Below are 72089 nucleotides of genomic sequence, written 5' to 3'. Positions count from 1 at the left end.
ATTCATACGAAGTAGCCGTATTGTAAAATAGTTATTAATTCCTGTGAGATCAGGCTGGGCTTAGCTTTCTAAATACATGAAAGTATTTAATCATGAAAGTACTCATTTGTACAAATTTGCATACAGAAGGTTCAATTAAAGCATTGTCGGTTTTATACAAAGTACGTTTATGAAAGTCGTGCTATTTACGTCATAACAAGAAAATCGCTGGCAAAAATCCCCAGAATTTAGTATATTTACGATCAATAATTAAACCTTACATGAACTACACCATATCTTTGCTCTGGTAAGCTTAAATTGCACTAAAATCACCCTTTTGAATGTCCATATTGAGAATGGCATTCCTCCCCATTCATTGTAATGGCAGCGGCGCATCTTGTTGATATCTGTTATTTTTGGTTTTATTACAATCTAAATTACAAACTAACACTAAATATACTATTGAAAATTTTATGTTTTGGCAATGAATATTGTAACATTGTCATTTCATGAACCCAGTATTGTGTATTGAATTGAATCATCACATGTGAATTTCTCATAATGTAGACTTTCAAATGCATTTTAGCAATACAGTGTGTTGCCTATTTACAGGTTTGTGTTTGGAGTTACACCTGCAGGGGCGAATGAATCATCTCTGAGTCACTCAAGAAAGCATCAAATACCCTAGAGGAAGAAACGCTAGAAGTGTCTCTCTCTTTTTTCTGAAGCTGAATAACGGCTCTGGTAATGAAATCAAACCATACTCCATGTGATGCCAGGTGGAGTAGCTGGGCTTGAAAAAAACATCATAGGAAATGAGAGAGAGTGACGACTGATGTATTCCATTACAAGAGGTCCATGAGAATAGCTTAATCAACGCCATTAAAGAGGATCTTCTCACCTTCAAGACATGGCTAGAGAAATTATATCTGTGAATAAACAAGGTCTGAACGCTGCTCTCTCTGATCAAAGTACTTTAGGTCGTGTTCGTACAGATAAAGCAGGATTAGCGGCGCATACTGAGCAAATAATCGCCCTTCCTTTGAAATCCTATGTTTGGAGAAAAGGGACGCAGCCTGTTTGCTATAGAGACCATGATTGAAGATGGGCTCATAACACTGCAGATCTTCTCATTTAATTGTCACTTTTAAATTGTGTTCAAAAATGTGAATTAAAAATAATTTAGTGGATACTCACACTAACCAGTTTAGTTTTTTAGTTTTTAATGGTAAGATGTTTTCTCTGGTCTTACTGTTTTTAACATCTTTCAATGAGAGTACACCTGTGGATTAAGTTCTTAATCATCCTCACAGATCATGAATCAAAGATCAGTTTAATATCGGGTTTGTAGAATTTATTACTAGAAATGATCTAAAACGAAATCCTATAAAACAGACATTTTAACAATACTAACCCTTATACTAACTAAGAAAGCTAAATAAAACATTAACATTACTCCAGGACAGAGAGATGGAGAAATATGGGTGAATGTCACTAAAACATTCCCAGGTCACATTTTATACCTGAATTAAAGAGATAGTTCACCCAAAAATAAGAGTTTTGTCATCATTTATTTACTCTTACTTTGTTTAGAACCTCTATTATGACTCTTCTGTGGAATGCAAAAGAAGATATTTGGGTAGTTGGCAAATAAGATAAAAATGTGCCCTGGTATGAAAGCAAAAATGAGAATAAAACAAATTTAGTATAAATCTCTAATATGTTATTTTATAAGTATAAATTATTATTAATATAAAAAATATATTATTAACAGTTCTACATTTTTGTTACGTCACACCATGGGATACATGTATGGTATATAAATCAGCTACCCTAAATGTCTCTGTGATTTTGTGTTCATACAATAGAAGTCAATTGGGTCCAATGCTGTTTGGTCACCAACGTTCTTTAAAGAAAAGGTCAGACAGGTTTGCAATGACATGAGGGTGAATAAATGATAACAGAGTCTTATTTTGGGGTGAACTGTCCCTTTAAAAGGTGAAAAATTATATTTCTTTAAAAGAGAACTAAAACAGACGTTAGGACTTTTTATATTTTGTGTAATTCTCAGTGTTTTCAAAGGTAATCTGCCACGGTGTTAAAACAACATGGAATTAATAAATTAAATAGATTTCTTATATAAAACGTTACATTAGTTTATTATAAATACATTGAACATTGCAGTAAAGACAACAATATTTTTGCCATAACAGTGATAACATTTCAGTCATGCAACCATTCAGATGACTTCTTCATGATCTTCGATCAAAACAATATTAAATAATATCAGTGATATTAGCATCAGTGACGGGAACTTAGATGGTTTTGCTTGGAGAAACCATGAAGAACTAAGTCGCTGAGTTGTTTGGTGATCTCTTTTCACACACAAGCTGTTTGGAGGAGTTAATTATCCATTTGTCTCTATGCCGCCAGGGACATAACCCCCTAACTCCAGCTCAGCGAAACCCCAGCCCCACGGGACGTCCCACAACCCAGCCAGAGTTACTCTGAGAAATGTACACAAAGCTGCATTTACTCAAAAAGTGTGTTTGTGTGTGTGTGTGTGTGTGTGTGTGTGTTCTTAACACGTGTAGGACAGCACGGTCGAATCAGGATTGCTTTGATCCTTGCTCAAAAAACACACACATGTGAGCACGAATACAATCATAAACACATGCATACAAATCTTTGATGCTGTTTGAGAAGAGCTGACATGCTTAAACTGAGTATGAATGTGAAATGCTAATCAATGACTTCAAACTTAAGGGCCCAGAGATATACGGCAGGCCTGGGCAATCCCTCTGACATGTTATGAGTGTTTTACTGTTTCTGCGGTTTCCAAGAATCTTATACCAACAATTTAGTTGTGATTTTAGTGACATGGCTCATATCATTTTCCAATCGTATTATAGCTAATGTGTTGATTCAAGTTTTGGGGTTTTTGATTTGTTTCCATATAGTCTCAGACAGTTATTGGATTTGACTTTAACTCAGACAAATTTCTAAAGTTAATATGTCAATAAATAAACTGGTGTGCTTTGCCATTTATAACTGTAAAGCTGTTTTGGAGCATGCGGTATTGTATATAGACAACAATCTCAAGATCAATGTTTTTTTTCAGAGGTGGCACAAACACGTTTTCTTTTCCTCATTCTTAAAATAAAAACAATGCTTTCTGGTTGTTAACCGAATCAAGGATGTTAATGCTGCACTTCATTAAATACAGAAAGTCAGACGTTTCATCTTAAGGCTAAAATACACTACAAGACTTTTGCTCAGATTTTGTCTGGACTTGTTGCAGAAAGTCTGTGCCAGTCTGCAGATTTTATCAGTTAGTGTGTTTCTATCTGAAACTTTCAAAAAGTCTGCAAGTGTTTGATGTCTAGTTTAAAAAAAATCTGTTCAGATTTTAAAAGTCTTGTAGTGAATTCCAGCCATTAGATGTCGTCCACATGTTCCAACACATTCTCACAGGAATTTGTACGTATTTTACGAGGTGGCTAATTCATAATTTGTCTTGACATTTGGGTTTGAAACAAGTTGCCATCAGTTCAGTCGTATAGGTCCAGTTTTATCGTGTCTGTCTCGGGTCAGGTTTTTCTTTTTAACAAATTTATTTATGCATGTCGGGTTCGGGTCAGTTTTTAAATACTTATCTGTATTACATGTAAAATAATGATCTGTTCATTTAATCACAGAAAAATGTAAACATTTATTATACCTGGCCAACCAGAATATGTGATCCCCCAGTCAGGCCAGCCTATTCGGATCATGTACAGATCTTTGGCTTCAATATAAATTCAGTGGGCATAGTATGGTCGCAGTTTTTTACTCTTGATCAAACCCGTTTTTATTCTAAAAAAAATTAATTCAGACATTAACCTATGAAATTCGTCTCTTTCACACTTTACATACATGATCCCAAGGAAACTCCAATAATGTAAGCAGCAACCAAGTAAGATACACCAATGAGTCAGACATCTAATAATACACCTGTGAAACAAATTCAAGCATCCTATGCGATTTGGTTGCTAGGAGATGTTGTTAAGAGGCTTACACCTATAAAACTTACCTGCAAAGCAGTTTCTACTGCATCGGGCAGTAGAACGTCTTGGTTATGGATGTAACCTCAGTTCCCTGATGGAGGTCTCTCGACGTTGTGTCGAGCCGACAGATGGGGTTCGTCCCTGAGAACCAATCGCTTCCGACTTCCATGTTGTGGCAAGAAGGATACAACGTCTCGTTCCCTCCATCAGGGAACTGAGGTTACATCCGTAACCAAGATGTTCCCTTTCTGTCGGTCTCTCGACGTTGTGTCGATCCGACAGATGGGGTTCCTATGGAAAACGCCACAACACTGTGCCCTGTCACAATCTCTAGCGAAGCGACGGTGACTGGCCTGGGCGTGTCAGCCGTGAGCGCTACCGCGAAATTGTAACCTACCAGTGGGTAGGTAGGGGGTCCCAGAGCTTTACTTGAAAGGTGGGAAGGCCCCTGCCTTCAGCCTCACAGGTGGCGGCCTTGTTTTTCTAACAGCGAGAAGCCGCCTGGTACCGTATGGCCACTGGGTAAGCGCTACTTCCTCAAGCGGGGGATGCGCTACAGAGACCACTTCCTACCGGAGGGAAGAGTTTAGTGGAGATACCAACATGGTCTCACCGATGGGGGAGAACTCACGGGAAGAATGTGCGGACTGAAGGAGTTAACCGCGAGGTGGAGGTCCACCTAGGGAAGGTCATGGGTTACCAAGGTGGGAAACAATCATGAGGATACATCAGACAGAACCGCCCTGCTGGGGGGTTACAACGTCCGGTAGCACTAGGTCCGGTTAGAGCTATGTTGTGGATAACTCAGTTGGTACCCGGCCTAAGGGGCAGGGCTGCTCTGCCCAGCCCGCCCGCAGGAGGTGCTTGCTTAGTGATGGATGGAGTGCCTGTTCTTCACCCAGTGGGTGTACGCTAACTACCTTAGGAGAAAGGGGGGGGTACTGTCATAGGCGCACACCCTACCGGCCGCCAGTCTTGCCTGATGCCTGCAAGACTCGAGCTGATACCGGTTTTACGCGGAGGCTGTAGGACCTCGCGAAGGTGATGGGTGTAGCCCAACCCGCAGCTCTGCAGATGTCTGCCAGAGAGGCGCCTCAAGCCAGTGCCCACAAGGAGGCTGTACTCCGTGTGGAGAGAGCTCTCACCCAGTGGGCGCGGGCGATCTTAGGACAGGTACGCCGTAGTGACGGCGTCTATGATCCAGCGCGCCAATCTCTGTTTGAGACAGCCCTCCCTGCTGATCTCCAAAACAGACAAAAAGCTGCTCAGAGCTACTGTGGCTCTGCGTGCCTTCCAAGCAGAGGCGCAATGCACGTACTGGACACAACACGGATGGGGTTGGGTCTTCCTCCCCGGTGGGGAGCTCCTGTAAGTTCTCCACCTGGTGTAGGGGAGTGGTGGGAACTTTGGGCACGTAGCCGGGCCGGGGTCTCAGGATAGCATGAGAATCACCGGGCCAGAGTTCTAGGCAATCTGTGGACACGGAGAATGCTTGTAGGTCCACTACCCTCTTGAGCACCATCCGGAGAGCCGTCTTCATCGTGAGGTGAGAAAGAGCGGCATCTCCGAGGGGCTCCAGGACCGCATCAAGTTCGCAAGAGGGTACGGAGCGCGGGTGAGGCTGTAGCCTTCCCGCGCCCTTTAGGAACCAAATGATCAGGTTGTGCTGTCCTAGAGACTTACCAGCAACAGGGTCGTGATGAGCGGCAATAGCGGCTACATACACGTTCAGTGTGGAAGGGGAGAGATTACTCTCGAGTCTCTGGAAGGACAGCACGTTCCCAATTGAGCAACTCTGCGGGTCTTCTCTTCGAGAAGAGCACCAGGATGAGAAGAGGCACCACTTACAGGCGTATAGCCGCCTAGTGGCCAGGGCCCTAGCCTGAGTGATAGTCTTAACCGCCATAGTAGGCCACTCAGGATCTCCTCATCTTGTCCAGGGGCCAGACATGGAGGTTCCAGAGGTCTGGCCTGGGATGCCATAACGTGCTCTTCCCCTGGGAAAGCAGGTCTTTCGTCAGGGGAATCGGCCGGGGGGAGCTGTCGTCAAGAGCATTTGCTCCGAGAACCAAGTCCAGTTGGGCCAGTATGGCGCAACTAGTTCACTTGATGCTCCTCTTCCCTGACCTTGCACAGGGTATGTGCAATGAGGCTCACTGGGGGGAAGGCGTACTTCCGCTTGTCCGACGGCCAGCTGTGCGCTAGAGCATCCGTGCCGAGGGGGGCCTCGGATGGGAGTACCCTAGCAGGCAATGGGTGGTGTCCAGGGAGGCGAACAGGTCTACTTGAGCCCGCTCGAACTGTACCCAATGAGCTGGACTGCACGGGGTTGGAGTCGCCACTCTCCGCGAGGCGTCAACTGACGAGAGAGCGCATCGGCTGTCTCTCGTTCAGGTCGCATCAGCTGTCTCTCGTTCAGGTCGCCTGGGATATGTGTTGCTCGCAGGGATATGCTCACCTGCGGACTCCACAGGAGGAGGCGTCGGGCGAGTCGTGTTAGCTGCCACTAGTGAACACCACCCTGGTGGTTTAATACGCTATGGCAGTCGTGCTGTCCGACCGGACCAGCACGTGCTTGTCCTGAACGAGAGGTTGTAGCCTCTTCAGTGCGGGTAGCACATCCAACAACTCTAGGCAGTTGATATGCCTGCGCAGGCGGGGGCCCGTCCATCGCCCCGACACTGCGTGCCCATTTCACACGGCACCCCAACCCTGCAGGGAGGTGGCTGTCGTCACCACAAATTGCCTCGTGACCTGCCCGAGAGGGACCCCCGTGTAGAAAGGTCATTGAAGACCAAGGGGTTAGGGTGCGTCGGCAGAGAGGCGTAATCACCATCCGCCTGCTGCCGGTGTGCCACGCTCTCCAGGGAACTCGACTCTGTAGCCAGTGTTGGAGCGGTCTCATGTGCATCAACCCGAGGGGTATCCACCACCGAGGATGCCATGTGCCCAGGAGCCTCTGAAATTGTTTCAGGGGGACCGCTGACTGCTTGAAATATTCCAGGCAGTTCAACACTGACTGAGCGCGCTCTGTAGTCAGTCACGCTGTAATGGAGCCAGAGTTGACTTCCATACCAAGAAAGAGGATGCTCCGCACAGGGGAGAGCTTGCTCTATTCTCGGTTGACCTATGGTCCCAATCCATCTAGGTGCCGAAGCACTAGGTCCCTCTGTGTACATAACAGATCTCGCGAGTGTGTCAAATGAGCCAGTCGTGAGATAGTTTAGTACCTGCACACATCTCTCCCTGAGGGGATCTTCATCTTCATGAAGACCCGTGGGGACAGGGACAGACCGAAAGGGAGGACTCTGTACTAATATGCCTGACCCTCGAAAGCGAACCGTAGGAACGGGCGATGACGAGGGAGAATCGAGACATGAAAGTAAGCGTCCTTCAGGTCGAATGCCATGAACCAATCTTGACATCTGATAGATGCCAGGATGCGCTTTTGCGTGAGCATCCTGAACGGCAGCTTGAGTAGGTGCCTATTCAGGATACGCAGATCTAGCAACCCCCTTTTTGGGGACGATGAAGTACGGGCTGTGAAACCCGTTGAACATCTCAGCTAGAAGGACGAGCACAATCGCTTCCTCACCAGAGGGGTGGTGACCTCAGCCCGAAGCACGGGAGCATCCTTGCCTCTGCTGAGGTTTGGAGGATGCCCGAAACTTGGGCAGGCGTCTGGGGAGTTGGATCGCGTAGCCGAGATGGATCGTATCCCGTAGTCACTGTGACGGTTTGGGAAGCTCTTGTCAGGCTCCCAGGGACCGAGACAGGGAGCCTAGGGGTACGTTCTGCTTCATCGACCTCCCGGGGGTGGTTCGATGGCTGGCATTGTGGATCCCTCGCCGTGGGGGGCCCCGTAGAGGAGATCGGCTCTGCTGTTTTACCTGCCTGGCGAGGATGTAGCACAACGCACCATCGATTGAGAGTACATAGGCTGATGGTTATCCTCAACATTGGGTCTCGCCTCAACGTTGAGTTGCCGAACACCGTCGTGTAGAGGGTGAGAGCGGCTGTGATAATACCCAGACGATGATGTAGCACAACGCACCGTCGATTGAGAGTGCTTAGGCTGCTGATTATCCTCGACATTGGGTCTCGCAGTGATGCAACGTCGAGTTGCCGAACACCATCATGTAGAGGGTGAGAGCGGCTGTGATAAACACCCCGAGAGAGAGAGAAAACTCTTAGAAGTGGGCTGTTGGGACAGGGCAGGAACCGTCCCGGATCGACCAATCAGCGAAGGAATGGCTGGGGTCGGGCCCGAAGGTATTCTCGATCTCCCTGGGGTCTTCCCATGAGGGCTGCTTCGGCTTCCACCGCGGCTGCTGACGGGGTGGTGGTCTCCTCTTCGATGTCTTCTTCCGGGGGGCCGCCTAAGTGGGGGGCGCCGAAACCGGAAGGCGTCGAAGAGGACCAGGGCTACTGTGCACGGGATCTCGACAGCCAGAGGGCGGCCGAGTTGTGGCGGGGGAGGATATCTTGATATCCTCTGTCTTCTTCTTTCACCAAACAGCCCCCCTTACTCATCTGTGCAAGGTTCAGCTAGAGGTGTCTCTCCTGGACCACAAGTGTGGACATTGCCCGACCCAGGGCCCGTGCGGTCACCTTGGTCGCCCGTAGAGCGAGGTCGGTGACGGCGCGGAGTTCCTGCATAAGCGCTGGGTCGGTCTTACCCTCGTGGAGCTCTCTCAACGCCTTGGCCTGACCTGCAGGATGGCCATAGCGTGGAGAGAGGGGACAGCTTGGCCTGCAGTAGAGTAAGCTCTCGACATCTTGGATGCCAAAAAACCTACATGCTTTGGACGGGAGTCTAGGTCAAGCCCCTGGGGGACAGTCTTGTAGTTGCTATCTTGTAGCGAAGTCTGTTGATCATGAGCGAAGGCTCCGAAGAACGAAAGGTGAATGAATGAGGCACACCGTCTCCCTTTTATACCCGGATATCCGGGGGCGGAGTCCGGCATGCAAATTTCATTCGCCAATTTCATTGGCCTTTTCTGAGAAGTCGGAAGCGATTGGTTCTCAGGGACGAACCCCGTCTGTCGGCTCGACACAACGTCAAGAGACCGACAGAAAGGGAACACAGTTCTACAGCAGAAGTCCGACGGCCCAAGTCGGAATATCCCATATCCCCAATAAAATACACAGCCGCAACAATGAAACATTTTGTATAGTTAATGTTATAAACTACGCCTGCTTGGAAGCATTCACTAACATATCACCTTGAGACTAACTTGCATTGTGATCTCATGCACTGACATTCGTCTGTATCTAAATGACACTTAAATTTTCAAATACATTTTACTTTTAGAGCCACCGTAAAAACATTTGTGTATATTTCTCATTATGGTAGCATTTTCCTTTCAGGCCTATTCAAAAACACGATTGAAAATGTCTACGGCATGTCTAGAAGCTCTTGGAAATGAATTGGAAATTGCTCCGAATGCCAATTATACGACGTGGTTTGATTTAAATGTGCCGGAGAAGTTCTAATGCAATAAGAAGTGTTAAAGCGCATCTCCCCTCCCACGTTAAAACAGCGAGCAGCCCTCTCTCCACCATCTCCTTCCCGCTGATGGAAACTTTTCAAAGATGAACAATACCCAATTACACATTGAGATAAACACATCAATGCCTACTTCAATTGTTTCAGAAACAGACTGGAATGAAATTAGAATGAAATTGCCGCTTTATACGACTTTTCTGCCTTCAAAAAATGACTCACTCCGCCACAATGACAGGGCTGTTTAATTTTGTAAATACACAATGGTTCTTTGTCTCTTTTGTTGCTTTTGACTTCCAAAAGCTCGGTAAAATTGTCTTTTCTCTCCACTTTTTTTTGGTAAATGCATTATTAATGAGCGGTGGCCTACGTTTACATCATGGGAAACACTCGAATGTCATAAAAGTGCAATTTTACTTGTTACAAAATGACTGACTAAATACCACATGTCAGTGTCATGTTTGAAGATGCGCCACATGATATCTTTGTCATTAAACAGCGGCGAATCGTGCTTGAAGACAAGCAATGTGAATAACTGTCAAAACAGCGCTCACTCAGAGTAAAAGCTGGGAGCGAACGCTGTAATTTGCTGTGGAAATTAATTTTCTTGATTAATCAAACTTGTGAAAAGTCCAAAGCGGGAACAAGAGAGGCGAGAGATGCTTACAATTCTCAACAAGAAGTCCTTAAATTCTTGAAATTGAAAAATATGTTAAAAAAAAATTTTAAACAAAGGTTAAAGCTTTATAGATCAATTCAAACCACAAGAGATCCTTTTTTCCTAAATGGATTGAAATCTTACGCAAATGTCGTAACAACATCATTACCCTCCAAATGAATTAATAGTCTCGAAAAGAAAGGTTGTTCATGAACCCAAAGGTCTAAACAGGCCATTATCCAATGATATGGAGAGAAAACAGTCCATCTACCGATCAATCAATCTCATCTAATCCACGTCTTCATGTAAGAGCACAAGACTTTGGCTTTCACTCCACTGCCTATGCAAAGAGAAAGAGTAAAGAAAACACGGCCATTGAAAATCGCTGTGCATGTGCCTCAAAACCGACAAGTGTGTTCGTCTATTTTCAGACCAACACAAAGATACAGAGAACAATTGGACCCGGCAATACGTTCAGTGCCTTAGCAAAGGGAACAATGGCAGAGTGCCCATGCTGCACTTTCAGTGTGGCTGTGTACCACTGACCAGATAGCATGGGTAAACTTCCCAACAGGGAAAGAGGGGGATGGGATGGTCGGTGCTTTTTTTAAGCAACTTTGGTAGAAACAGAAGCTCTTGATGTTTTTAAGAAGATTATAGACCAAAGAGATTTGCCTGTGATATCAGTAAATCGTGTGCCAATCCATTATATGAAGTGGCTTTTATATATCAACATATATTTTACATAAGGGAACATTAATACAATTTTTTTTAAACTTTTTTATTTAAAATACTGATGTTTTTGGAACTAAGATTACAGACCAAAGAGATTTGCATGTGATGATTTTAAATAATTTGCCTTTTATGAAGTGCTCTTAATGTATGCATCATTTTTATATTTAGTATAATTTTTTACATATCATTTTACAAAAAATAACTCAATAATACATTAAACACTAAAGGTTGATGGGATACTTAACTAATTAACTAATTTACTTAAAACTGCCATATTGCTTATTATTACATTGTTATAAATGTTTGTACAAATGAATTTTAACTTTACAAAGGAAACAAGAACCAGAAACAAGTCTCAGTGGCAAAAAAAACAGGGTTTAATTAATTTTAAATAGCACTTTTGAGAGAGTTTGAGAGCGCTGGAATGGAAAGCTGTTGAAGTGGCCAGTGCTTGGCAACCAGACTAATCCATTGCCTCATTTAAGAGTCTTACATCAGCCTGTAGGCATCTAGAGGTGCTTCTTGGCCAGGATGGGTCGGGTACTCAAGTGTTTAAAATGCAGCCCAAATGTTTCTGAAGTAGTGTCAACAAGTAGAGAAGATTGTAGAGGGTCATATGAAGCATGACGTGAACTGAACATGTGAAATTTCTGTTTTGACCCACTCCTTTTTGTTTACTGTTAATGTAAATGTGTGAAGAAAACGAATGTGATCCCATCTGAAATTCAAGTTAAAGTCAAATAATCTATTATTCTAGTTTTGAGATTAGGAGCATCAAAGTAGTCACAGCCAAAAAATGACAAAAATGTGTTTTTTGCTGGGTTACAGAGATGACATGATAGATTTTGAGACACTGTACTATTTGTAATATGATAAAAACTGACTTATAATTTCATTGAAAATAGATTGCTTTCTAAACATTGATATCGATGTTTAACATGGCTATACTCAGTCCATATTAAAGATATCAAGGTTATATTTTCACAGAATGTTCTTTACATTATGAAGAATGATTTAATGTAGAAAACAGCAAATCACAAAAAAAGACTTTAGAATGGTTCAAATATTTCCTTTGAAATAGTAAAAATCCTCTTATAAATCCATGGAAAAAGTAGCATCATTCAAAAAAGTTGTGGAAAAAACATTCTTACTTGTGATCTTACAAATCTCAAAAATTATTGTTTTAGCTGCTGTGGCACGCCATCAGTTATCTCAGTTCATGTAAGCAAACGTGCTACTCAAAACCAGCGAAACGGCACACGTGAATGCTATAGCAGCCTCCAGGATGATTTTATTTTGTGTTGGAAATGTGTGGAAACAGTCTCCTCATTGTTATGGTGGGGCTGCTCTTATCATTTTGTGGCCTACATGACGAAAGAGACTCGATAAGGGGCATACAAACGCTGCCTTTCTTTCTCCGCGCAACATGAAACTTCCACGCTCTCGTATGAGTGGCAGGAACATCCTCAACCATTTACGCTCCATTCACGGAAAAGGACAAAACTGGGAGGAGTGAAAAGAAGATGTCCTGTTTTAAAAAGCTGTTTCAGTTTAAGCGTTAAAGCAGCAATAGTATTCGCACTTAAGATGTGGCCGTGACGACTTACCAATTTTATCGGGAGCAATAAAACGGCAAACAGATCTCAATGCCCCATCTTACAAAGTGATCAAACTTTGATGATTAAGTTAGACAATCATGAACATTTTCTGCAGGTGTTCGGATTTGTTTTGATGAACAAAATGTTTTTTGTTAACATTGTGACTTTGAGGTGAAGACATTTCACTTGAAGCAGAAACTTTGCAACAAAAGATCTTTCAGTTCCCCAGACTTTGGATCACGGAGAAGTATTAAGAAGTATTTGTTGCGTTGTTAAAAACTTTTAGATCGAGCGTTAATGTTCAAAAAGCGCCACAAGGTTCCCAAACGGTGATGGCCTAACCCTGGTTAAACTACCTGTTGCTGTCGAGGACCATTTCGAGCACTGACTTTCCTTGCGTGAACGTCCGCACCCTTAATGAACGGAGGCTAGCACATTTACTTTCAGTGAGCCGAATTTGTGTTTGTAAGGAAGGTTCCTGGGGCCTTTGTTTTCAGGCCTTGATGTGTGACCAGCAACCCACAGGCCTCCCCTTCACCTCCCGGCCCATTCTGCCAGCGTTCTGCCCACCCATACTGACACAGCAGGGGGAAGGGTTTGAGAGGAGACTGCATCAAAAGCTCAAGGAGAAAAAATTGCTTTTCAGGGCTCTGATGTGTGGGAATCGAATGAGGGGCCTAGCTCAAATCCGGTCTCCAGGCAACCGCGGGTGATATGCCGGGGGAATATCATTAAAGTTGGAAACTAAGCAGTCTCTCTGAATTAGTAAACCTAATCAGCACGGTTTTAAAGAGACGAACGGGAGGGGGACAGTAAAAAAAAAGAACGATGACACAACGCGCTTAAATCGTGGTTAGTCTAGTTTGTTAGGATTCGTTTGGTTAGATTTTAGGTGATTACCCGCAACTCCTCAAATACATTTTCATTGTTTTATTTTTACAGAAACAAACGTACTGAATGGAAGGGAACAAACAAAAGATATAAAGTTAAACATGACCATGGCACTCCCCGAAGAAGGTTGAGGGTGAAATACGGTAACTGCCACGGCTGCAGCTGGCCTTCCATCACAAGATTAATAAGTTGCCGTTTCCAAGCCGACCGGAAAATAGTGGGAACCATCCAGCGCCTCTGTGAATTGTGGGTAACGGCCTCACCACAAGCTGGCCCGGGTTTACTGCTGTTTTGTCCCTCTTCTTAAAGTGAAAAAAACATCTGTGACTAGAATGATGTCACCGCAAAGGGTCCGCTGTGGAGTTTCGGAGACTCCAAACTGATTAGTCAATATTCAGCTTTAAATGTTTTTTATTTCAAATCTATGAAAAATGAAAACGTTATAAAAAAGCATTGCGCTGTTGGTTTAGATGATTAATATTCATTATTTTTGGTGTTTATATTTTGGTCTTGTTTTCCTTTAAGTCTTTAGCATTGATATTTTATTATAAAATAAACAGTAGTAGTAAAGTTTGCCTGGTTGGAAATATATTCTGTTTTAGTGTGCTGCTAAACAAACTATCAATCCGCCTCGGATCAATGGTTTGTCCATTTTTCTATGGGCTATGCAGTGGTAGTGCCCTCTAGTGACACTTTGTACATTGCTGAACGAGTGTAACACCACTTTACTTTGTCCTGTGTGTGATTTTCCTCATACACAGCTAAAGTTGGTACAAGCACATACCTGTATATTCATTTTCTTATTCATAATCCATTTTTAATATTTAAGAAATTAACCACAGTTTTAGCTTAAAGGGATAGTTTACTTAAAAATGAATTCATCATTTATTCGCCCTCATTAAATTCCAAACCTGTATGTGACACTTTCTTCAGTGAAACACAAAAGAAGCTATTTTGAGAAATGTCTCAGTGGTTTTGTGTCCATATGGAAGTCAATGGGGTTCGATGTTCTTTGGTTACCAACTTTTTTCAAAATACCGTAACTTTTTTATAAAAAGTTTTGAACGACATGAGGGTGAATAAATAATTTTTATTTTGGGTGAAATATTAAATTCTTAAATGTTAGACGCACAGGCCTGTTTCATGCACTCTTAAAAATAAAGGTGCTTAAAAGGTTCTTCACAGCGATGCTACAGAAGAACCATTTGTTGGTTCCACAAAGAACCATTCAGTGAAAGGTTCTTTAAAGAACCCTCACTTTCTAACCTTTTCATAATCTGAAGAATATTTTTTATATACATTTTGTGAAACAGAAAGATTCTTCGGATGTTAAAGGTTCTTTATGGAACCAATTAGACAAAAAAGATTATTCTATGGCTTTGAAGAACAGTTTGAAGCACCTTTATTTTTAAGAGTGTGTCCCATTCTTTGTTAATAAGAACATCAAAAACACACAAAAGAAACAAAAAATATTTAAGTGTATTTATATACTGTATATATATATTTTTTACTTTTTTGGTATAAATGTTTTCTTAAAGAACCTTGTTTCACAGAAGGTTCTTCAGATTATATGAAGGTAAAAAAGAGATATTTGACTGAATGGTTCTTTGTGGAACCTAAAATGGTTCTTCTGTGGCATCGCTGTGAAGAACCTTTTAAGCACCTTTATTTTTAAGAGTGTAGGTTGAAGATCCTGCTCTCGCTTATGAAAGTTAGTAGTAGTGTTTTCTTTTACTATTAACATTTGTATAACCACAGTTTTACTTTGGCTCTTGTAGCAAAACCATTGTAAAATGATACCATCGTCTACCGTATTAAAAGACTGTTAATGTTTATTGTAAAACGGCTTATGTATGTGATTTCATATAGTAACGTTGCAACATTATTAAAACTAGGAGCAATAGGAGATGTGGGTCGAGGTCCGGCCAATTCATCCACAAAGAAAATACTGTAAATATTTGATTATATTTGGGTGATTTATTTTATTTTCGACCAAGTTGAGGCCTGGACTCTATTGAAGCTGACTACAGTGAATACGGCTTTGTGTGCCAGTGTGCGTCAAGTTCAGATGGATCCAAACTAGCTCTTAACATTTAAACCGGGCCTTTGATTCAGGTTTCATAGCACTGTAAGGAATACAGTGGGTGTAATGAAGCAGTACCCAGAGCAGATAAGAGCCTATATTATAGGTAATCACTACTCTAATGCAGCTTTAACACAAGAGAGAAAAAAAACTGCCGGGCGATTATTGTACAGACATTGTATTCTTTCAACCTATAAGTAGAAAACACACGTATTAGCCATCATATTGAAAATAGACAATAATTACATCAAATTACTGGTGTCATAGTGGCAAAAAAACTTTCTCCGCCCTGGATGCATTGGTTAACTCTCAAAAGAACTTATTTGCCACGTGAAATGGTTCAGGCAAACTCTGAGTTTCAACTACCTTCCTTCGTAGTGGGGTTCACCTGTTAATAGATGGCAATGGAACAGGTGAAGCTCAACTTTTACTCCTCTGCTCCCGTCAGGTCCTTTGACATGAGCACACTGGACAGGGTACAAGGCCTCTACGGTATCTGCCGATTGCCCGCTGCCCTGGAAAGACAAACCCTGCTCCCAGAAGAAAATTAGCGCATTTAGCTGTCAGCACCAGTCTCGCTTTTCAATCCCGACCAGCATTGAGAGAGCCCTGCTTTTTTTTTGCTCTCCTCGTCCCCTTGCCTTTCTTTCTCGGGAAACTCAATCCCTACATAGCTCAGAGATCAAGAAAAAAGGTGTAAACTGCGCATAAAATGCAATAGGCCATCCCTCTATTGGATTCTTTAGATCTGGAGGAGGTTTACAACACAACTGCTTTTGGTATTTTTGACCTGAGAAAACATCAAATATGTTGTTTGCATTGAAACACATTATGTCAGCTTTTCAAATCAATCAACCGTAAAAATGATGTCATCCACCGTCATGTTCCAAACCCGTGTGACTTGTTTTTTCCCCTGAGAAAAATAAATGGACTGTTTTCAGTAGACTGTTTTTATTTTATTTATTCGCTTATTTATTTATTTTATTTATTCGTTATATATTTTTTGTTTTATTTATTTATTTTATTTATATCACGTTGTAATACCATCTATTTTATTATTTTCCTTTTAATACATTTTTTATTTCTCTTATGTTTTTACAGTCTGTTCGAAAAAAAAGTATTTTCTGTGAAGCTATGCAACAATGCAAAACTGTGGAAAGCACTCAAAAAGTACATAGTGAAATTTTCTAATAAATGCTGATAAACGTCTCTTTTTTTGTTTGTTTTACAGAAGGATGTTAGCTTTGAAATGTAGATGCTGTGTTGTATGAACTGTGTAACATTTGTGACTGGCTTTTAGTTTTGTGGATAAAATTAAAGAATTGTGAATAAATATGCTGCATTTCCTTACAAAAAGTTTTGTAGTGGTAACCATGGTATCCCTTATACTTTATGTAGCAAGAACTATATACTTGTAAGTGCACTTGTTCATCAATAATTGGGACTAAATTGGCCCATAGTAAACTTTGAGCATTCATTTACATATAGTATATTTTTGAGAATAGATAAAAAGTAGACCTAAAAGTATACTTACTTATTTTTACTATAGTAAATGAATGAATGAATAAATCTTTATTGTCACAGTAGTACAAGACAATGAAATGGGGTTAGCAGCCCTTTAAAACCCCCGAATAAAAATGTATAAAGTAAAAGAATAGATAGTATAAATATAAACAATGTATACAGTATATGCAACAGTTGTAGTTTAGAGTATTGCGTGCGTGATCATGAATATAGACATCAGTATTGCTTGTGTGATCATGAAGGAATGAGTCCACAACACAACAGATGTACAATTCTAAACAGTTAAAGAGTATAAACAGAAATGCAGCAGCAGTGTATCATATATTTAGTAATATAGTGCAAAAGGCAGTAGCTGCTGACAACAACAGAATTGGATCTATGTCTGATTTAGTTTGAAAGAATATTACTTGAATAAACTTTTTCTGGGAAACAGTAGTATCAGATCATAGTCACTAGCCAATGAATACTGTGATGCTTAAATCATTCATACAGTATACAATGATATTTACATGACATTGCAAAGATCAGTATTACCAATAACCCATTGAATTTCCATAAAATGTTATTTGCGTCCTATTCAAAATAAAACTGTGGTTGTACTGCCATACAATGACATGAGATGCTAACATCATAGTACTTTGATATATTCATAAACCATGGCATTTGCATGCTACTCCAATGTAAAAGAATACTAAAAAAAGGCCAAAATACCATAATACTCTATGGTACTTTTATTGTTAATATCCCATCGAGCGTTTAGACAGCGCTCTATTCTATGATTTTATCACAATTAGATCCTAGTTTTGCCCCATCCTTCAATGTGTAGTTTAGATGTGTGTGCCGATCTGATCTCATGAGAATTCGAGGTGGCTATTTTGAATGAATTCATGTAAAATCAATTGTACTCAAATGTATGATTATTAAGAAAAGCAATAATGAAACCCTGCCCCTAACCCTTAAACCTATGGCACCACAATGTGATAGAATCAGCCACCTCATAAAACAATTACGCATATGAGATTGTGTTGGGTGTGCACCATGTACAATAGCACTGTAAGTAACACAAGCTCTCTATTTACAGCTAGCTGAAGGTACACTATATCCCCTGTCGTTCAGTCTAAAGGGCCGTTCTCGCTGGACAAACTACACTTAAACTTATGCAGCAGCTGTGGTGGGTCTACAGGGATGTGTTCACCTGTTCTCCTGAACAAGAGATTGGGATTGAGGTTGGCATGGCCAGTGTGTGAGTATGTGCCTGAGAGAGTGACTCTGTGTGTGCGTGTAGGTGTGTCCATGTCCCCACGGCCTGACCCAGATCACATTTGAGTCTCGCTCACTCACACGGCACTTCTCGTCTATCCGTCGCCAAGGAAGCAGACGGGATGCGGGAACAACAAGTCATTTGTACCTGTAGAGGAGGACACTCCTGGGAAACAAACAGATGAGTCTCCCTCTGAATAAAAGCCTTTCTCTCAGGGTAAACAGAACTGCATGAGAAACATACAAACTATCGGGAGCATCGCACTTAACCCTTTCACTGCCCACGGGCTGGGGCAGCCGAGCACGTCGGAGCTAATGCAGTTGTAGAGATAATGGAGGAACTATACTATAGGACTTTTACTCGGTTGGTTTTGTGCAGATGCAACACACGAGCTGTTACTGCAAGACTGCGGAGTCGAAAAACCAAATGCACGCGTAAATGTAAACTGAATTAAAAAGGCAAACGTTGACTCGAAATTGGCTTGAAATTGAATCAGAAGTATTAAACCTAGAGAGGTCTTGCCTAAATATTCTGAAGTAAGAAATGCATTTCTTTTCATCGTTTGAAATGAGGCCTAAACATAGCAAATAAGATTTTACAATACGTCAACAAAATTTTACACTTTAAAAAAACAGTAAGCTAACAGAAATGTAATTACAGATTTTTTTGTTAAATACTGACAAAAAAAAACGTCAAATTAGAGAAAAAACTGTAATTTGCCGTTTTTTTCACATTTTTATATATTTTTTAAAATACAGCCAACGCCCCCCCCATCAAAGTACAGTAAAAGAGTGCAAAAAAATTGTTAACGTTTTTTAACTGCCAACTCAGCTGCCAGAAAATGATCGGTTTTACAGGGTTTTTTACAGTGTATTTTTTAAATACCTGTACAGTGAAGTGTACAGTGTAGTTGATGTCAATTTTGGTATATTTTTTAGCCTTGCACTTCTCTACTTGGTTTTACTATTTTTATTGCCTTTATACTAAATCGTAAATACAAAATTGATTAACCTTTTTTGTAAAGTTTGTCAACTTGAATCACATTTTTTTTTATTTTTATGTACAAAGTAATATTCGATTAGCATTTCTTTACGATTTTGGTTTATAGTTAACCTATAATGAAGAACTAATAAAGAATTAATTTGAACATATTTCATTATTAGTTATTCATTTTAAAAACATTTTATTAATAGTTACAGAGCAAGAACGTTTACAACAAGTATTATTTCATTGGCAATGCGATTTTTTCACTTTCACGAAAAGGCCTTGAGAAACAAACTTTACACATGATGTTTCAATACAATTGAGCGGATCCAACATATTTGAAGCCTAAATCAATATTAAAGCTGACACAGAAATCATTCAACCACAAATTATACAACTTTTGTCTGCGCGATAACCCAAATTCATACATGATGACACTTCTGTCCTTCTCTAACCTACAGAAATGGATCCTCAACCGAACAATGGCGGTCCCCATATCAAACCACAGCAGGAGCACCGCACATCTGCTCCAAATACTCAAGACAATAAACAATTGAACATTTAATTCTGGCCCGCTGTCAGACAAAAGCAGAAATGAGGAGCAATCGTCCGACTGCTTCAACTTTCCCAGAGTTTGCTATTATCTGGCGGCAAAGTTAATTAAAGTGGCAAAGTTGAAATCAATAGAGGATTTCTCCAACAAACTGATGGTCAAACATGAGTGATAGGCATGACAGGAAGATTAAGGAGGGATACAAAAACCTCCAACGGCCACCGAGTAACCGCTTCTGGATTACGCTGAGAATGTTCCACTCGGAGGCAGCGGCTAGTCAAAAGTCCCTCATAATGTGAGCACATGGTGTAATTCCACAGATCATTACCAACTTTCCGAAACTTAATTTTGCAATTACACATGCAATTAATTAATATGTGTGCTGTCATTACACCCCCCAATGTATTCGCTGTTCAAATTAATGTCGTTTGAAATAAAGTGCTAAAAATGAGCCGGGTAGGGTGAAGATTGTTATTAATGGATTGCGCGGTTAATCTGGTAGGAAGCTGAGGGGGTACGTGAAGAAGGAGAAGCGCTCTCCATCACACTCGAGTGTCTTGTGGGATCTGAAGGCGGTTATTGAGCGGCAAGGAAAGCTCCCAAAGGACAGATTAATCAAATTTGTGCACGTCGAGAGTGGCGGGCATGTCTGAGGGCCTGCCGTAATCACGGGCGCGGCACCCGCTGCCTCTGTAGGGTCCCGTGTCTGCTCTCCGAGTCTCAGACCGGCTCTTATCAAAAGACGGAAGAAATGCGATCAAACAGCGGCAAAATGAGAGTATGACCTCTAATTTTAGAAGGACACATGCTGTTAATGAGATGAGATCGTGACCAGGAGGTGCTGTGTCTTGTGTACAAGATGATTGCAGAATGTCTCCAAAGGAATTCTTCAAAGGAATAGTGAACGCATAAATAAAACTTCCCTCATGTCATCCAAAAGAAATATTCATATTTCAAACTTTCAAACTATAAAAAGTGGCTTCTGGTTGTACGCACCTACGTACATAATAGAGTTGAGGCGTCAGCATGACCTCTGACCTCACGCGTGACGTAGACATATCATAAAGCTCATGCCAGAATTTGAGAGTGCAGAAGCACAGAGGATAGCAAAATTCTCGCTTGAGTTTTGCGATACGTCTACGTTACCCACAATTGAACTACTTTTTTAAGGCCCGGTGAGCAAGGTAGAAGCAGTTGAGGAGAAATAATAAAAGGTATTGGAGAGAAAAACCTTGAGAAACAGACTCAGCTGGACAAATTAATGACAATAATATATCACTCTATGACACATAAAATACGCAGAACAGCTTTGAACAACTATTTTATGCCAAATATGAGGATTACTGGCATTGTATTTGTGAACCTTCAAAGCTCGATCAGCAAAAAAACAAAATGCATTTCAAACAATGTGGACAATAGCTGTCATAAATTTACCAGAGCAAATACATGAGATTTCTGTTTGAGATTAAAGGGATAATTCACCCAAATGAATTCACCCTCTTGTCATTTCAAACTTGTATGACTCTCTTTCTTTCACAGAACACAAAAGAAGATACTTTGAAGAATGTTGGTAAACGAACACTTGCATTGGTTTTACGATAGAACTGAAAGGGTACCGGCACTGTTTGGTTAAAAACATTCTTCAAAATTTCTTCTTTCGTGTTCTGCTGAAAAAAGAAAAGCATACAGGTTTGAAATGACAAGAGAGTGAGAAATGATGAAAGAACTTTCATTCTTGAGTAAACTTTCTCTTTAATACCAAACCTCAAAACTGTAGGCGGCCTAAACACCAACTACAGAAATACCATAAAACTCACAAAAAAAATCACATTTGATATTTTGGTAAAGATTAAGAAAAAACAAAACCAAAGCAGTATTGTTGTCTGTCCAAGCAGTGCGACTCACAAATCAAGCCTTACTTTTACAATGCAAAACGTTTACAAGGCTACAAACGTCAAGCACAGATGCGAAGTGATTTTGCTCAGGTTTGGACAAGGTCTCCGTGTGACAATGCACATAACTTTAGTGCTATTTGATTACCACGACAGAGTTAACTCTGCCTGCGAGCGAACCGCAGGCTTTGTTTCGAAGTTCATGGACAGTTAAAGCCACTTTTGACAACAAACCTGAGCCTACTTGCCAAAACCCCTCTTCAGTTACTAGATGATGTCTTTGAAGGGATGAATAAATGATAAGGGTTAAGCGCTTGAAGTTGTGTTTTAAAGCCTTTTGTAGTGGTAAAAGACCAGAGCGCAGGGATGAGTCACGGCAAAGAAGTGCATTACGCTTTACACTCACTTACTCATTCTCTCTTTACACACGCACCACAAACACACACACACACTTTGTAAACAGCATATGTCCATCATCAGACTACTGTACACTGATATTAGAAATAAAACTAGATATGCTTAGGCATGGACCGAATACCAGTTCCAAGGTATACCGAGGTTTGAAAGAGTCAAGGTTTCTAAACCACTAAAATTTTCTGTGATACTGTTTCTAAGGTATGAGCTGTGTTTACACAAAAATACATAATTAAGTCATGTAATGCAATGTTTGATGTTTAGGCCTATGGGCTTTGACAAAAATACATTTTTTGAAAGTATTATAATTTTAAGGCTTTATTTTTACCTGACATATATGTTCTATGAATGTTGGTGAAAAATAAAATGTATTTGTGTCCAGTTGGAAAAGTTGTTGTTTGTATACGCAGACATTTGAAAACAACACATTTTAGTGTTGTAATTGCAATACCATGAAACCGTGACACTATTGCTAAAGGTTATCATACAAATAAATCATGTCAAAATCTCATACCGGCCCATGCCATGTGCTCAAGCTCTTTGAAATATAGGCCACATTACAATTTAGTTACAGTACAGTCTTCTTTCAGGTAATGTTTATGACCAATGTCAATATGTCTGAAAAATAGCTGCTATATTCCTAATAACATTTTCCAGATTAAAATGCTTAAATGACAATCGATCATCCTTGTAATACGTGGAGGTAATTAGTGACTGGGAAACCAAATTACTCTGCTGAAACTCGAATCACGTCTCTCGTATTTCCTTCAAAATGCTTCATGGGATTGATCATAATGACAGCTATCAAACGCTCTCCCAATGAGCTTATCTGATAAACCCACCTGCAAGATTTTTTTTATATGAATTAAATGTATTATTTGAAATACACATACTTAAACACATTGGGGTCCAAAAGTCTGAGATGAAAAATAGAAAAGCAAAAATGTGACATCCTGCACTTAGAGACAGATATAATAACATTTCGATTAACTACTTATTCAGAATACAAATGGAGACGGCATTACAGTACATTACACAGAAATGTAACTTACATATAAATGTATATTCATAATAAAATATTATTGGGTTTTGGCCATTTTAAAACTTACATCAAAAATAAAACACACCGCTACATCATTACAGTAAAATACACCAACACAGTAAAATTATTGTAGGTTACACCGTCAAAATAAATGAGGCTAAATACAATTTTTACTGTATTTCAGATGTTTTGCCATCAAAACATTGGTGATCAAATAAATGAAATGAGCAGTTATTTTTATTGGGATTGTAATATTTTCTAACTTGCACCTCTGTATGGTGTGCGTTTGTTGTAATTCTCAAAGAAATTGGTTATGAGTAATGTTACACCATTAAAGTAAAATACATTTATATTTGATATAAATACATATATATTTGGTTATATTTATAATAAAAAAACTATATTTAAGGTTACACTACAATAAAATATACCAAGTTTAGTCAAATTTGTTATATTGAAAAATATAAAAATATATGAAAATCTTGTTATTTTTAAAATACTGTATTGTGTTATTTAAGGTCACATCATTACAACGTACACCAAAAATGAACTTTGGATCACATCAGGGAGATTTAAATAACATCTGCATGTTTTCACTTTATACAATGTAATTACCAGAAAATTAAATGGAAACTTAAATGAGTATAATTAAAGAACATTGTTTTCAACAGTGAGTAACATGTGGCTTTAGAAATGGGTCAGTGGCTGAAGGTGTCTGGAATGTGTTGTGGCAGTAAGGTGCAGCTGCTTGTTAATTTCTCAGAGTGCCACCCCGCCTGCGCCGCTGTTGAACCGACCCCACGTCGTCTTCGGTCATTCTGGCTCCAGGCACTCCGCTGGCGTCATCTGCAGGCCTCCTTAAGTTTGCCATGTGCGCTGACCCGCTTCTGACCTCTAGTCATGATACAAACTAGTCAAAGGTAAGTAATCTCTAATTCCCCACAATGCTCCTCTCCAATCAGGCCACCCCCTCTGACGTTTTTCTAATTCATCCCATAGTCCTTTACTATGGGAATGAGTTGTTAAACCGAGAACCAGTTTGACCAATTCCACTGCTTAGAATAGCCCCAATAGAAATATGAACACTTGTGACCTAATGTGGTCAACACTTACTCAACCTTTCATTTATGAATAATACACTTGTCCCTATTCTATTCTAGTTTGTTGTACTATATTATATCATGTTACATCCACAAGTACAGCACCATTGCAAAAGCGGTGTCAATGCGAGATGAATTGATGCCATGGCAATATCAGGTTGTTGTTTTTTCACCAAAGCCAAAATACTTGGTAAACAAACCTTCCATGATTTGATTGTATATTTTGTGTTGCGACAAAGAAAGAATCTCAAATGGATTTGTATTTCAATAAATGCTGGGTTGTTGAACCCATGGTTGGGTCAAGTGTTTGTAATATTTTTCAGGATCATTTAAACCAAATGTCAGGTTTGTCAATATTTTAGCCAACAAGCCAGAGTGTACAGTATATGTTATTCTGGTTTGTTTAGTGGTTGCCCAGAATAAACTCAGTTAATTTCTTAGCCGTGTGCTAATATTTCACCTTCTGCTCTGTGCTTGATTTAAAAATAAGACGATGGTTGTAGATGGCTGTTACCAAGACAACAGAGTCTCATTTTACCCCATAGCCCACTTCCAACCTGTTACCAAATTACTAAGTGCCAGGGCACAGCTTCAAAGAGCAGAGACTGATGCTGTTAATGTAATGAAACTGTATACTCATCTGTTTAAAACATGGCCTGTCAGCTTGGAAGTTAGATGGACCAATTACGTCTTTACCCCTCTTGGCTAATATCAACATCTTGGCAGCTTTAAAGTTTTCTACTCCGACGTGTGTGCCTTCAGGCAAGTGGCCATTAATGAAGACATTTCTATTCTACATTTGGATTTTGAAGCTTTGCTTGCGTGTTTAAAAATGAATTTAAATGCACACGTCTTAACAATATCACAATATATCTGAGTACTAGTATACATCATTTGTCATCTTGGAATTATAATGTTCTACCTCACATTTTTGTCAAATTTGAGTTATTGGCATATTCTTATGGGACAACTTATTTACATTATGTGATGTTTTTTCTTTACAGTGTGTACATTTTGGGACTTTTTTAAAAAACAAAGAGGTTTTATCTACAAAGTCAAATGGAATGTAAAAACTTTAAAGCTTATTATATCAAAACTGCACAGAATTCGGATAGAATTACAAGACAACGTTGTTAAATATACATGTTTCCCTAAAGTTTACTGTGTTTCAACTATTACTGTTTCTCACACTTAAAGTTGGAAGCTTCTGAACAAATGTAATTTAAACTGTATTAAGTGTGTTCTTACTTTTCTAAGCAATTGAACTTATAATTTCCATCTAGTGGATGACAAAACCAATATGACAAAAACATATCCCGTAGACTATACTGACATACATTTGGAGAACAAAGTATTACATACTCTCGCAGGTGGCTCTTTTGGCAAATAAGTAACCACCGAGCAACTATCCAGAGAACTCAACACAATCTCATTCATACGTTTTAGTACGATTTGCTTTTGCGCCAGTGGCATAAGGGGAGGGGCTTCTGTATTGATAATTGTACATTTTTGTATGATTCACATCGTACCAATTCATACGAATTAGCCCTTGATAAATCTGAATTCATAAGGATGCACTGATACAATTTTTTAAACATGCAACTATTAGCCTATTCCAGTACTGATATTTGTCCTCAGGTGTTTTGAACCCATACCAACCCATATGACCAGTTTGTCTGTTTGTTACTTTCCACAAATATGACGTACAGGGGTGTGTAATAAATTAGTGTCTCTACCAACAGCATGCGATGCCACAAAAATGTTCCCCTCAATTTTTTGTGAAGTTTAATCTGTGTGCCAAGTTCCCATAGCTCAATTGATATAGCCTCAAAGTAGCAGTGCAAAAATAATTGGGATGATCCCAGGAACACACATACTAATGAAACGTATAGCATAACTTGAATCAAAGTCTGTTTACGAAATTCGTTTCACTCTGCGACCTTGTTCGCAACACCTCACATCAACTGTACTAAAAAATGAGCTTTTTAGCACCAAACAGTCAAGTTGCACACAATGATAAAAAAAAGTACCCCATGTAAAGTTAAATCTACTGCTGTATCTTTACTGTTTTGGGACTAATTCTCCACTGGAGATCCTGGATATCTTGTTCACATAGATGGCGTCATGGATTCTAGAAAATATCAACAGATGAAAAATCTAAACCTGGCTTGGAGTCACATACTGTAATGGGCTACGTTTAGATCTTCCAACAGGACAATGATCTAAAAACAAACATCAAAATCAAAACAAAATGGGTCACTGAACACAAGACCAAACCTGACCTGAACCCTATAGAAAATAAATGTGGAGAGAACTAAAAAGGAGAAGCACCAACATGGAGCTGGAAATCTGAAGGGTCTGGAGTGATTCTGTATAAAGGAATTGTCTTTGATCTCTCGTCAGATGCTCTCCAAACTCACTAGGCATTACAGGTGATGGCAAAAAAGAAGGTTACAAAAATTATTTAATACAGGGAGAATTATTAATTATGAGCAATGTGTATTAGAGAAAAAAAATGATTTTGAGATGCCCCCCATTTGAAATTCCATTGGTCTAATGAAAGGTTAGATTTTTGTCATCTTTTTAAATAAAAGATCAAAATGCCCAATGATGCAGATTCCTTTTCACAGCCTTCCTTGGTCATATAAACCATGGGCAGTGATACTCAAACTGGAGATAAATCTAGAGGGGGGAACAGATTTTGTGATTTTTATGAAATATAGAAAATTATCCTAGATGTTATGTCTGCAAACATCAGAAGAATAAGACCACAATCCAAAAGTATTAAAGTTCCAGCATTGTTTAACTAAATAAGTTTTTGGTTTAATTAAAATACTGAGTTTAAGATTAGAAGTCTTTATTTGGGGTGGGGGGCACAAAGCGATGCTTTCTACACAAGGGGGCCTTACAATGAAAAAGTTTAAGGACCACTGGGTATGAATAATTTTGAGCTTAACTGTATCTTAAAATGTAAAATGAGGATGTGTTACTTTTCTTTTCACTTTAAGGGTTAACTTATAAAAGTCAGTTCCATTAATGCTAATTATGGTCATTTCTTGTTATTGTGTTGAGCATTGGTCAGGATTTACAGCTCCATTTCCCATCTGGGCCTTGTTCAAGCACCCCCCCCCCCCCCCCCCCACACACACACACACACACACACACACACAGAGAGACAGTCTCTGGAGTATTAACACTGACTAGTGCATTAGTAACAGCTGGTTTGCATGTGACTTGTGTTGGTTGGTCAAGTTTGGCTGGAGGGCCTAGTTACCGTTTGCGGTTACCCTTCCTTTCTTTTTTCAACGTAATCCTCCATCGCTCTCTTTCGCTCCTTTTGTCATCATTTTGTTTTAAGTTTGTCTCACTTACTCAATCCCCACTTCCGCTTATTTTTGCAGATGGGACAAGATTTCAGTTCTCACATGTTTTTAAGGGCAGGGCAGAGCTCCACCCAGTAATGCAACCCCGCTCTCTGCCGCACATTGTTCGCCCTTATTCCCCTGGTAACTGACACACTTTGCGGCCATCACCGGACGCTCTGGGAGCCCTGTTCGCACCCACCACTGTGTCTGCCTTGTCAGTCCTGCTAATGTAATACTTCCTATTAAACAGACAGACCCTTCCCTGCCTGTACAGATCTACTGGAGACTGCTTGAGTTACATTCAGGTAAAATGAGAAATGCATGCTTCAACTGTTCTCTTCGGCACATTTAATGGATGTTCGGATAAAATATACTCCCTGTGTTGAAAGTATGTTGGTCCGGGTGGATATGACATGACAGAGGTCCCCTGGGCAGCACTATCGGTGGGATGTTGGGCTCAGGTGAATCTGATCAGAGCATCAAATGTATTTACGTCTAACTCAACATTGAATGAACTTTGGAACACCTGTGATTTATTCGTTGGCTACATTGATTTACACAGAAAGGTTGGAATCCATTAAATATGATTATGCTATTCTGTTACAACCTGTGACATTATGACTGTATCTAGTGTTATAATGCCCGTGGGCCTTAAAGGGATAGTTCACCCAAAAATCTAAATTATTTTGTTATTGTCTTACCCTCGTATCATGCCTAACCTGTATGACTTCATGATTTCTTCTGCAGAACACAAAAAATATATTTTGAAGAACGTTGGTAACCAAACAACATTGACCCCCATTGACTTCCATTTCACGAACACAAAACCACTGAGACATTTCTCAAAATATCTTATCTTGTGTTTAGAGTCATTTTGAGTTATTTGAGCTTTTGTAAAGCCACAATGGCAAGCAAAAGTATATTCTTTGACAATACTTTTTTTCATAAACCCATCATAAAACAGTCATTACGGCCCACTCATCCATAGATATACAGAGACCAAAATCATCACCCCATACATTTTATGTAAGGTGTAAAATATCATTAAGCGTAAATGTGTCTATGCCAGAGTCATGTGTCTATGCCAGCTATGTCATAAAGAAGTGAGCTCCCAAAATACAGAGGAGTAAATGGCAATCCAAGCATTATGATTCAAATATCTGCAATTATTATCTTTGTAAAGATCACATCTATCTGTATTCCTCTATTCAGGTCCAAGATGTTGTTCTCACAACACTATTAAGGAAAATTGGCCTAAACAAGCTGTCATTATGTATGTGCTCATTCTCTATACGGTACTGATCTAACAAGATTGGTGTGTCCATTGAATAGGTTATTATTATAACATTTCTCTTCAGCCGCTTTAATTTGGATTGAGAGTATCAACTAGACAAGCTCCTCCAGGGCGATACAAAAGCCTACACCAAATCAAGCCCCATAGCACACATGCAGTCTTTTAACAGGACAAAAGGGGTAGTAAATAGTAAATGAATGAGAATTACAGCCCATGCGGCTGCAGACAAATGCATAATGGTGTTAGTCTCTGAAGAAACCAAAATGAAACACAAAGATGTCATCACTTTTATGAGATCACCATTTCTGAATCTAGTTCGACATGCAGGAAAAAATGGACTACCTCCACCCGTTTCTTATTTCTGAATCTCACAAAATCTAATTTCAGTCTAATTTCACTTTAAAATTGAAAGTGTAGTTTGCATAAAGAAATTGTTCAATTGTGGAATTTCTTTCATGAGAATTTGTGAAATTAAACAATAATGTATAAAGCTGGGTAATACTAATAATAACAATGCTATAAGAATACTACTAATAATAATAATTATTGTTGTTATTATTATTGTTATTGTTATCATTTATGTAGGGTGTAAAAAATTCCATATAAATTAGATATTTTCTTACAAAACAATATTTTAATACAATAATATGTAATATGTTATCTTATATAATATTAATAACAATATGAGAAAAATATAAATATGAAAAAATAATACTATTTTAATATAATAATTTAAAAAAATTAAAATTGATTGAAAACTCAAAATATTAACACTGTAAAACTTTGCTGTGGCTTTTGCAGCAGGTTTGCCAGTAACTTACTGTAGATTTATTTACTACTTAATATACTTTCCAATTGGTGCTTTTTTCAATTACTTTAATCAAAATTAAAAACGCTTTGACTTTTGACATTCAAAATGAGCAAGAAGAGACTGGCATTATCACAGCAACACTGCAAAAAAAAGACATTCTTCCTAAGCATTTTTCTCTTATTTTCTGTAAAAATATTTAAAACTTCTTAAATTACGATACATTTACATAACAAGAAAAGTGACCCAATATATTTATATATGTTTTATGAAAGAAAAATATATAAACTAGGTACGTTTATGCTTAAAACAAAATTGTACATTAAATCTACAGTAAATTACTGGCAAACCTGCTGCAAAATTACAGCAAAGTTTTACAATGTACACACATTCAATTTTTACAGTAAGAAAAAAAAATATTGTAGTCAGCCTATGTTTGCTTAATAAATACCATTATACATAAACGTTTTGTTTATTTTTCACATTACAATAATTAATAAATGATTGGATAATTTGCAAAAAATCCATATTAGTGATACTGAATGTACTTTCATGTAAGCTTTTTTATTTTATGGTTATTTTGAAAAGAAATATAGCCTGTAAATGTTTTCGTGAGATTCATTCAATTTCTTGCTTTTTGGGGTGGGGGTTGAATGGGTGTTGATCGTCACATCTTTCATATCAGCCCCTTGTTGGCAGTGAGCTGAACTCTGAGCTCTCGGTCCCATGGGTCTAACCACACCTTCTTACCTGGGATAGGAACACACTGAGTCAGAGTGTGAGTTTGTGTGTGTGTGTGTGTGTGCGTGTGTGTGTGTGCGCGTGTGTGTGCGTGCGTGTGTGTTTCGTCCCCAGCAGGAAAAAGCAGCGTTTGATCTTGGCTCAGGTGACTATCTCCGCCAGCAAGGTAGAGGTAGCCCTCGGCCCACGAGGATCCCAGGGGAGGTGTCTGGTTGACCAGAAAGCTCAGCTTTAGGTATCTGATACCCAAAAGATGGTCTTTCAAGAGAAGAGCTAAACTGGCATTGTGTTCAATCATCTTGTCAGTTCCTGCCCTGTCCTCCATTTTCCAACACGATCGTGGGACATCAGGATGAGAGACGAACACATTTGTATATTTCAAACAGATGCTGTTATGATACTTTGATGTTTGCCAATGTATAGTCAAAAACCATGACAGTTTATAAACTAGAACATAGATATTAATATCCAATCCGGCTTTTTCAATGGCTCATTCAAAACATATTAAGGAATTCAACTGTTCAGCATTTATACAACAATAACAGTCTCAACATCAGAAATTGTGTTTACGTGACTGTTTGTGTTCATTTATTTAGGCGTCCCTTCTCTTGAAAGAGTTTCTGTTTGCATGCAGATGGTCTGGTGAATAATTTATGGAGGATATACAGGTAAAAGAGACCAACAGAACGATATGCACCCGAGGGCAAGATCATCAGACTTATAACATGTAAATAATAGCATTTCTATATAAACACAAATCGAATCATTTGAAATTTAATGAGAAACATTTTCTTTTACAAGAACTATCTGAAAACGTTAACATTGTCAGAAATGGGAAATGAGCTGTGTTAAATCCACCGGGAAATGTTTGTCTTTCTCACTGTCACATTATCAGACCATGCGATCAGGTAAATGAGACAGGTAACAATTTCTCATGCCTTTTGCCCCGAGGAGACGCAAGAGTGTATCTTCCAGCGAATCGTTTGATCATCAAGGTCCGAATTAAGAGCATTTTTATAATCCCACCCTCTCTTCTGAAGTCGTGCTGTTTCGCCGCCGCCTTTTTTTTTGAGTGTTTACTAAGAAGCTGTCATAGATTCAGCTTATGTCACTTTAGTTCACCAGCCCGTTTGCTTTGTTTTGCCGATTTAGCGTGACACGTGTACATAGTGCTTGTAAATACGGCCCTCCCTCCATCCTCAGAAATCTTCTAAATATCCCACAGTTTGGCAGGTACAGCAATTCAAATTTCAACCGGCATGTCTACATGGCCTTATCTCAATTGGACAGAATTCAAAATTCCTTGTTGGTGTCAACTTTTCAGAAAGGAGCTTGTCAGAAAGCAGTGCTTCCTTGGTCGCGGAGGGATTAATGTGCTGCGCGTAGAACTAATTTGATTGTACAGTCTAACCTCTCCTTAAAAGTCACGGCAGTCGGGCGAGAGCCGTGAGAAATGTTAATACATGCATCCCTGAGTACTTAGCAGAAGGAACGCAAAAGTTTCTGGCATTATCTCGGCCTGGCTATTGAAGTGGTACAGCAAATTAATCAAACTGCATTTTTCCTGTCCACATGACAAAAAGCACAGCGCTGCCGTCACGTTTGGCTTAACAACATGCAATTACAAACCATGTGATTGCAGGTGTTTGGGAGCTGGAAAGGCTCATTCACAGCCAGGACCATAAAGTTTTCAAATTGTTCTTAATTTAACAGAAAAGGTTATAAAACAGTTGTCTTTAATGAAAATGGATTCCACAAATGTTACATTTTATTTGGTGGTAAACTGTAAACTAAAATATACTAATAAATGAAATACACTACCAAGATACTCTGCCCTAAAAAGACCTTTAACAAAAATATGCCCTGTTAAGAAACAGTCTTACTGCAAATCTGTTGCAATGTCACGCAAGAGGATCTTTGTTATTTTGGGGCTGAAACTGAAGGTGTTGAATGATACATGGAGCGCATACACTTCTGCGTGGAGCGCAACAGAGAGAAAGTGAAGACTTACCAGACTTACCATTTGCTGTCACGGTCCCACCGTCTTGTTTATGAAATTCTAGTCGTGTGGTGGGATCGGGACAGAGTTCTTGGGTTTTATGTGGGAAGACCATGAGATGTTTATGCCTCTCATGTGTTTTTCCAGTGTCTCGTCTCTGTTCCCGCCATCTCGTTTCCTCGTTATCCTTTCCCGAGTGTTTAATGTCCCACACCTGCCCCATGTAATTATCCCTTGTTTGTCTTGCCTATATATACCCTCATGTTTCTTTGTCCTGTGCTCGTGGATTGTACTGTGTGGATTATGTTTGTGCTCTCACCCATGTTCCTGGTCCTTGCCCTGTTCGTGTTTCGTGAGTTTTGTGTTTTATGATTTAAGACGTTTGGTCGTGTCCTTTAGTTTGGTTTATGTGTCTTGTTTTCATTTTGCCCCCTCGTGGGAAGTCTCTTGTTTTAGTTATTATTCTTAGTTTCGTTTTTTCCCCCATCGAGGGTGTTTTGTGTTGTGTGTTGAATAAAGTCTTTTTGTTAACCCCTTCACTGCCTGTCTGCGCTTGGGTTCTTCTCTCTTGCACGCCAGTCGTGACAGAATCCACAGCCCGTTGAACCCAGCAGGCAGCATTCCACCCAACGATCCCGCCAGACTCACCTCCTCTGCAGCCACCGTCAGGGAGATGACAATATCATGAACTATGTCGACCGCTTCCTAAAGGCTGCAGAGGAGGCAGTTTATACAGAGCAGGTGGTTTTTGGGGAGGCGGAACTCGCGGTCCTGTTCAACGGTGGCCTCAGGGACCCTCTGTCGCGGGCGGAGATGAGGATGCTGAGACCACTGGACTTCGAGTGCACGGTGAGATATGCCATGAACCGCCCGGAGTCCAGGGTCTCAGCCCAACCCAATCCATCTCCCCTACCCGCGATCCCAGAGAATTGCGTCATGGAGATCGGGGTCATCGGCATGGCCGCACCGTCCGGTGATCCAGCCGGCGTCCGGTCCGGTGATCCAGCCGCGTCCGTCCGGTGATCCAGCCGGCGTCCGTCCGGTGATCCAGCCGGCGTCCGTCCGGTGATCCAGCCGGCGTCCAGTCCGGTGGTCCAGCCGGCGCAGTCGGCGTCCAGCCGGTGCAGCAGCCGGCGTCCAGTCCGGATGCAGCCGGCGTCCAGTCGGGCAGCCGGAGTCCAGTCCGGTGATCCAGCCGGCGTCCAGCCGGTCCGTCGCTCCAGCCGGTCCAGCCAGTCCAGCCGGCCTTCCAGCCGGCTGTCAGCCTGTCCAGCCGGCCTTCCAGCCGGCGTCAAGCCATGTCCAGCCGGCCTTCCAGCCGGCGTCAAGCCATGTCCAGCCGGCCTTCCAGCCGGCGTCAAGCCATGTCCAGCCGGCCTTCCAGCCGGCGTCAAGCCATGTCCAGCCGGCCTTCCAGCCGGCGTCAAGCCATGTCCAGCCGGCCTTCCAGCCGGCGTCAAGCCCTTGTCCAGCCGGCCTTCCAGCCGGCGTCAAGCCTGTCCAGCCGGCCTTCCAGCCGGCGTCAAGCCTTGTCCAGCCGGTCCCTGGGAAACTCCCAGGGCCAAAGACTGTTCCCCCCAGGACTCCTCCTAAGTCCCCCAGGACTCACGCGCCCTCGAGCGCAGCCGGGGACTGGGACTGTTCCCCCCAACCTTTTGGTTTACCCCCATGAACTCTTGTTTTGCCCCACCCCCCCTCCCATGTTTGTTATTTTTTTGTCCACCCCAATCCCTTAGTCTTGTTGTCTTGTCTGCCCCTTGTCTTGTTCACCATGTTTGTCTGGTTTTTGTCTTTGGTCCAGTCTGTCAGGTCTTGTTAGTCACCCCTTGTGAACACCTGGAGGTGTTCATTAAGGGGGGGGCTCTGTCACGGTCCCACCGTCTTGTTTATGAAATTCTAGTCGTGTGGTGGGATCGGGACAGAGTTCTTGGGTTTTATGTGGGAAGACCATGAGATGTTTATGCCTCTCATGTGTTTTTCCAGTGTCTCGTCTCTGTTCCCGCCATCTCGTTTCCTCGTTATCCTTTCCCGAGTGTTTAATGTCCCACACCTGCCCCATGTAATTATCCCTTGTTTGTCTTGCCTATATATACCCTCATGTTTCTTTGTCCTGTGCTCGTGGATTGTACTGTGTGGATTATGTTTGTGCTCTCACCCATGTTCCTGGTCCTTGCCCTGTTCGTGTTTCGTGAGTTTTGTGTTTTATGATTTAAGACGTTTGGTCGTGTCCTTTAGTTTGGTTTATGTGTCTTGTTTTCATTTTGCCCCCTCGTGGGAAGTCTCTTGTTTTAGTTATTATTCTTAGTTTCGTTTTTTCCCCCATCGAGGGTGTTTTGTGTTGTGTGTTGAATAAAGTCTTTTTGTTAACCCCTTCACTGCCTGTCTGCGCTTGGGTTCTTCTCTCTTGCACGCCAGTCGTGACAATTTGCTGTAATGTTAAATGATGTGCCTAGAAAGTAAAGTGAAAGTGACCTATTAGTCAGATATGGTGACCCATACCCGAAATGTGACCTCTGCTTTTAACCCATCCAGAGAGTTTAATTCATTGTTGAAGATATTTTTTTTTTAGATCCATTTAAGGTTACCGTTACACTCCATCAAATAGAATCTAAACTATTAAGAACTTAATAAACTATTAGCCTCATGTATCATATTCAATTATTCTTCTGTAGGTCATTTGGAAGCCCCAGCAGATCCAGTCTAGGACAATGGACATCTCATCGTGCGACTGAGCAGAAATAAAACAAAATAACTAGAGCTACCCAGCCTCAGCAGACCAGACTGTAAACTAAACTACAAACTAGAGACGCACTACAACAACATTTCTGCCGAAACCGAAAATTAATTTAATAATTTAACTTAATAATAATAATAACTTTCTGAATGTTATTAATTCATATAATGTCTATTAAACACCAATCTGGTGATGTTTCTTAACACTTTTTATATGCAGAGCATACGTTCATTGCATTTTCCAGTCCTTTTATGTTTGACAAGATATATCGGCCCTGATCATTAGCTGTTTCTAAACTATCGGCCGATCTAGTGTGAAAATGTGCTTTTATCGACGATACCGATTATCGGCCGATATATCGGTGCATCTCTACTACAAACCCTGCCAAATGTGATGACTAATAAAAAACTACTAGAGATTATGGACTGTCTATTCATATGTGGTATAATGAACATGAAGAGAAGATATTTTTTAACTGTGCTTGAATCTTGAATCATGTTGAGGTTCACTGAACTGTAAGTAAAATAACAGTTTGTATGAATATTATGTAAGGCCCCTCTACAGCCCTTTGTATGCAATGTCTTGATGAAGTTATTGTATCAGATTTGCAACATAAAAAAAATGTGGAATTATTATAAATATATACAGTATTTTATTAATTCAATAAAAAAGGTTAAAAATAGATTATTTAAACCTAAAGGCTTGTTCACAACAAGAATGAAATGATAACTACATTAGCGCCCATACAGACAATAACATTGTTTCACATGTTTTTTCTAAGGTTGCGTACTGCAGTTTCATTTCAAATGCAAGAGCCCTTTAAATTTTATGCATTTTGATTGGCTGTCAATGTTTCATTGTTCATCAGCTGGACAAAAATTGCAATAGCCTATCGTTTCTCTGTCTTTGTTGTTTTAGTGATGGCATGGATAGCGCTATTCTCTTATATTTAGAGTAATTTTTTAACTTTATATTTATTGTCCTTCATGTGAATGGGCCTATAAGCAGAGTGACTGGTATGGTAGGCCAATGATTACACGATAAACATGCAGATAAAAAAAGATGGAAAAACAAGGCTCTACGCTGTATAAATAAAACCCAACAAGCACAGATAGAAAAGATAACCTTGATCAGATGAGCTTTTTCGTGGCGAACATGCTAGCACGCAAGCGAAGTGGAAAACTGTGAGAGAACAATTGACAAACCTTGGCAAAACTATTTTCAATAGCGAATGTTTGGTTCCTATTAAAACCGATGGTTTACAGGTAGCCAGGTTTAAATGAAGACGCCATTGACCTTGGGTGTCTGGTGTAACAGTCTCTGCAATGTTCTTCTGGGTTAACAGAAATCACATGTACATTATGAGCCAGAGGACTGATTGTAGGAATGCAGAGAGAAATGTTGAACTTTGGGTTGTACTTACAAAGGTTCGAATTACTCAATTGGTGTAATTGGCAACCAAAGAAGCAATTCCATTAAGAATTTATTTTTTAGCCTCTTTGAGGCTCTTTTTATGGTTAATCAAGGAAGTTTTACATGTTAGCGTTATCCATGTATCTTTGCCTTCTCTTATAAGGAGCAAATCACACATTTACTCAAAGGTCAAGGTAGGGAGATGTTTCTAAGGAATCACTATATTGATGATTTTTTTGCCATTCTGCTGGTATGCTGTAATGATGCGGGTGAGTGTCAATGCTACGGCGGTGTGGAGAAAACCGCAAACCACTCATCCAAAGCATTACACCACAATTACTGACATGTCCTAGAGTTAACAAAGCATGTTAATTCTCAGAATAATGCAGACTCCTTGTATACCTCAGCCTGATCTTACAGGAATGCATTACTATTTTACATGGTGAGTAATTTTTATGCATTTGTACAATGAGAATCAGACAAACATTTATATATTTTTGGGGGGGGACAATGATGAAGTCCCACCCCTATAACACTGATCATAAACCTTTTTTTGTTTTTAAAGCATGGTGTTTCATAGTCAGGTGCAACACAGTCTCACGTGAATTCGTGCCCATTATCTTTGCTTTGTCACCTCATGAAACTCGCGTTTTTAGCTAAATTAGCCTTTGCAGCTGTGATTTTAGGGTTTGGGATAAGATAAGGTATTGGTTAGCCACCTCCTACCATGTACGACTGTAATATCAAGTTATAAATATAAATGTGCATACACACATGGTCTGTGTATTAAAAGTCATGCTGAGGGACACGAAAAAAAATGGAAAATTCGTGTCCATGAACACGAATCAATAGATTCCAAATTTCGTGCCTATGCCACAAACTGCTGTGAGACTGGGTTGTCAGGTAAGTGACACTATCAGAACTGTCACATCCATAACGGTACATATTCCTCATAAATGAAATAAAAGCAACTATTTTATGTTCTATAAAGAGTCATCCATTTCCATTTGTTGGGTATTATTTCTTCTGGGTTGTGCATTTTAATTCACAGAAATCCCACAATGTATGTAGTCTCAATGTATATAGTCTTTTTTTGTCACCATCCATAACCCATGTTTATTTCCCTTTTTTCAAATAGAAAACTTGTGCATAGACCGATATTTTTCTTATGTTTAGACTCAACAGGGTTTGGTAAAATATAAACCGATGGTTCAATATATTGGTAACAAAAACATATCAAGTATCTCTAAAAATACTTTTAAAAATATGGCTGATTAAGTTTGGTCCCTTTCAATTTGAAAACTCTTTCATAACACCTTTTTTATGAAATCTCCCTACATAAAAAAATAATCACAATATTAAGACAATTATTTTTACAGTCGGCACTACTAACATACATCGCATTAAAAGATGACATACATGGTGTGCTATAAATAGAAATGAACAGAATAGACAAAATAAAAAGGTCAGATTACAAACATATGAAACTTTCTTTGCATAAGTTTCATCGATGTACATCGTATTGAGAGAAAAGGCAATAATATCATGCATCATTTTATCTCTTTACTACTGTTGCCTAAATGTATGTAAAACTGTTTTGCAACAATGCAAAATTGTGACTTTAAAAGTAAATAAGCAAATGTTATGGTACATTCGATATGTCTTTAATCTTATAAAAAGAATGTGTAATTGCACTATTTAGACAAATAAAAATATAGATTTAGTGTGAGCCACCATTCAAATGATTTCACATGAAGAAGTTCGATCCCTGCACCTAGAGGCCTATCTGGTTTCACTCTGGGTCAAAGTGCCATGAGAATTAACAATCAAGTTCAGGGGAACATGTTGCCCAAGGGTTTAAGGTAAAGATCTAAGATTGGGTTACACTTTGAAAGACTTGGAAGCTTGTCACTCACTCTCACAGCTAGATAGAGAGACAGGATCTGTGTGCTTCTGATACTCAACCATCAACCAGGTCCTAGAAGGATGAAGTTATACCGGAACACCTAAATCAAAGACAGATGAAAAACTGTGAGCTAATAATGACAATAATTTAAAACTGGACATTAGTCCAATATCTGCTTTACCATAATCCCTGGAGCTTTGATAAAGACCGTTTTTGGTTTTGCGATGTGTCGACTCTCCGGAGCTTTGAATTATTAGCAGAGAAGATTAAAGTCTATTAACGTTGTGCTTTCATTGTCAAGGTGTTCGGGATGTGTGTGGTTTGTGAGATGAAGAGCCTCAGAAGTGTCCTTATGTGTAAAGCCTGCGGACATTGACTGAGCATCGCTGCCTTGCTGATTATCTACCCACTGAGGTTGCTTCTCGAGAATAATTCTTGTAATTGTGTTTCTCATACAAATGAAAGACAACCACGACATGCATGTATTTAAAGTATCCCAAATTATTGTTGTTACTTTAACTATTTATGTAGTCCAGCATCAAAAGATGTTTGCTTTAAATACACAAATGTTTTTTTTAAGGTATATATTTTCTGAAGAAATGTGCTTGCTCAGGTAAAACACAACCGCAATGTTGGTGGTTTGAAGGGTAAGTTGCTGTGTGTTCTGGTTGGTGTCCAGCACATTTCTACGTGGTTTTTGAGAGTGTATGCATTGGTTTCTTTGGTTCTGGGAGGATTTGGAGCATTGTAAGGAGTTGGCTAAAGTCTTGCAAGGGTTGCTTTCCTCCAGGAAAAAAAAGAAAAACTCACCCTCAAATCCTTAAAGTATACTATGATTTTATGGATGCGCTAATGCATGCAGAGCAAGCACTGTACATGCGCAGCTAAACGGTGTAAACAGTAATTGTTGCCTAAGCAAGCACTAGTAAATTCATGCATGCTTAGGTCTTCTGAGGTTGTTTTAGGGGGTATTATTTGAGGGAAATTGCTCGTTTTGTTTCTTGTCTCCCCCTAGTGTTAAACTTTTATAATCTATTGAAGAAAGTATCCAAGCCACAAGCGAAATCTTTTTGCAATTGTCTCTGAAGAGTGCATTTGTCTTCATTTTACATCATGATTATATGCTTCCTTGCTCGCATTGTTACAGCATAACATCTGTGAGCTCAACCTCTCCCTGACTGAACCAAGTAGCATCTGACTAGAAGAGAGGTGAGTGATCGCACCCAAAGGGAAACGTCATTGTAAACGGGTGTCATTGAGATGGGGTTCACTCTAGGGAGTCTGTTGTAATGTCAGCTAGGTGGTGCTCCACCACAGCACCTGGGTACAAAGCCTGCCCCAGCCCAACTCGCACACAGACACGCTCATCAGCCTTTGGGAAGCCGACAGCTTAGCATGAAAGCAAAGGTGAAACAGAATCTGAAAATTGCAGTGCAGCAGGAGAGAAGACGGCTATCTGTGGGTTTGGGCTGAAACCCCATAGCCGGGATAGAGTTTCCGCCATGTTTTCATACCCGGGTCAGCTGACCGGTAACCCGCAGCGCCATTGGATGGCCGGGCTCGCAAACTTCGTAATGATGTAACCAGAGTGTGTGGGAACCAGAGCTTGATGGCACAGTGTGTGATAAATGCAGCTTTCCCACTCCCCTGCCCGACAACGGACCAGAATTAACCTAAACTGCCACAAGTTATCACGAAATCCTACCTGCGCGACTGCAGTTTCACTGTCTTAATAGTGGTAGGTCTGGCCTTATTATCACATCTTTGAATGCAACGCCTTGTTGCCAAATTACAGACCATTTTTATGTTGAACAAGCTAACTTTCAGCAACCGACGAATCTCAACTTTAAACAAAACAAAACATTTTTGAAATACCGTAATCGGCAAGATACGTTCCTACAGGCACGCAAAACTTGCAAACAAAAAATGCCTCTTCTCAATGTCAACCCTCCCAACGTTCCCCATATCTCAAGTGTTATCCCATCGCTAATTGCGACAAGGTTTCCTGCCTCTTATGAATCGAGGTTTTAGCATAAAAGGTAATGAAGTAGAACATAACCGGGATGCTAAAGCTTGGCGAGAAAATGCCTCCTTAATTACTCGGTAGCCTTGAGTACCGTAGCTCCTCAACTCTTCAATGCACGCAATTATGCCAGCCCGATTATCAGGGGGCTTGTGGATAGAACATTGTCTTTTTGTTAGCATCCAGATGTTAGCGGACAATTTATTTTTTATTTTTAATACAGCTTTGAGATGATTTTCTCATCTTTGTCCATACACTGAAAAGCGACGCCTTGCGAATTGGCGCTCATGCAGATTTAGTCTTCGCTTTGCTAACTGTTGTTCATGACGGTCATTAACCGAGTGTTTGACGTTTCCAAGCGGTTACAAACTCCTCTTCTCCGCTCGTCTACGCCATCTTTCCCGGCGTTCCCGTTGAGGACCCCACAGTCTTGGCCAATCCTGACCTTAATTAATACAAGCCCGGCTGGAAATGGGAACAGAGGCTTCTCTCAGCGCCGGCCTCCCTCTGAGCCTCTCTCTGGGGTAATGAGAGAGATGGGAGCGTCGGGGAGCTGCCAGCTGAGGGGAAGGGGTCACTAGGAATAGATTTGCCGGGCTCTCAATGAGGAGCCCCTCCATGCTGAGAGAATCTGGCCAGCTTACGGACACCTGGTCATTAACATTGCTAATTAGCGCCCATTAATCAGGTCTAGTTTTTTTTTCTGTCTTTCTGTGTCTACGTGTGTTGGTGTGGGTGATGCTCATGAATAAGAAGATTGTTCCTTTTTACCTCCAGAAGAAGTGGGATAAAAGTGGTTCCCATCAGCTCAAGATGAGCCGGATTAGACGGAGGGTTAAACAACAGGCTGCGCCGAGCGCTATCGGGGATAGGAATGGGATGGGCTTCCAGTCACTGGCAAAGGTAAAATTAATTACTAGTAATTAATGAGGCAGAAGCTCTCGTGTACAACCTGCCGTTTAGAAGAACAAATCAGGAACCTTCAGGTCGTGTTCAGCTCAAAGGTGCTGATAATGCCAAGGATAATGAGCAGAAATGAGAGGACGACGTAATCTCAGTACTACATCTGAAAACATTAAAACGTGGCACCACATAAAAATAGATTCGTACATTTGCAGCTACTATTCCTTCATTACACGGTAACTTCTATTGTTTCAACCCTTTTACAAATAGAGATGACTACATTGGACAGCTATTCAAAGGCCAGTTCCAGCATTATGGATGTGACGTATTCGATCAAAACCTGAAATATAAATTCTAAAATAATGTATTTATTACCAATATATTGAATCATCTGTTTATACTTAACTAAACCGCTGATGAGTCCAGATATCCGAAAAATATTAGTCTATGCACAAATTTTCTATTAAAAAAAAAGGAAAATTCATGTGTTGGATGTGACAAAAAAGGACACACAATTTTGAGAAACAACATTGTAGAATTTAAAAAATTTGCAAACCAGAAGCAACAATACCCAATAACGTCTACATTTATAAGGAATATGTATCATTATGGATGTGACGATTCTGTTATGAATGTGATCATTCACTTCCACGACTATGGAAAACTATGTTTTAAAAAAATACTTTAACAGCTTTTCAGAGAGACTTCACATGGGGATTCAAACCACCAAATATTGACATCTGAGTCATCAGTATATAATGAAAACCTTTGGTAAAAACTTGATTTCATTAATCTTAAAGTTGACATTTTCGCAGAATTGCTCCAAAAGTGAGTTTTGATGGCAAAGTCGGACATCATCCACTACAGAAGACACTAGTACATCACCCTTGACTGGAAAATGAAAAGTAAAACATCTGTAAAAACAGAGAATGTCCTAATGTGAAGCGATTTACAATTATTCTGTAAACTGATCATTTTGAAATCCCTGAACTTTGTCAATACTCAACAGGTGGTAGAAAATTGTCAGCATTTTTCTGAAACAGCCCATATATAATGTAAGTGTTTTTCTTGATATTCTTGTTATTAGTTTTTGGTACTGAGTATTGTGTCTTTGTTTTGTGTGAAACTTTGTGTGCCGCTGTCTTGACCAGGTCTCCCTGCAAGAAGAGACTGTGAAGTCTCAATGGGATTATCCTGGTTAAATAAATAAAATACAAAATACAAATACAAAAATATCTTGTTTGAGTCAAGATGAACTCTGATTTTCAAAACAACAAGTGCCTATTTGTATATTTTTCTGTGTAAAACTCACAATTTCAACACATCACAAGAGTTCTTAAAGGGACAGTTCACGCAAAGATAAAAATTTTGTCATCGTTTAGTCACCCTCGAGTTCTTCCAAATGTGTATACATATATTTTTTTCTGATGAACACATAGAAAAAAATATTTGGAAGAATGCTTGTAACCAAACAGTTCTTGGCCACCATTGACCATAGTAGAAAAAATGACAATGGTTGTCAAAAGTGCCCAAGAAATGTTTGCTTTCCTATACACTCTTCAACAGAGGAAAAAGAAATTTACAAAGAAAATTTGAGTAAATGCAGACAGATTTTCATTTTTGGGTGAACTGTTCCTTTAATGGTTGTTTAGTTGTGTCTATCTGGGTGGATACTAAATGCAAAAACAGCTTCAAAGTTTCTGATTTTATGGGTTCCAGGCGTGGATTGGTTCCCTTCTGTTTTAAAGTCATTTTAACACTTAGAAAAGTAACAAAACACCAACAAGACTAAGATGAGTTGGGGGGATCACTCATGTCCACAGCACAAACATTGTGGGATGAGTCAAAGTTGAAATGTAAAACGTAGGATTAAATCAAATCCTTAACCCCATGTTTAAGGTATAAAAAGCAGTATAAAAGTATAAAAAGCAAGCACTATTACTTGTGTGCATGCTATATCTTACACAATTTATCTTTTGTAAATAAAAAGTCTTGTATGTTGATAGAAATATACCATACGGATTATATAACACAATAACATTTCACTTGTGCTTGTAATGCCGGAGTCCAAATCATTTCTCCTCTCACTGCACCAAACAAAGTCTTGTTCATATGATTTCTAAGATTTTCCCTGGGAAAGTTGAACAGTCTTGGGCATATAACCAAATGACCATGAGAGAGAACAGAAGTGTAGTTCGGGCACAGCATCTGCAAATAGAGCACATTCTTCCGTTTTTCTCATGACGGATTGCTTCTGAAACTAGTGAAGCGAGCTGGTAAAATGCTAATGAGAGATGCATCAATGAGCTGTGTCATCCCTGGGGGTTTTTGGAAGGGGCGACGGGACCCTAAGCGGGCTGCGAGAATTCAGCGCTGGGGACCCTAAATCCGTTAGTCCTTTGCATCTGCATTCCTTCAGTTTCAGGAGGGACGGAGCTGAATCCAAATGGCATTAAAATGAATGGAAAGTAACCTGGAGCTACTGGGAATCTCTATACTCGACAAAACTGTGGAATATCTGAATCGCATTGATTGTCAAAACTCAAAAGCTCAAAAGAAATTATGCCCAAATTATGCTAATGTTTTTATGTTGGCCTGATTGTGATGCTTCAAGAATCAGAACAATGTTTTTATAAAGTTTTTATTGAATTTCAGAGTTTATATTTTTCATTGCAAACAACCTACAAATGATTTAGGTTTGTAGGTCGTCGTAGTCAGGCGAAAACCTCATATCTACATTTTTATGATTTGGATTTTGTTTATAATCATTGGTCACCCTTCATGTTTTTTTTTTGTGGGTTTTGTAAAAAGTTAACTAATAAAACATATTAAAAAGAGCTTGTCAGCTTGGACAAGTGTTTAATTTTTGAAAGAAAAAATGCAGTGCCAGTTTTGGAGATTTCAAGGTTTCAATAGTCGATTTTTGTTTTTTGTAACCAAATAAAAGTTACAGACTGCAGCTCTAATATTAAAATATTGACACACATCACCTACAAAACACAAATCTCCCAAATGGCTTTATGTGACAAGCAGCTCTCAAACTACATATTTATCAGCAAGTAAATGACCTCGGCAGGCAAATAAAGCATTCACGCACACAGTGACAGACACATCTCACATCCCCCCCCCCCCCCTTTAGTCATCAGTTTATCAGCCGAGGCCTTGGGGGAAGAGCGCTATTGTGCAAAACATTACTAGCAGTCGATGAAATATGTGCCAGACTTGAGCAGTTGACCATGCCACGCGGAGCTCATCGAATTCATGCCCAACCTCAACCATCTTTGCATTCGAAGGGAAAAAGGCACGTACGTACAGTCGAGCACTCAAATGTGAAACAGGAACAATGGTCTGCCTGATACAGTCCCGCCTAGCTTCACGGGTCTCATTAATTCAGCGGCCCGTGTTTACTGTGGACACTGGAGAAAAGAGAGAGAGAGAGCGTGTATCTCAGCAATTACAGTGTGAATTGCATGAGAGGATTATATGAAGTGTTTAAGGAGAGCTGGGACACCTTGTCTTGAGTACCAAAAACAGCTGCTTTGGGCCCAGTGCACCTGCTTGTTACAAGACCATTTTCACCTCGCCATCTAAAACAAGAAGGTTTCTTTTTTCCATAGCCAGTCTTTCAAGACTCTCCGATGAGAGAGAAAGGAGGTGAGAGATGAGAAAATAAGACATCAAAGAGGCTGAACATCGGATGGGGGGTTGGAGAGGAGGTCTGGAGTGCCGACTTAAGAAATAAGAGCTTTCCTCCTGAAACTGCTGGAGATTTGAGATGAAGGCTGGTAGCGGGAACGGAGAGTGCATTAATATTTGGGCGGTAGTTAGGAGCGTAGCCAGGGCTGTTACAATGTAAATGAGAGACCGGAATGAATGAATGGGGAACCTATCCCCCCCAACCCCACCCAGAGCCTTCCTTCATTCGAGTCCTGTGGATCAACAAACGCAGTGGCTGTTCGTGCGGTGCATAGCAATGAGGGAGTCATGGTTTGAGGAAATAGGACACGACACAAGAGGAGGTGTTTCTTCAGACATGTACAAAATATAAATACTTTTTAAGAATTTTTCAAAGTTTTATTATCAACTTTATAAGTATACAGTATAATTAAATGTAATTTCAAAGTGTGTCTGTAGTAGAGATATATTGAAACTTTAAACTACTATATATAACTACTACAGTATATATATGTAGTTTATAGCAGATACTAAAAACTACTATATACTGTAAAAAGGCATAAAAACGGTAATATTCTGGCAGCTGGGTCCCAGAAAACAGGTAAAATAACAATTTTGTAAAGTAAAACGACATGTTTTTCTTGTTAATTTACTTACTAAAATTCTGTAAAAATTCTGCAAAATAAAACAGTAAAATTACGTAAAATTACCATTTTTTACAGTGATGGTTTAAGATTAATTTAATTGTAGTTTTAATAGTATTTTGATTTGTATTTAAATTTGGTATTTTTAGTTTTTGTGTTTGTTTAATTTTTAGCACCAATTTTGTTGTTTGCTTTTTAATTTATTTGTTTGTTTTGTTTTGTTTTGTTTCCATTTACTTATTTATTTATTTGTGTTTATGTTCATGTATTTTTAGTTAATAATTTTAGTGTCTTAAATTATTTCACTTCTCATTTTTGTTTTGAAAGTTTTTTATAGTAGGACTATAATTAATTTGAATGAACAGAAATGTATGTAATGTATTTAATGTGATGTAATGTAATGTAATACATCAAAATGTAAATGTAATAGTTTTAATAGTTAATATAATAACCATGCTGCCTCCCTCCTCTTCGCAGAAGTTAGTTTCATAAAATTAAGGGAATCAAGCAAGTGTTTGAACAAGTATCTCCATGTCACTTACATTGGAGTTTAAGGAAACAAACTCAATAACGATTGTTATACACTGGTATGCACTACCCGCAGGACCCTCGCCAGGTTCCTCTGGGAGGAGATTTTAAGAAGATTAGGAGTGGCACGTCCCTATTATGCGATTGGGACCACAATACACACACTTCCATATGATGATGTCATCGTTCTGTGCGGGCTTTCTAACAAGGCAATTTCCCGATGTCACTGGACTCAAAGTTTGTCGACAAATTGCAACGCATTGAAAGCAATAGTGTCCACCGGGGTAGACAGTTGGCAAAGGGTTGCAGGTGTTTAGATCAGCTTAAAAAAAAGAAACCCTTCCCCACTGAGTTTTCTTTCACAAGTCACCGCAGCTTTTATTCCAAGCTGTTAAAGCAAACTCAGACAGGAAATTCCTCACGTGATTGGCCTTTATGAGTGGCAGGGAGGCTTAACACAAATCTCAGAGGGGTCATTTGTGGATGACTGTGTGAATAACCTTGTAAGGACCCATGCTTCTCTTCACACCCAATTAAGACTACTGCTTATGGCCCTACACCTCTCCCATGAGGACAGTTTATGAAGCAACATTAAAAGCTAACTAAGGGTGACGGCTGGGTCCTCTATAAACCATTTTATGTACGTGTCATTCTGAGTTTGTCTGTGGCGTTTACTCACATAATCACCATAAACGCTGGCTACTGTAAAAATGGGGTTAGGTGAAGTTTGCTTTTGATGTGCTGAAGGACTGACTCTGTGTAAATACGCAGATATCTGAAGACAGTGCTTTTTATCAACTGGCATCGTTCTTAAGAGAATGGTTCCCCCCAAAAATAAACATTTGTATGACAACTAGACACACAAAAACCAATGATAATCATTGATGACACATTGCCATTAGAGCTGTCACAATATCACATGTTCACTATACGGTTAACATGGCCCAAAGATTTCACGATAATCGTATTACCACGATATCTACAGAATTATTTTAAAATAAATGATTCTGTCTGTCAAATTCATCTTTATTTTTGTTTTTTTTGTTTGTTTGTTTTTTGTGAGTGAGTAAATGAATGAATGAATGAATGAATGAATTTGTGAACACAATGAATCTGTGTCCATGGGCCTTTTTCACAAGAATGTGATGATGCGTATAACGGTCATAAGCATCGTAAAGTTTTTTATATTTTCTTTTTTTATGTATGTACAGTTATGACACCGTACTTTGTATTATATTACCCTTGCATCACGTTACAAAAAAATAGTTAACGCTAATGCCTTCATGCATTTCTTATACAGCGTCTATATGGAAGTCAAGGTAAATTTGACATCGTTCTCTCTTTTGACTGCCGCTATCTATTCAACTTTTCGACCGTTATCTATTCGACTCAATTTTTTTTTCATTTTGTTGAAAGTAGTGAAAGCACTAGCGTTGAGTTTTTCTTTTGCTATTTGAGCAAATGAGATTGCAAAAAAATATTTGTAGCAGTCTCCCATTCACCGCTATAGAAGTTTACTCAACTAAGACGACTTCCAATGCTGAGAAACCTGGAAACGTGAAAAAAGTGTTCAAGGTTTATATGCATGATGACGTTTATTCTCTCCCCAAAGGATCTCTTTTAGCAACTTGTTAGCAACTGCTGTTTTTAAAGTGATAGTTCACCCAAAATTCTGTCATCATTTACTCACCCTTTTGTCATCTAAAACCTACATGACTTTCTTTCTGCAGAACACAAACAAAGATATTTTTAATTTTTCTTTTTGGGTGAACTGTCACTTCAAGACACGACAAAGCTTTAAAAATCACGAGCGGGTTATAACTGGTGTGTTTCATGACATTAATTAACACAGACCTTAATTTTTAACCAAAAACCCAGTAACTTTGGGGCGATGGTATCAGAAGTTATCAAATGCTCACTCGCTTCCGGAAAAATACGTCGTCCCCGCAGCGCCTTATTGTTTGAGCATTAATGAAGTTATGTACATCTGGAGATTGCATTTGGGTCAGGTAGGTCAGTCTTAGAAGGTAACTGTTCATTCGGTCAGTAGGCTGTAAAGACAGTATCTTCAGCTAACGCAGATGATTTGCTGTGTACATAATGAAGACATTTCCAGTGGACTCATTTGTGTCACTGTGAATTATTTGATTAGTACTGTTTAACCGCTATCAAGGCACTTCAATCAGACATGCTTAATTATCTGCAACTAATGAGAAGCTTTGGCAAATACCATTATTTCAATTAGATGAGTAGTTTATCACAGTAAACTTGATGTCAAGCAGTACCAATTACAGTGGTTTGCCAATGCGCCTGTCGACTGTCAAGAGCTTGGTGGCAAACATTAACATGGGGATTGCATTTCAATTAAAATCTAGAATTGTAATATTATCCATTTAATTCATCATAATATAAGTTTGTCCATGGAATACAATGGACATGTAAGTTCTGTTATAATTTACACACCTTCACATCAGTTTTTTTTCATGGAATACAAAAAGCGGCCTTTGCCAAGCTCTCAAACTTCTTAAGGCCAGTTGGAAAATACGCAAGATCATTATTTTATAGTTTTTGGGTAACACTTCACAATAAAGTTGTTTTGTTAAAATTAGTTAATGCATTAGCAAACATAAACAAACAATGAACAATACTGCAGCATGTATCTTAATTCATGTTCATTTCAGCATTTACTAATACTTCTTTAAAATCAAATGCTGTATCTGTTAACATTAGTTAATGCACAATGATAAACATGAATTATTGTATTGGCATTAATTAACATAAAGAAAGACTAATACATGTAAAAAAATGATATTGCTCATTGTTTGTTCATGATAGCTAATGCATTTACAAATACAAACTGATTGTAAAGTGTTCCCAGTTTTTTTGTCTTTTTGAAGCTTGAAAAGATTCAGGCACCATACATTGCCACTGTAATGCTGGGTGTGACGAAGGAGGCGGGAACCGGCAAACACTTAAACACTTTAATCAAAAATAAATAAACAATAAACAGCAGTAAAAACAGGCCGGCAGCCCCTCACGGACGACTGCCGGCCACACGAACGTAAAAAAAACGTAATTGTCCGGGCCCGGTGCTCTCTCGCCGTATGCTCCTGCCGCTCTGCCTTTTATGCTTCCAATCTCCTCCGTGGGAGATACGAGGCCGGTGGCGCCCAGCTGACGCTCATTATCAATCGCATTACCGGCCTCGCTTGCTCCTCCCACGGCACTCGTCACGCCTCCCTCGTCACACTGGGTTTACACCAAACGCAAATTAAGCGATTTGTCAATGCAAAGACGCGTATAGACGAAAACTCACACGTGTCAATCTCGTCTTCCACGAAGGTTGATCAGATCGCGTCATTCACTCGAAAATAACAAACATCTACAGCGAGTAATAAAAAGCGTGGAACGATATTGTTAGCGTTTGGAGTGAACCCAGCATAAGGACTAAAACCTGCCCTGCGTCCGAAATCGCCTACTTCCCTACTATATAGTAGGCGAAAATGAGTCATGAGTAGTATGTCCAAAACCTCAGTATGCATGAAACAGTAGGCGAGAAATACTGGGATGGTCTACTGCTTCCGCCAAGATTTGTGACTGTGCATCGTATGGACACTTCTCTATGCCATGATGCAACGGGAGCTGAGCAACGGTCAAATTTTATGAGTAAATCACATAAAAATAGTACCGATAAATAGATACTGTAAGTATAGATAAATTCATTTCTTCATGAATAAATTATGTTTTTACCGACGGCTACGTACAGGTTGTTGTTAATACGTCATAGGTCAAAGAGCATACGGGGTCACATGACAATAAAACATGACGGACGCATTATGTCCGAAATCTATTCATACAACCCCCACACATACTATACAGAACGTACTGTTTTTTAACGGTTGATGGATAGGTAGGCCTACTTAATTTAAATAAGTACGTACTGTCATAGTATTTCGGACGCAGCGCAGGACTTTTTTGAAGTTTCCCGTTTTGGTTCTGAAGAACACAGAAAGCAAGAAAGGGGTTCATACAAAACAAAGTAAAACATTTTTTTTACTTTTTACTTTAAGTGTGTATATAGCTGACAGACTAACAATTGGCATTTTTCTTCTGAATAACTTAAATTTTTATCAAAAATGTCTTTCATTTGGATGTTTCACAGGATGGTCTTCTCAGCAAAAGATGCCTGTGAACATTTTGGTTCATAAAGAACCTTTAACATCTTCAGATTATAAAAAAGTAAGAAAAATATGGTTCTTTAAAGAACCTTTGACTAAATGGTTCTTTGTGAAAGCAAAAATGGTTCTTCTATGGAATCGCTGTGAAGAACCTTTTATGCACCTTTATTTTTAAGAGTGTAGGCTACAATGAGAGGATTAGTTAGCCTACCTTTTGTCTTAACATTTGAAGGTTAGCAGCTGACCAGGTCACCTAAACATACCTTAAATTTAGACTAAACAAAGTCACAAATCTACAGAATCACAAAACAGGTAGTATTGCGAGTCAAATGTGACGCCCTGCAGTCAGACAGTGAAGGGCAGCTGTTATCCAGAGCCCCAGTGAACATCTGTTGTACATGCTCGCAGCGAAAAGCCGGCCTTTTGTTTACTAATGCTTCTGAACTGACTGTGGGTCCAGGTGAGCAAACGTGGAGCGTTCCATATTTCGGAGCACCGCAGGGCGTAGTGCTATATCTCTTTCATCTCATAATATGTGCTCCAAAGCAAACACCATTTCAAAACACCACACACACACACATACATACACACTCATCATGATATACAAACATCCTTAAAAGCCGTATCGTGCTATACAAAGATGGGAAAAAAATAAAACACGGCTACTAACACTGCTAGAATTGCTTTTCGTTGTGTTTAGTATGTTTCAGAAAGAATGATTTGTAAACTGTAAGGTTGGTGATATGTTCTTCAGAAGAGATGTAATTACTCATTTGTTGACCTTTGTTTTGGGTGCTTTGCATGTCTGACAATGAGTGAGCGCAAGCGTTTTGTATGTGATGATTTCAGGTTTTAAAGTAAAAAGGGATAATATGATTAAAACAACAGCTCTTCTTGCTTCATTTCTCGTAGAAGTGAATGATAAAAAGCTAAAAAAAAAAAAAACTGAAAATGCATTTGAAAAGTTTAGGGTCACTTGAGTGAAATGTTTCTCTTGACCTTACAAATCTATAGGTGTTTGCTTAAATGTCTGAAAGTAGTTTGGCAGACAAAAATATAATTGTGCAAATAAAGTTTCTTTTATCACAAAACATTTTATTAAAAAATGAATGACTTAGACTGAATACTGAAAAAATGCAGCCAATAAAAGTTCAGAATACATGTGAAGAAGCTACTCGAGAAAATGACAAGACAGCATTTTTGCAAATTCTAGACAAATGATGACCGCACTGAAGATGATAAAACAGTTTGAATTCATTTTTAGTTGTTGTTTTTTTGTCACTACACAATTCCCAAAGTTACGTTTGTGTTACTTCAAAGTTTTGATGAGTTTACTACTATTCAGACATGTGGAAAATTCAAAATACAGAATGAGTAAGTTCTTTATCAACCCAAAAATGAACTTTTGAACAATAATGTATATACATGAAGTAAAAAATTTGGGGTCAAAACTGATGCTGTAGTAAACAATGTGAAGTAATTCTGGACAAAATTATTCTAGACAAAACATACCAGCACACTATGAACAAAACCCCCAAAATGTGTCACGATCACGAATGTTTAACAGCTCACTTGAGTTCTCTGAAACAATACAAAACACAGAGAAGGCGGAGGCCCTGTTAGATGATGTATGGCGGAGCATCCCTTCATTTTCCCTCATTAAACAGCAGACATGTGTCCTGACGTACAGGGTCTCAGGCTAAACTCTGTTGCCTTCCAGTGAAGCAGCACTCCAGCAGGTCAAGAAAGTCAGTGAACCCAAAATTCGAGAGGAGGTGTCCACAAAAATGAGCGTCAGCTTCGGTTAAACTGACCATTGTGTGTAATTGCACCTGTCGACATCAATTAAGAAAGAATGTTGACCGAAACTCGATTTGAGGCCATGTTGAGTACTAGGGCACATAAATTTAGGTTCATCACTTACAATAATGCATTTGACATATACTTTGATCCAAAGACTTACCCAGAAAATATGTGTAGTGTAAGCAAAGTGGTTAGAAAGTAAAATGAGTTCAAATAAATTTAAAAAGTCCAAACTGGCAAAACAAAGATATTTAAGACTTTTTCACTACAAAAGAAAATGTTTTTACATGCTACATTATATATATGGTAATTTTGAATAATAATAATATAATATAATAAAAAATAACAGTCTTTTAAAAAAGAATTAATATGAATAATATTTTTAGTTAGTTCATAATTAAAATTTAATAATATTTTGCCAATTAATAAGTTTATATTATTATTAATAATAATAATAAAAATAATAAATGTATTAATTGGTAAAATACTTTTACATTTTTTTATTATGAACTAACTTAAATATATTATTTATTTATTATTATTGTTTTTTATTAGTAGTAGTGTCATTTTATTGTAGATTATTTTTCATGTCTTATTTTGACACTCGTATCAATGTTCATTTTTGATAACAATTACACGATGTGGTAATCATTAATAATTCATGATTAAAATGAACATCTGAATCAGAAACGATTCAACTTGGCATGTTCACTTAAACGCCGAACAAAATGGTTTGATTCACAATAAGAGGAACATATGTCCACTGTTAGGGTGCCAACACAACCTGTTCACTCGCTGACTGGGTGATGTTGAATCTAGTTGCTGGGCATGAGGAGCTGGATCGAATCCAAGCTCTCTGGCAGAACAATAAATTCTTACTTCGATCTTATTCGCCAACACCAAACATAAACACAACATTTACATTCTCTAAACTCTAGTGGGTGCAAACGTGGCGATGACCAGCGCAGGACTGCGAAAGATCGATGACCTCCTGTAGACAAGACTCCATGAGTGAACCATCAATTTGACACCATTAATCTTTCATTGTAATATCTAATTACTCATCCTATTTACTTGTCAGGAGCACGCTTGCCGAACGCTCTGCAGGGATCGGGCCCATGGCAACGCCTCTGGCCCCTACCTAGGTTTCACAGCAGAGACGGGCCAGCCTCCGAGTTACACCTGCCCAGTGGCTAGGGGTCCCAGGAATTTCCGGGCCTGTCGGGTGTCCCGGCCACCGCTCATGATTAATGCATGCGACTCCTCGGGGTCACGCTCCACAGGCCCTGCGTGAAACAAAAAGACCTAATCCTCGAGTCACGTCCAACGAGAGCCTCTGCGAGTGTAGATATTTTGGCAGGCCTTCCTTGGGGGCCATGTAGAACGGTGACAGCTTGTTGAAGAAGATGAATGCTAAACGCAGCGTATGTTCGAAAAGCAGAGCCAACAATTGGAGGCTCTTACCTATATTGAATTTCAAAATCAGGAGTCGCAAATCTCGTTTTACAAAGAAACGCAAAGAAAACTGTTTAAATGTTTCAGAATTTACAACATGCAGTTAATTCGGCCAGGAACAAAAAATATGTTCAGCTATATGTCAGCTTACAGCTACTTTTAAATATTTTACAAGGTGGCTAGTTTCTTTATATTCGTACTATGTGAATTATACAAAAACATGCAATTGTTAGAAATTGAATCGCCTCTAAACCTATAACCATCACTGTCGCGAAATTAAATCGTACTAAAACGCATGAACGAAAGGAATTTACATGAATATAGCCTACACCTCGTCAAAATAGTTACGAATTGCCATGAGATTGCTTTAGGCAGCGTAATTTTCCTTGTTTCTCAGTTGTACCGAGTTTTTCATTGAATTCAAGCTATGACCGTTCAATTTGAAGTCTTTGGCTTTACGTCACTTCTGCATCCCGTCCCGTTTCTGGACATTAAACCTCTCTCATTTGCCTGGCCTTTGTTTTTCTGTTCGCCGTCGCCATGACAACGTGTCCTTGGGGCCGAGAGAGGATTTATGCCTTTAACCACCCTAATGAAATCGCGTGTTCTCAAAAACTTTAGGAGTACCGTTCTATAAAGTCTTTTAACCTATTGACAAAGTGTGAGACTATTGAGTCGGAAAGCCAAATCCAAATGCCTTTATGTTCAACACGAGAAAGTAATACTTTGACTTTCTCATTCCACTTGTTGACACGGCGGATATCTGTTCTTGACATGAAAGCTTCTGAGGCTTCATAAACCAATATTTACTTTAGCAGAAGGTAACAAGTTCAAGATAAGTTTTATATATATGTGTGTGTAAGTCCTTCCTTCGAATCTGGCCCAGAAACAAACAAACTTCATCATCTCGGATGTAATTGAGGATCGGAGGAGGACATTGTCCGGAGTTTCTGTTGAAACCATCAGAATTTCCGCTTGCGTTGAGGAGGGATTAGTGTCATTAGAGCGCAGTGGTACTCTCGCCGTCCAAAAAGCAAACAAACAAGAAAAGAATTTCCATACACACAGCTGCCGCCCCATTCCACCTTCCCCGGGTTACCCGCTGCAGTCACGCAGGTACTAAACCACAACTTCTCTGTAGGCAACATCAATCCGCAGTCAATTGTCACTGTGCACCTGTATGTTACTTCTGATCTCTGCCCAACCCTGTCGGTGTACGAGCACACCCTCGCCTCTTGCAAGCCATGTATGTGAGAGGTTATGTGGACACATGCACTTTCGGCCTAAAAGATGGATTCGAATGCTCGTGTGAAAGTCACTACAGTACGTACAGGAGGATAAACACACAGAGCAGAAATGTTCTCAGAAGCGAGCCCGTATTGTGCGCCGGACAGCTAGAGCACTGCAAACAAGAGGGATCAATTTAGCTGAACAAACAATCTTTCATGTAATTGTGACCGCTTAGCCATTTATGTCATGTCTGGCAGTCAGGCTGATTCCAGCGAGTGCGCTGCTGTGTTTTGCGGGCCATTATTGGCTCGTATAAGACCGCCTTGTTGTGCAGCTGAAAGTCACAAAGTGAGATCTGATATGATAAATATGTTTAAATAAGTGAATCACAAATCTGCACAAAGGTCAGTTTGCATTAATACAAACAAAATTAGTGCATCCACATGTTATAAAATAATATTTTTTGCAATTTGGCAAATTCACCAAAATGTAATTCAAATGTGTTTGCTATAACCATTGTGAAATACACAAAAATAATAATGAGTAAACTTCGCTGTAATTCATCGTTTACTATACAACCTGACTAAAGTGAACTAAATAAGTCTACACAAATAACAATATAAATAACAAAACAAATTAAACTGTCAATTGTCCCATAAAATAACACTACATGATGTTTTTCTCTACGGCCAAATGAACCCAACCTCATTTGTATTAATGTTCTTTCAGAATCTAAATGATATTAGGCTTTATTTACTACATGCTACAGATCTATTCAAAGTAGATGGGTTAGTGGGTGCAAAACAAAAGGCTGCAGTCCAAGGCAGGATCACATGAAACGCAGTGCATTGATGGATACACAGTGCCATCATCTGGTTGGAGACTGAGTTGTCCATATGATCAGCATAATCAACGATAGCAATTTATTTACAATGTGGTTTTACATGTACATACTAAGTACATGTGTAGTAGTTTCCAGTATTATGAATAAGTACACTTCAAGTGAGTACTGTAAAATATAATGCAAATGCATTTTCAGGTCTATTTGATAGAATATGTGGTTTTGTGTATTGTGTGTTCAGTGTTATACTGCATACAGATAATGTGAGATTGAAGGGACACATTATTATATTTATTTGTGACCCTGGACAACAAAACCAGTCTTAAGTAGCACAGGAACATTTTTAGCAATCGCCAAAAATACAGGGTATGGGTAAAAATGACAGATTTTTCTTTTATGCCAAAAATCATTTAGATATTAAGTAAAGATCATGTTCCATGAAGATATTTTATAAATTTCCTACCGTAAATGTATAAAAACTTTATTTTTGTGAGTGGATGGCCTGCTACAGTGCCTCTGATTAACAACTTCAAAGGAGATTTTCTCAATATTAGATTTTTTTGCACCCTCAGATTCCAGCTTTGTAAACAGTTGTTGTTCCGCCAGATAGTGTCCTATCCTAACAAACCACATATCAATAGAAAGCTTATTTCTTCAGCTTTCAGATGATGTAAAAATCTCAATTTTGAAAAATTGACCCTTAAGACTGGTTTTGTCGTCCAGGGTCACATTTATGGTCCCGAGAACCATTGTATAAAAAAGAAAACACATGAAAGCAAAAGAATATTTAAAGAACCTTATGAACAAGCATTAATATACAGTACAATGTAAAAAATCTGAATTTTGTAGTGATTGGTTACACCTATTTAGGGAACAGGTGTCTATTTAGGCTGTTTGTACTGTCTGTGACCAGTCAGTAATATGTTTAGCATATTATTATATTATATTATATTATATTATTGTTATATTGTCGTGTCGTGTTGGGTATAACAGTCTTTTTTTACATTTTTACTTCAATTTCATTCTTTTAACTGATCATTTTTAAACCTGAATGAATGACGTTCTTCTTGCTTTTTTGTCTTTCTTTGCTACCTTCACTCCTTAATTCCAAGAACCTTTAACATCCACTGAACAAAAGTTTACTCATAATGGAAAAAGATTCATCAGACTATACTCGAATCCTACTAAAAGGCTCTTTAGAAAGCCCGAAGAAATTTCTTCTGCAAATAACCCTTCGAGCACCTTTATGTATTTTTAAGAGTGTTGGATGGACATTTTCACTGGTTTTGTTATGATCCATCATACTTTCTCTAAAATACACATCGCCTTCAAATTATTTCAACACTTGTTATCTTAGAATTATCTGTATTTTATATTGTACCTTTTGGAGTCGTCTTTGTATTGGAAGCATGTTTATGATGCCTTAATACGCAGAAAACTTGGGTTTGGAACACGGCTCACAGTTGGAAACCTGCACAAAACATGTTTTACTCAAGATAAAAGATTGACTAATTACTTTTCAAAACAAAGAAACAACAGAAAATAACGACTCAAACAACTTTGCATTTATACTTGGTGGTCTTTGAGCAGAATGCAAGCAACTCAAACGCAGGGATTACCCGCCAGCTGACAGCTATGAATCGCTGTCGCTCAAGAAACTGCCGCTATTCACTTTACAGGTGTAAATGTTAAAGTTTAACCCTTGCTTACATGTAATTATTGCAGATTTCTGAAAAAAGCCCCAAAACATCACAGGCTTTAAACTGAGCCTGCGGTGAGATGAGCCATTGAGAATTCACCTTTCATCATGCAAACAACGTCTGGAGGACTCTGGGATTCTCACTGCCCTGGCTTGTTTCCTCCTGGACCCCGGCCAAGTTTGGGAGCCGCTCTGTTATACCGCCGATCTGTTTGTTACATTTCTCATAGTCGCTAATATCTTTCTCGTGTTGCGGCAGCGTCGTTGGAGGCCGAGAGATCAGCGCAGACTGCAGGTGTGTGCTGACAGTCCTCAGGCATTCTTTTCTGCCATTTAAGCAGAGAAAAACAAGCGAAATTGAGTGGATTAAGACACATGCAGGTACTAACAGCCCCAAGAAAGTATTTGACAGGGCACTTCACGCTAACTCGAGGGAGGGTCGGCAGGCACATGATGTCATGGCAATTTCAAGACATGTTTTAGCAAAAAGGACAAAAGCGATGAAAGATCCCACACAAAATATTAGAAGAAAATTTCCCCTTTAGTTTATGTTCAGTGGTATCATGCTTAAAGCAATTTGTAACTTTTTTGTTAAAAAAAACTTTGTTATTGGGCAAGTCTCCTGTCTCCTTGTCTTACTCCAATTAAAACTGATAAGCGTAAAAAATGATTTTTACTTTAAAATGTCATGTATGATTTCGTAGGAAATATGTCCGTTTGAAATACTTAATAGGATAGTTCACCCAAAAATGAAAATTCTGTCATCATTGACCAACATTTTTCAAAATATCTTCTTGTTTGTTCTGCAAAAGAAAGTCAAACAGGTTTGAAACGACAAGAGGGTCAGTAAATGATGACAGAATTTTCATTTTTTTTGTGGAACTATCACTTTAAGCTGTAAATGAACCTGCAATTTTATGTTTCGAACAGAGATGGCGATAGAGAGTTAAAAGCTACAGATTGCAGCTTTAAGAAAAGTTTAACTTTTTGTTTTTATAGTGCTTGTTAGTGCAAAGCTCACCACCACAACGATAGGATGTGGGTGGTCTCGCCTTCAAACATCACACCCACTGACCGTTCACCAACCACCTGATGCATATTGCGTACTAAATTCGAAACTACTTTTTAATCGCAGCAAATATCACACAATTATTTTTCAACCGAAGGTCTGGCTACGTGAGACTGGACTGTTAGAGGTTGCTATGGCATTCCTGGTTGCTAAGATGTCCTGGAAGGTTGTTAGGGTGTTCTGGATAGTTTCAAGGCCATTTAGCTGCATGTTTTTATGCAGTTTTCAAGTTTTTAAACATGTTTTTAGGCTGTTGTTAATGAGTTGTGAGTGGTTCCTTAAGGGGCAATTCAAGGTTGCTATGTGGCGTTTTTGTTACTAGGGCATATCTACATTTACATTTACATTTATGCATTTGGCAGATGCTTTTATCCAAAGCGACTTACATTGCATTATCCTATACATTTGTTTCCAAGTATGTGAAATCCCCTGGGATCGAACCCATGACCTTGGCATTGTTAAAGACATGCTCTTTCCACTGAGCTACAGGAAAGCGCAATATCTAGATTGTCAAGGCAATTTTATGTAGTTACTAAGGCATTGGATAGGCTTAAGCTTTGTTTGTGAAACCGGGCATAAAAGTTTGTCAAAAAAAATTGTTCAAATACTGACTTTAAGAGTCAATTGAATTTAAATTAAATGAAACTGACTTTAAAAAATCTAGTTGAATCAACGTATTATATATTCTACTGACTTGTAAAGACATTTTTATAGTTGTTGTGAGCCTTAAGTATTACTGTACTTGTGTCTAAATCACTAAATCACATGAGCAATATAAATAGTTATGCTTAGTATTCATACACTGCCAAAATACCTTGAAGATTTTAGTTGACAACCTACAAAACATATGTAGTTGAATCTGATAGTACGATCACAAGATTTGCGAAAACTACGATGCTGTTTCATGCATTCCAGGCCAGTAGTTGGCGATGTCACTTCTATTAAAAACACATCTGCATGCGAACATATGCTTTCTTTTACAGAGCAGTGAATACAAATCATCAAAACGTGAAAGCATCAAAACATTTTGTCTAGACAGATAATAAGCTTGGTTTATTACTACTAAATGCCACTGGACGATAAAGCAGCAAAATGCCTGTGGTCCATGTGGTCGACCATTTTTTGTTTGGTTGTCAAGTATTTGCACATACAGTAGGCTACCTATAGATTGAACATGTTATTTTCATGCTCATGACATTCCCCTTCTCACAAATGTATGTTTTTGTAGTTTAGTCAGAGAAAGTATCATTCTTACAATCTTTTAAAAAAACGTTTCAGTTTTTAGTTGAAAACCCCCTGAACCTGAGTATGTCTTAGCTTTAAATATACTTTATCAACTATAACTCAATTGTATGGAATGAAAAACTTTTAATGCTTTTTAGAGCAAGACGTCCGTACTTTACCATTACCAACTAATTCAACAACTATTTTAAGCTTATCTGACACATGCAAAGCCTGTCTTCACCTGATTTACATGATTTATAGCAGTGAACTTGGTCAGGTTTATCAGCAAAAAAGGCGCAACAAAAGACTTCAAGCGGCGTGATTTTGACATGCTCTCTTTGAACGGAGTTCATTTCCAGGTCTTGTGATAACATTCAAGGCAACACCTGGACTCTTCAACATGTCAGATGCCCACATACTGATCACATAGAGAACTGCAGCTCCTCAAAGCTGAACAGTTTCATGTAGTTTTATAAATAAATGCACATGAGACAAGGAAATAATATGTAAATGGCAACAACCAAGATATACGTTTGATTAATGCTTTCCCCAACACAAGTATCACCTTGATTTTTATTTTTACAATTGTTTTAAGTAGAGTAAGGTATTTGAACAACTCTAACCCTATTTATTGAGAAGACAGAGGGACCTAATCCTTATACTACAGAGATGCTGGTAAATAACTATTTATGAGCAGCTGCCTAGTAAAACCCTTGTTAACACACAGCAGTGCAATAAAGATCACTAAAGAACCCTAGCAACTGCAAAGCAGCATCCTAGCAACCACCTAGATTCCTGACAATCACAAACCATTACAAATACCTTAATAACACCATAAGAAACACTATAAATATAGTCAAAACAAATCTTTTACTTTCAACCTCAACATGGGTTAAATTGTGATTTTATCTATGTTGAAATGTTACAAATATATATGCTATAACACTATTACAAAATCCATATGACATGTGGACATTTCAACTCATAAAAGCATAAATTAGGTTCTTTGGATTAGGAATGCGTAGCTCTAGGGTATTATTTTTGAAGACAGATGGCACTTGGGTTCTATAGTAGATAATTATATTTTTGAATCTTATGTTTTGGGTCCAATAATTAATAATTCAGTTGTACAAGATGTAGAAAAAAATTGTCTTTGATATCCTTAATACGTTATCTTAACTTGACAAATTGTTAGGTCTAAACATGAAAAATTAATTGTCATAACATCGAGAACTATTTCCGGTGAATTCTGATATTGACAAAAAGGAATAATATACAAGAAGAAAAGCAGAGGGCCTAAAATTGAACCCTGTGGCACCCCTAACTTGTGTTTGATCCTACATCCTGTTTTAAATTCCCCACAGGTCTCTCTGAATAAGAGAAAAAAGTTGAAGGGTTATGATTTAGGCATAAATAGAAGATTAGAGATGAGGCTTTGATAACTGTCAACTGCAAAGTTTTTTGGATATGTTATAAAGATAACAATAAGTTAATAGTACTGAGTCTTACAATATTTAGGGGTGGTTTGCTGGACAGGGCTTAAGCCTAGCCCCAGATTAACTTAAATGTTAAAGGTGTCTTGATCGAAAACAACTTTCACTGACATATCTTAAAATATATCGGTGTGATTGTTTTATCTCAAGCCTAATGTATTTTTAAATATGGTTTAAAAAATGGGCTGAACAGGATGCTGTAAAAGCTATTCTGAGTCATTTCGCTTAATTTATTCCCTGTTTTTTATGCTAAAAAGCAAAAATCCAGAGACATCCACATTCCTTCCACGTGTTTTGTTGTTGAATGGTAACCAACTTAGATATTACTGGCCCTTCAATTGCAGCATGACAATCATTGTAAAGCCAACGCATGTCTAAGATGGACCACACTCCATTTTTGCCTATTACGAGAGAGCATGTGTGACAGACTCCCTGCCAAACCCTGTAATCAGTCTACCATTAGCATGTTGTGATAGCCACACAACGCTTTGAGAGCTGTCAGCTTGGTATCCCCTCAAGCTACAACAGGTCCCCTCTGGAAATGAGACGCGTCGTAAACTGTAGTCAGTTTAATCCCTGCTGGTTTTTGGGTCAGAAAGTATCCAACAATTATTAGTCTAAGACAAGCATCCCTTTTATCATTGTCTGTAAAACATTTGAATGAAAACCTATCAAAAAACATAGTGCTTTTAAGTGGACTGCTAAGCTTTTTGTGACTTATCTCTTCTTATACAAACCATTAGTTATTTTGGGTTATTTTTTTCAATGTGAAACCATTTGAAATCTTAAATGAACAAATGAATGTATTTTCAGATACATATCCAGTTAGGTCAGCCATGGAAAATATTTAGAGAGACGTTTCATTTCGTTGTGGGTCAGTGGCTGTTAAAGATGTAGGCAGGAAGGATTAGTTCCTCACGAAACCCAATCCAACCTACTCTTAAAGTGCAGAGAGCTTGCCAGGTGCAACCAACCAAGACCAACAGGAACCCAGCTTTAAGGATCCTAAGTGGGCAATTACACATATCTGCCATTAAATAGGATTAAAAACAGCAACAAACAGAAACCAGAACTGTCTGGGTGTATTTTCTGTAAAGCACTGGCTTTGCATGAGTTTCTATGCCTTTAAACCTATAAACCATGTAGTAGGTTGACAAATATCTAACAAGTTATATCGACAAGTCATTCTTACAACCACTAACCAATGTAAATATCTAATTTGTCCTAAAAATGTACATATTTGAACCCCAACCCCAAGTATTGTGCTATCTTTTGTGTTCATACACAACTGAATGGATGTGAATGGGAGGTGAGCTAATACAAAATCATCCACAACCACACACTGTAACAACGTAAAAAAAAAGAGAACAGTTGATCTCAATTGTTGGGCGGCGCTGGAGTGGGCTAAGGGGGCTGAAGCCCCGAAAGTTTTCACTAAAGCCCCGAATCTTGTATTACCATGCCCTGTACGAATCACTTAGGGGCCGTTTACATTTTGGATCTTTTGCATGTCTTTCCATGAGCAAATGTGAGTGGGTCCTTCTCCGCAAAGAAATTTAGCAAAAACAACATTTCTTTCCCAGCGTCTTCTGTGGCGTAGTGAATTAGACGTGTGACAAATAGTACTAACGCTACATATGAATGCAAGATCGAATCCACATTTTGCCGAACTACATTCACATCACATATTAGATCATACAGGCATTTATTTTCAACTAAATGAAAATATTTGAAAATGGCTAACAGGAGTTTAATAATAAAGTGTATGGTGAGGTTAAGGGTAGTAGAGCGTTCTTTATTGTCCCAATTAGTTGTCATCTGTTTAATAATTTTAATACATATAATCATTTACACTATTATTTAGAGTTGGGGTGCTCGAACTTGGACTCGAGTACAATTTTGAATGAACTCGGACTTCCTGATGGCAGCAGCCCGTAGAAGCTGTTTGTCGGGTGGGTGGGATCACCTGCAATGCAGAGGGCTTTGCGGGTGAGAGGAGCTCCATAAAGGTCCTGGAGGGAGGGGAGTGAGACACCAATGATCTTCTCAGCTGCTCTCACTATGCGTTGGATGGTCTTGCGGCAGGACGCGTTGCATGTGCCATACCTCACAGTGATGCAGCTAGTCAGAATAGTTGTATTTGATGGATACACTAAAATTGTCTATTCCTCCAGCTAAGAGATAGAAAACAAAATAGTTCAATAAAAAATATTTATGTCAATCTAGAAGAAAAAAATGACTAATGCAAAACATAATGCATTTTTAGCACATTACCGATCTGAATTGGAACTTTGCCTTTAAATGACGTTGCTTGCTATAGGTCACAAGTGTACCACAGACTAACTCAAAGTATTCACAGATTTTCTTGCACATGAGGTGCAGGGTTATTTGTTGGCAACCTCAACATTTGCATTGACAATGAAAACATGCTGCTCTAGGACTTCCATTTATTCATATTTTCAACATTGTTGCAAAAGTCAAATAAAAAAACAACTTGTCACTTGATGGTTGTTGCTCTTCCTGTCGTTTGAAAAGCGCATTTCCAGTGTAGCCTATGCCACCCAGCTTTTTACCACCATATTGAAATATTCGTTAAGGCATGTTTGTTTTTTGTTACCAGGGTTTTTCTACATTCAACATTTATTGGCTTCTTATTGTTATAGACAATAGCGTGCTTGTCTCCCTTTAAGCATGACAGGAGACGCTTTGACAAAGAAGCTTTGGCTTTTGGTTGTCCTGCCCTTCCCTTCAACCACACGAGGGCGCTTTCGGTCTAGTTTTGACATTTGAGAAGTTTTATTTATTAGGTTATGACAAGTTGTATAAATTACACGCATAGATGGAAATAAAATAAAATAAAATTAATGAATGAATATCGATATTGTTTTTCTTAAGATGACTTCTCTAAATAATCCAACAAAATGGCTCTGAGTAGAGCAGTAGAGTTTTAAAATGTTTTTTTAAGCTGTCAAAAAAACTCTTGTTGGAATACTATTAGACGGTTTCAGCGAAAACAACATTTGGCCCAAAGAATCAACAACTGTTGAGTAGTTTTAATTTAACTTAAGACAATTAAAATACACCCAGTCCAGTTGGTGGCGCTAATGCTCCAAAAGTTGACTTGCCAACCGCCATAAAAGTCAATAAGAAGAAGTTTGTGTTTACTTCCCTCACAACAAACATGAGCATAGAATACGATAGGTGCACCGACGCCGAAATTCAGGCGCTTATTAACATTTATGCCACGTGGGAAATCCAAAGAAATCAGGATTTTTACGGGACAAAGCGAAACACGAAAATATTTAGCAGGGCTTGGAATTAATCACTCGGCAAAACAGTGCCGCGTAAAAAAACAGGACTACAAACAAATTAAAACCACAACAGTCAGAGTGGTTCAGTCCGCAAAAGAAGCAAGCAAGTGGTACGGTCTTTTAGATGGGATTCTTAGCCACAGACCAGCTTATTTTATGTTAGTGATGCGGGGACGAAAGACTCTGTGTCGGGGCATCTGGAGACAGCCAACCCGGGGGAGCTCCGATATACCGACCAAAGCTAGTCCTTCGTTACAGGTACATCTCAAAAAATTAGAATATCATGAAAAAGGTCAGTATTATTTGTCACTCATTTCAGAAAGTGAAACCCATATATTATATAGATTCATTACACATAGAGTGAAATATTTCAAGCCTTTATTTCTTGAAATTTTGATGATTATGGTTTACAGATAATGAAAACCCAAAATTCAGTGTCTCAGAAAATTAGAATATTACATAAGATCAATAAAAAAATGATATTTAAACAGAAATGTCGGGCTTCTGAAAAGTGGGTTATATGTAGGTCTATATAATATATGGGTTTCACTTTCTGAAATGAGTGACAAAAAATATTGACCTTTTTCACAATATTACATTTTTTTAGATGTACCTGTAAAATCCTCAAACTCTCCTCTGAGAGAGCTGGACCGGAGTGACAATGATCTGCAGGATTCAGGAGTGAAGCTCATCTCTGATGGACTGAAGAGCTCAAGCTGTCAACTAGAGATACTGAGGTATTCATTTATGTCAATAAACTGATCTTTGTAACATATCAGCAAATGGCATATGGAGATGTGTGTTTAAGAAGTATGTTTATGTGACACTGAACTTGTGTCTGAAATGCACTGCATGACTAGTAGGGCTGTGTATTGGCAAGTGCCTCCCGATACGATACATATCACGATAGATGGGTCACGATACAATATATTGCTATGTATTTCGATACAATACGATATAATACACATTTGCGATATATTGCAATACTTTAAATAGAAAATGTTAAAAGTAGAGCTAGAAATACAACATGCTGTGCACCACCGGGGGTTTTCTGTAAGGATAAGTGTAAAAACATCCCTTACCTCTGCAGAGTGGCCATGATGTGTGATGCATGGACCTTTAGATCAGAGGTTTGGCTTCTCAAACTGTGGATTGCGCCCCTCAAGTGGGTAGCACAGGGGAATAAGGTGGCTCACGCAAGTCACTTGTCTGTTGTGGTGCATTACAGTTAAAACACTGAACATGGGCAGTATAAAACCTCTGGTTCATCCATGCTGTAAATGCGCTGGTGTCACATCCGTGAAAGCACAATAAATGTCATTGTTACTTTTCTTAATAAACTTTTTGTCTAATGCACTGCAGTAGCCAAGTGACTTGTGTCATGACTTGCGAAGCTTACAAACAGCATTATTTTATATAACTCATTACTCCATGACTTATTTTGAAAACCAAAGCACACCCACACATCAGCTCTGAGAGCTCCAAGCGTTCTAATATTTTTCGCCATGCTCGCTTCCACTTAATTTTGGCCGTATGTATATGACATGATTTAAAAAAAAATAGTGTATCTATAGTGATACCTCTACTATCGATACACTATCGAAAAAAAAATATTGCGATAGTTACATGTATCGATATTTTTGCACAGCCCTAATGACTAGCACATGTGATACACTTGACTTAAATACTACAACTGCCATCTATATGTTAAGAATATATTGCATCTCGAACAAGTTTACTGTTTAATGTGATAATGAATGTTTTATGTGTTTTTGTAGATTATCTGGCTGTATGGTGACAGAGGAAGGCTGTGGTTATCTGGCTTCAGCTCTGAATACAAACCCGTCCCATCTGAGAGAGTTGGACCTGAGCTACAATCACCCGGGACCCTCAGGAGTTCAGCTGCTGTCCATAAACTGAACGATCCGAAGTGCACACTGGAAAAACTCAAGTATGAAAACTCATTCATTGCTCGTGATAATGTAATAATGTCCCATGTGTTTGTGTGTTTCTTGTAATATTTTTTTGAAAATGAAATATATATCAGGGTTTAGTCAGTGTTTCTGTAAGAATCATGAGTAAATATAAACATTCGTGAATGATTCCAAAAAAAATACAATTCTCATTAGTTTTATACATAAATGTGCTTTATATGACGCATGTAATTCACAGCGTCTTATTTATCCTTGTGAGGAATGTTCACACAACAGTTTTCTACTGAAAATGGAAAATGTTCATGTTTTTGGTAGGGCTGTCAAACAGTTTACATAATATATGTCTGTGTACTGTGCACACTAATTTTGTATTTATAAACACATACACGGGTATATATTCAGGACAGGGCCCAGAAATAGAGGAAATGGCTTCCAGAAGTGATGAATGCTGTCTTTTACTTTGTGTGAGGCAAAAGGGGCATCTCCCATCAACCTTTGTTAAATCTAACGGATGTTAATCAGATGCACTCAGGTCTGATGTCTTATTAAGCTTTTTGAGCAATGCAGGTGTTGAATCCCATGAACAGAATGTGATCTACTGTATTTCTTTCTGTGTTTTTTTGTGTGGAACATAGAGGAAAGATCAGGAGTACACCAGGACCAGCACATAAACAAGAGCTCAATGGTATGTCGCTGTATCGTGTGACGGTAGAAATGAAATGAAAATTAAAGTTTTTTCCTTTTATTAAAAATAAGTTAGGCTTAAGGACGTCAGTAAACTGATATGCCCCAAAGCGCTAACAAAATGTACATTTAGAAGATATAAGCATTTAAAACGGACACTATTGCACGTGCCCGCGAAATCTAGAAATGTTAACCTCTTTTTAGAATCTGAAGCGTTCTTGCACCTTGGAAGTCAACAACATTCAATACATGAATTTATTAATAAACACAGTAAAAAAATCCCATGATGGACGCAATGCAGAGTCGTGGAGTCTAACCTGTTCTTGTGACGGATTTACTGTCTCTCACGATAAAGAGAGAGAACACCTGTCCGTCCATTCTCCAGGAACAGAGTAGGAGTGTATCTGAACCCGCTGGTACTTTGTCTTTTTACAGCGTCTCTGACATGCACACACTGAAACAGTCACACATTTAACACAACATTCACTGAAACTCTCTATGCTGGAATTGGTCTTTATTTTCTCAACGCAGCATCACTCTGTTAAATGTTTGTCCTACCAAATATGTACAGTTACATATTTTCAGCAGATCTAAAGTACAGCAAGTAAAATGAAATTGTTTAACACATAACACTGGTGTAAATATGTTATTGTTATTAGAGTTAAAGTGATTTACAGAAAATAATGTTAATTGTTTCACATGCAATCAACCAAATTATATGCAGACAAATGTATAATTGGATATAGACTGTTTAATCGGATGCAAGCTCCTGGCCCGAAGTTAACTTCCAGACTGTTTATTGATCAATCTGACTAGTGGCCAATAATATAACTACTTATATTTTATTTATATTACAATTAATTTATATTAATATTTTATTGGATAATAATTGAATTAAAAAAACAATTTGTTGAATGGATCGTGTAACTTTGTCGCATTTTAGTTTAGTCAAGTAACAGTTCTTCTAATGGTAACCCAAAATAATACTGACTAAACATACTTTTAACTTGCTAGCTAATGTCATTTACTTATTTCTTTTGTTTGTTATCAGAAATATTCTGCAGGGACTCTATTCTTTGTGGATGTGTACCGGAAGTTAAGTTTGGGCCACAAAAGCGTGCATGAACAGCAACGTTTGTTTATGTTGTTGCTTTTAAACCGTCTATAATGTATATTTCACACATACTGTTACTGACAGTCCATTAATGGCAAATTTGGAAAAAAATACAGTATATCATCGCTGTCGGACTAAAACCTTGTACCTCCATTTTGCTTATTTTTGTTTTTTTTATTATTTATAAATGATTACTATTTGGTCACTCTTGTCGGTAGGTTTTAGCCACCAGGGGTCAATGAACTTGCTTTGGCATCACTGCAGGACATGTGTAGCATGTTTAGTTTTAAACTAATTGCACCAATAGAAAAAGCTACAGTGACAATATGTTAAACATCGACCATCTGCTTTGATGTCATGCAAAAAAGCAAACTAACATAGTAGCTGTCATATTCGACATAATGTGCAAAAACATTTGCAATACACTTGACTTTATTAGGGCCCTAGCACTGAGCTCTCCTTAAAACACTACCTGAAAAATCTGTGACATTTTTTATGTTTTGTAATAGTTAATGTCGTACAGTGAATCAGGCGTGCAGGTATGTTAAGTTTTAAACTGGCTTATTTTTATAAATGTAGATAATTCGGTGTGATAAGTAATATAAAAGCAAGGGAAATTTGGTTTAGATCAAATATAGTATTGTCCCACAGTATCATATTCAGAAATCCCTCACTGGTTATTTAGAATGCCATCAATTTTTTTACAAATTCAAGAAGAATTAAAAGACAACATGATACAATTGCCTGAATGGTATATAGTTAAACATTTTATGGAAAGGAAGTATACAACGGAATTAAAGATGTTTACTGATGGTTCAAAAAATCCAGAGAATGGGAATACAGGAGCTGCAGTATATATTCCTAAATATGACATTAAAATAAAAAAGGACAACGGATCGTCTTTCTGTATATACAGTAGAACTGGTTGCAATAATGAAAGGATTAAAGTGGATTGAAGATTATCCAGTATTAAAACATGGAAATCATGTTGAATAGATGTATTAAATGAAATATATCAAATTATAAAGAGATTACATAATATGGGTTTGAAGGTATCTTTCATTTGGGTTCCTCCACATGTAGGGGTGAAGGATAACAAAGTAGTAGATAAGCCAAAGAATAAGTCACAAATAATAGAAATGAAAGTTTTATTAAGTAAAGGTGAGGCAAAAACAATTATAAAAAGACTATTCTCAAAACATATGGCCAGAATTATTGGGATACAAAGAGTACAGGGAGACATTTATATAATATTAAGAGATATATTGGTATTGGAAATTTCATGGAGAAAAATCAAAGGGAAGGAGTAGTGTTCTCGCGTCTGGGACACACAGGACTCAATAAGACACTTTTTATTTAATAAATAAACATTCAAATGGAATATGTCAAAAGTGTAGTCAACAAATGAATGTACAGGATGTGAAAAAGAAAGGAGGGAATTAAAAGAAGCAGTTGTACAATTGGAATTCCAATTTACGTTAAAGCTTCACTTTATTGCCCATCTACTAGAGAGATACTTTTTACATCTATACCATGTGAAACCACCATGCTGACAACATGTTTAATGTAAGCACAAAGACTAGTAGCTAACAGCTAGCCGTATTGCTATTGTTTATGGTCAATAATGTTCTGGAATTATGTTGCAGTAATTTGTGCATTATAAACTAATTGTGCGATTGTTTTCTTTCAGATACATTGTCTACAATTGATTCTTTAGCACTTTCTCCATGCAGTGATGCCTCAACTCCCCAACTGGTGGTAGCTGGGTCGCCACCAGCACAATCTTCAACACCAACTACCTCCAGCAGCAGCATGACACCGGAGCGAGTGGCAACATGGTTACAAATACATCTAACCTAGCTTACCTAATGCATTATATCACAATATCAGATGCATTTCATTATAGGACATGTATATCTGTATATAAAATATAATCACAATATGGGATGTTACTGGTAATATAGGATATATCATGACTTCCTGTTGCTCACCATAAACACATTATTGTTTGCTACTTTAACTGTTGTGATTAGTTCACACTGTATATCATTTAAGAGATGGTAATGGACAGTTTTTAGAAATAAATTTATCTTTATTTGCTCAGAAAATTGTTCATCACAGTAAAAACTTTTAGGTTGGCAAGAAAACTCATGTTTCTAACTTTCTCATTTTGGTCCAGGCAAGAGGAAAAGGAGCAGCTGCACCAACAGGACATCTTGCTGTTTTAAGAGATATGCAGTTAGCTGACATTCAAAAGCAGGAGCTGAACCGGGCACAGAGAGAGCGCCAATTGCAGATGGCAATTGATGAGGCCCGGTACGCAAGGGAGCAGGAAGCGGAAGCTTAAGGACGGAGGAAAATGCACAATTGGCTGTATTCAATCAAACCTTCCTCAATGTCATGGGGATGCTTGTACAGGCGAGAAGTGGACAGCGAAAACGGAACATTTTTTTACAGTACATACATTTGCACATTGTTTAACGTTTGCTCTGTTTATATTTTAACTTTTTTTTTTTAAAAGTCTTGTGTATATATTGTTTGAACTGCATATATTGTTCAGTATTTGCTCTTTTTAGAATTTCAACCTTTACAAATTTGTATTTGTTTTCCTTCAATGAATAATACACTTGTGAAACATGTTTACTTTCTCAATGATTTTATATTTCATGAGCATATATCGTACCAGTTCGTTAATGTAAATGATAAAAAATGTAATGCAAAAGCCAGTTTAAAAAGAATGCAAGGGAGACATATTATAGTTTGAAAGATAGTACAAGAGTTTATTGTTAATACACTTGACAGTACAGACAACACCAATAGCTAACTTGTCAAGGCATCAGACCCTTACGCACATCCCTGCCCTCTTCTCCACAACTGCGGTCAGGCCAGCCTCCACTTTGAAAATGACTGTCAAGCCAGCCCTCACCGTGGTTTTCTGTGCGCGCATATATGACAGATTGCGGTAGGAGCGCGGGAGGACAAATTTCAAAATAAAAGCGGTTTCGCACACTATCATTTTCTAGTGTTTTTCCGATGGCGAGTGATGTTGCTAGTGCAATGAGAGATTATGTTAAACGGTTGCTATGTAGTTTCTATGATGTTCTGGGTGATTTCTAGGCCGTTGATGAGGTATTTTGGTGGTTGTAAGAGTGTTGCTATGAGGTTTGTGTGGCGTTCTCTGTGTGGTTGCTAGGTCGTTGCTAAGGCATTCTGGTGGTTGGTTTTGGCTTTCGTTCCACGAATTTCTGCCACGTACTAGTGGTTTCATATTTAAAAGTATCGTTTTATTTTACATCATTTCATATTGATCAATTTATAAAATGTATAAATGTTATATTTAAAACAATATTTCAATAATGTACACATAAATTTGTGAATGTTACTTTGAATGAAATTTACGACTTTTTGTGAATGTTACAAGTGCTCCTTCAAAAATATGTTCGCATAGCAAGTAATATGGTGGTGGGACAGTGAGCCAGAAGTGGTGGTCCAATATTGGGAAATCGGGTTAAAATAACCCAAAGCAGCCTTTACCTCTGTAAATATAAATAACAACATTTCCTGCTGATTCAGATCAACATGAGGAATCAGATGTATGAGGAGAAAGATAAAAGATCCAGATGTCCTCCTGATGTCACAGAGAGAAGTGCTTGTGAAACTGTCTGAACTGGCTTTCAAACAGCTGATGAAGGGTAACGTGATGTTTTATGAGGAAGACCTGAAAGAGTGCGGCATTGACCGAGGTCTCTGTGTAT

General features: G+C 38.8%; 3 long non-coding RNA genes across 3 annotated transcripts in view; all 3 read left to right on the top strand.

Moving 5' to 3' along the window:
* The first annotated feature begins 41135 nt into the window (after positions 1–41135).
* On the top strand, positions 41136–42464 carry LOC130548379 (uncharacterized). The gene is made up of 3 exons (XR_008962022.1): positions 41136–41237; positions 41330–41452; positions 42268–42464. It is a non-coding gene; the product is annotated as an uncharacterized LOC130548379 (long non-coding RNA).
* A 21969-nt stretch (positions 42465–64433) lies between these two features.
* On the top strand, positions 64434–66494 carry LOC130549289 (uncharacterized). Its single transcript, XR_008962157.1, has 3 exons — positions 64434–64860; positions 65210–65339; positions 66381–66494. It is a non-coding gene; the product is annotated as an uncharacterized LOC130549289 (long non-coding RNA).
* A 5150-nt stretch (positions 66495–71644) lies between these two features.
* The window catches only part of LOC130548834 (uncharacterized), a 1515-nt gene continuing 1070 nt past the window's right edge, over positions 71645–72089 (top strand). The window contains exon 1 of the long non-coding RNA XR_008962089.1: positions 71645–72089. This exon is cut by the window's right edge and continues 385 nt beyond it. This is a non-coding gene — a long non-coding RNA (uncharacterized LOC130548834).

This window comes from Triplophysa rosa, linkage group LG25, assembly GCF_024868665.1.
Source record: "Triplophysa rosa linkage group LG25, Trosa_1v2, whole genome shotgun sequence".
Lineage (NCBI taxonomy): Eukaryota > Metazoa > Chordata > Actinopteri > Cypriniformes > Nemacheilidae > Triplophysa > Triplophysa rosa.
Note: the sequence above shows the minus strand (reverse complement) of the source record. Positions and strands in the feature narration are given on the sequence as shown.